Below are 58,831 nucleotides of genomic sequence, written 5' to 3'. Positions count from 1 at the left end.
GGCTGCTCAAGCTTCTTCACGAGGCATCTTGCGGTTGCTTACCTCATTCTTTGGCATCCAGGAGTTGTTTGTGAGGCTCTTCTTATCTTCCTTTTCCCAGCGTACAAGGACATAGTGTTCTTGTCCTCTTCAGCATTTGTATGCTTATGCTTCGTTCCCAGCTAAAGGCTGGATTGCTCACATGTCCTCGCTCAGCCACAAAATCCTCAACACCCATGCTGCCCCACCAGTAGCAGGTGGGTAGGCCTAGAACAGAATCATGGAAGGAGGAGAGCCCCTGGGGAACTCCACTTTTCCACTCTCCCCTACAAAAGTCACATTCTGCATGCCTCTCCTCTCCCCCGCAATATGGAGCTTTTGACATTCTTCAAACATTCACCCACAAAATCCTTTCTCCCTGCTTCCGCTTTCCCCTCCAACAACCCTTCTGGTTGGAGGGCATTTCAGGGAGTCAGAGAGTGCATCCTCCTGCTTCAGGCAGGCTCCCACCAGCTGATCAGTGCTTTGTCCTTTCGGGTCATAAAATACCTTGACGACAGATGTTTCACAGCCTCTCTGGACCCCTGTTCCCATGCTTAGGCACCCTCTGGGTGATCATTTGTGTTTGTGTAGCCAGTCACAAACTGCCTGCTCAACTTCTGACCATGGCGCTCATCCTCCAGCCATCGCAGTAGCCTCCTGGAGTAGGCACCAGGAGGCTCCTATTAGATCCCCGCTAAGCATTTTCGTCTCCCAGCTGAGCAAGCCTTGGGTCCTCAGCCTCTCCTCACAAGCCCAGAGCCCCCTGCCCCTGACTATCCTAGGGATCCTCCGCAGAACTTGCTCCAGTTTATCATCAGCTTTCCTTGGTTCCCCAGATAGTCCTTCTTCCCCCGTTTTGGAGATGGGGCAACTTTTCCCTCTCCTTAGTCGTCAGGGAGCTCCTCTGCCCTCTGCTCCCAAAGCTGGAGAGCCCCTGCGATGCGTCCTTCCCTCTTTCAGGCCCAGTGGCACACTCTGTAGGTGGCAATCCAGGATGTGGCATTGACCAGCAGGATTTCAACCCAGAAAGCTTCCCCGAGCTGGCAGTTCCTCACCAGCAAACACGGACAGCACCAGTGGGAAGAGGGACAGGTGGGAGTAAAGGCCCACCAGTAAGAGGCCAACAGGGGCATAGCAGGCTCTCTCCAACACTGCTGACAGGACAGAGGCATCCTCATGCAATCCCACCACAGGTTGCACGAGCACTGGTGGCATTTTTCAGAAGGACCACAGTCAGGAAGTATGAGCCACAGAAGAGGTCCTCCTGTGCGCACAGGAAGAGGAAGAGGAAGAGGGGACATGCACAGGGTGGTATCAGAGCATGCCGGAGCATGTCGGGATTGAGGGAGATGCTGAAGGAGCTGGGATTGTTCAGCCTGGAGAATAGACGGTGAGGGGGCTTCTGCTATATTAAGGTAGCTCACTGGCTTGCCAAGGCCTGCCCTGGGCCAGAAGTTTCTTGGGAGTGCAGGACACAGGAGTGGCTTGGCCTCCTGCGTGAGCCAGCCTGGCCTGAGCTGCAGCTCCCAGGAGCTGGGGAGCTCTGGGAGATCTCTGGCTGCCCATTGAAGCCTGTAAGGGGGGCAGAAAGTGTCCTCCCCGCAGTGTCCCGCAGGGAGGAGCAGTATCAGAGGCTACAGTGGACGGAACATTTGCCGTGACCTTGGGGAAGTGTGAGGGACGGTGCTGACTTGCTGACTTGACATTGCTGCTGCCTCAACATCCTGTTGTTGTAGGGGAGTACGCGCAAGACGTCCCCAAAGAAACCACCACATCCGCGCCTGCTGAGCTGTGCTTGCCCGATAGGGTAATGAGTTCTGTGGAAATGGGTGGACTTTTCAGAGAAATTGTGGGGACTGGGACAATAAATGAACTGCGTACTCCCCTCTCGTGGGTGGAAGACCCGAACCTGGAAGACATCGGAAGGACTGTGGCACCTGGATCTGAAGGAAAGACACTTGACTGGCAGCAGAAGAACCTGACCCTCCATCACTGGCGTCGGAACTGACTCAGTGGGACGTTGCTGGCTTCATGGTGGTGGTAACTAGTCTTGCTACCTCTCTTCCATTCTCTTGCTTAGGTCTGCCTCTTTTTCTTCTTCCTCCCTCTGTTCTATCGCAGTTATTGGTTGTTGTAGGAAATAAAAATTGCAAGGTTGTACAGCATCTGACCTTGTTTGTGTCTTAATCTCGCTCTCGGGATCATTTAACAACCCTCCCTGATATTGGATGGGGACATTTTTAAATTGGCGTCACGGACAGGATCCCCAGAGATGAGAGTGCTATACTAATTTGTCGTGGAACTTTTGTGTTAATGTGCAGTCTGGCCCCTGAGAGTGAAAAGGGGGAACTAGTATATTCACGTGTGGCCCTCTCAGGTCGTAATTCTCCTTTAAGTTAGGGTGTGGCTTCGAAGTTTGTGCTGTTGAGAGTGAGAAGGGGGGAATTCGGAACTATTGTGAGACCCTCTGAAGACGTTACCCCCTTCTAGTTGTGTTGATGTGTAATTGGTTAGTGTGTCCTTCTGAGAGGGAGACCCTCTCAGAATGCAGACCCCCTGATTTCCGTTAGAGAAAATGGATGCTTGGGAAACTGTTGGTGTTTGTGATTCTGCGCCCTCACGGGTTGAAGGAATAGAGAAACTATATGATCTTTTAGAGGACTACCGATCTTGCCTCTCAGTCCAGGGACAAGACTGGGCGAAAAACCACTGGTTTCAACCACAGAGTGTGGTGGATAGGATAAGAATCTTGCAGAAGGAAGCTAAGGTTAAAAAAAAGGAAAGGAAAAGCAATAATTTGTGCGGTGCTAGGAGTGAGTCTGGCAGCTGCGATGGAAGAGAGGAAGCAAAAGTCTGGTCAAAGTGATATGATCAGAAGCCTGCAAGAACAATTGCAAGAAAGCAAACAGTTGTTGGAGGAGGAAAGGAACCTTGTTAAGGTTTTAACGGAAGAATTGAAGAAGCAACTTTCGAGAGAGGTGAATATAGAGGCGGAGGTAGAGACGCTGCCTGCAGAGAAAAGGACACAGCAAATCTATCCTCAGAGGGATTTGCAAAGGGCAAAAGAGACCGTAGAAAGCCCCCCCCCCCCGTGTGTCCAGTGATTAAAACAGAGTATGTGTATGAGGACAGTAGCAATGACCGTCCTCAGGTTATCACTAAAGAAGCCCCATATACAGCAACTGAATTAGCAAAATTGAGAAAAGATTTTTCAAGGGTGGCAGAGGAATCTGAGACGGAGTACGTGTGGAGAGTGTCTTTGTCAGGAGGAGATGGAATCTTGTTGTCAGAGAAAGAAGCAGAAGGATATTGGGGTCCAGGTGTGTTTCTAACAACTGGCAATCACCAGGCCCCATGATCATTGACTCAGAGAGCTGCGTACTGGGCTGGAGGGCTGAACCCCATGGAAAGAGGAGATCCCCTTGCCATAACCGGTACGGTGGATCAGCTAGTGGAAAGTGTGCAAAAGGCGGCATGTATCCAGATGATGTATGATCGGGAGCTCAAGCCCCATCAGGGCTCCCCGATGTTGCTGCCTGCGGACCAAGAGAGGATGACTATTCTGATATGGGGGCTCCCCGACTCTCTGAGACCAATTGGGATCCGATTGCAAGGGAGAATTCTAAACACCCCCAATGGAGAAAGGACTATGTCCACTCTGGAGGGGAGAATGTCCCCTGACCGTTGGCGGCCAGGGAGAAAAGTGTGGACATGGGGAGAGGTAGCTCAGGAATTGATTAACTTTGGGAGGAAATACAGCCCTGTTAGTGGATCATCTCAAAGAACTGAAAACAAGATCATATGGCGACTTAGTGGGCGACAATTAGCCCCTGGAAGAGAGAGGCTCCTAAGTTGACAGGGACTGTGGCAGCTAGGGCTTCAGAAAGGCATTCCCCGGGACTTGATGGATGGGCTCTCGACCCAAAGACTGGAGGAGCTTGTGCAGAATTGGTCAGGGCGAAAGGCCATTTCCAAACCAATCCCTAGTGCCCCACCCTTGATAAACCTTGAGGACGAGCCGACTAAGGAGGAGAAGGTGGCGGGAAACTAGATCCTTCGCCCCCTGAAAGTGAGGGGGGAGGCGGAGGGTGGATGTTTGTTAGACAACTCACCTGCAATACAAAAGGAGATTTACTGATTACTGTCGCTGTAGGACCAAAGAAAAGACCGGTGACCTTTTTAATTGATACTGGGGCACAAATTACCGCACTAAGGCGGACTGAAGCAGAACGATGTGGGATTTCGGCCCCATCTAAAAATCTGTTTGTCTTAAACACCTTTGGAAAAACACAATCAGTGCCCATGACTCCAGGAACACTATGGTTGCCAGGGGAGGAAAACCCTGTCAATACCATGGTGGCCGTAGGATCTTTCCAGATGAACCTTTTAGGTATACATGTTCTGAAGGGTAGACAGTGGCGTGACACCCAGGGAAACTCATGGTCTTTTGGTGTCCCTCAGATTAGGCAGTTAGCCGAAACATCCGACATGGAGGTGCGTCTATTGCAAGCGACACCTACCCTTCCCCCTTCCAAGCTGACAAATGTTAAACCCTATCCAGTGCCTCTAGGAGCAAGAGAAGGAATTACGCCAGTTTTGGAGGATTTAAAGAAACAAGGGGTTGTAGTTCCTACTCACTCCCCCTTCAACTCCCCAGTATGGCCAGTCCAAAAACCAAACGGCAAATGGAGATTGACAGTAGATTACAGGAGGCTCAATGCCAACACAGGTCCACTAACAGCTGCTGTACCAAACATTGCTGAATTGATAGCTGCCATTCAGGAACAATCCCACCCTGTCATGGCAACGATTGATGTTAAGGATATGGTTTTTATGGTCCCTTTACAACATGAGGACCAGGATCGCTTTGCCTTCACCTGGGAAGGACAACAGTACACCTTTACACAACTGCCCCAAGGATACAAGCACTCCTTCACGCTGGCTCACCATGCTCTAGCGCAAGAGTTGGAAACAATTCCCATAAAAGCAGAGGTAAAGATCTATCAATATATAGATGGTGTGGTCATAGGAGGAAGGCAGGTAGAAGAAGTTAGAGAAACCCAGAACGACATTATCACCCATTTGGAAAGTATAGGGTTGACAATTCCACCTGAGAAGATCCAGACTCCTTCAAGTGAGGCAAAATTTTTAGGAATCTGGTGGAAGGGAGGCATGACGTGTATCCCACCGGATACCCTTTCCTCTCTTGATCAGATCAAGATGCCAGAGTCAAAGAAAGACTTACAGCATGCCCTAGGGTTGCTTGTGTTTTGGAGGAAACACATTCCTGATTTCTCAATTATTGCTAGACCCCTGTATGACTTGTTGCGAAAGAGAGCTCAGTGGGAATGGACTCAGGTCCATGAGGAGGCTTTACAGCTGTCGGTGTTTGAAGTGACTGCCTATCAGGCCCTTGGTCCCATTCACCCAACAGATCCGGTTCAAATTGAGTGGGGCTTCACCAAGACTGGACTGTCAATCCATTTGTGGCAAAAGGGTCCAGAGGGGCCTGTTCAGCCCATTGGTTTTTACTCTCGTAGCTTTAAAGATGCTGAAAAAAGGTATACAACTTGGGAAAAAGGCCTATTTGTAGTTAGTTTAGCTTTGAGAGAAGCTGAACGGACCATCCGGCAACAATCTATAGCGCTCAGAGGTCCATTTAAAGTGACCAAAGCAGTTTTGGCAGGAACTCCACCCCCTGACGGGGTGGCCCAGAGAGCCTCTGTGCAAAAGTGGTATGCACAAATAGAACACTACTGTGTAATCTTTTCTGTATCAGAAGGAGCCGCAAAAGTGTTAAATATACAAGATGAGGTAAACCCAGATAGAGACACCTCCGAGCTTTTGCCTGTAATAGAATTAGCTCCTCCGTTTTCCGGACAATTGCAAAATGTCTGGTTCACGGATGCCTCATTGAAGCGAGAGGGAAAAGTCTGGAAATATCAAGCTGTGGCACTTCGAGTAGATACCGAGGAACAGATCATTACCGAAGGGATAGGTAGTGCACAAGTAGGAGAACTAATTGCTGTGTGGAGTGTCTTCCAGCACGAGGCTCAATCTGCTTCTTCTGCCTATATCTATACTGACTCTTATGCTGTGTTAAAAGGCTGCACTGAGTGGCTTCCATTCTGGGAACAAAACGGGTGGGAGGTCAATAGGATACCTGTATGGCAAAAAGAAAAATGGCAAGATATTCTTACCATTGCCAGACAAGGGAAATTTGCAGTAGCATGGGTAGCATCTCACCAACCAGATGATGCCCCGGTGAGCCAATGGAATGCTAAAGTGGATGAGCTAGCCCGGCTAGCTCTCCTACAAAGCACCCAGATAGTGGAAAATTGGGAACGCCTGTTAGAATGGCTACATGTAAAACAGAAACATTCAGGAGTTAAAGACCTCTGTTGTGAAGCACAAGCCTGAGGGTGGCCAGTTACCAGGGAAGAATGTAAAACTTGTGTGTCCTCCTGCGAACAGTGCCGCGTCCATTTGGACAGACACCCGCTGGAGGGTGACCCCCTGCATTTGAGAGAGGGAAAAGGCCTATGGGAGGCTTGGCAGATTGATTATATCGGTCCCTTTCGGAGGTCAGAGGGAAAGTACTACATACTGGTAGGTGTGGAGATAGTATCTGGACTAGTGCAGGCTAAAGCGTGTGCTAAGGCAACAGGAGAAAGCACAATAAAAGCTCTAAAAGAATGGTTTGGAATTTTCCCCAAACCACAGTCAATCCAATCAGATAACGGCTCACATTTCACAGCCCAAGTAGTCCAGGAATGGGCAGCCGAGGAGGGAATTTCATGGGTGTTCCATACCCCGTATTACCCACAAGCAAATGGAATTGTGGAAAGAACAAACAGTCTGCTAAAACGCTTTCTCAAACCGCACAAGCCAGGAGGGGCTGAGAGAGTGTGGGATGCAGTGACCAGCGTTAATAGTCACTGGGGAGTAAATGGATGTCCAAAGATCACAGCATTCTGCCCAAAAGCTCCAACAATCATGCCAGCCCCGCATGGTCCTGACCACCCCAGCAACCCATCTCATTTCCCAGGACAACCTGTCCTGGTCGAACTTCCCGCAGTGGGCACCGTGCCTCTGGTGTTGGACACACCCCTTAACAAAAATACCTGGAAGGCCAAAGATGCCTGTGGAAAAATTCATAAGATTCACCCTAGATGGATTGTCCCCTCTTTCTAACCCAAGAAGCGAATTTGTTTTTGTTTCACTTTCAGGGAGAAGCAAGCGACACAGACATACCCACAGAAGAAGAGAAGCAGACACGATGTTATTCTTAATTATGTTATGTTGGGGATTTATCTATGAGGGTGAAGGGAAACCAATTCCCCCACCTCCCCTTATCCCATATGATCCCTTTAAGGATAATGAATTTGTCCTGTTAGCAAAAGCTGTAAGCCAAGCCTTTAATCTGAGTCATTGTTGGTTTGTGGAGGACCTTTAGGGTTGTCAAGTTGGCCATGGACCTCCATGTCCCTCGCTCCAGCACAAATTGTAAGCAATTACAGTGAAACTGACAGTACCACCTGGGACAATGGCGAAACATGGCCAATTCAATTTCCTACTGTGGGTAGATATTGTTTAAATCGCACCCAGAAGGGAGGGGTCAATGTCGGAGAAAGCAGGTATCAAAGGACACTCACACATCGACTGGTTAATGAAGAGACAGGGGTTTACATATGGATGTGGCTGGACGAAGCCGGACGCACCAAAGCATTCAAAGGGTTTTGGTTGAACAAAAATGAAACCTTCTCTTTCCAATGGCCTAGAAGCCATGTTTATCATCAAATCTGTAAGTGGAAGAACAATACTGGTGCCTGGTATTGTACCGGCCAGACAAACAGCAACAGACCAACTGAATTTTACAGTCCTTTCAGAAATGAGACCACAACTTATTTCCAATTCCCAAAGACTGCAGATGGACCATTTGCCAATGGTGCCAAAGCCAGAAAGGGCCATTATTGGATTTGTGGACATACTGCCTACAAACAACTACCAGCTAATTGGTCAGGGATTTGTTATATAGGGATTATCCGACCTCTGTTTTTCCTTCTTCCAGAGGCGGGTGGTCCTCGATTGGGAGTGAGACTATATGATAATTTGGGAAACAAAAGGATTGCACGTAGCAAGCGAGCTGTTGACGTTAAAATAGGAGGAACACAAAGGTGGGGGGAAAATGAGTGGCCCCCTGAAAGAATAATTGAGCATTATGGGCCTGCCACTTGGAATCCCAGTGAACCAATAGCAGGGGCACGAGAACCGATTTATAATTTGAAGCGCATAATTTGATTGCAAGCAGTTTTAGAAATTATTACCAATAAAACTGCTAATGCTATAGACCTTTTAACTCAACAATCTCAACAGATGCATACTGCAATCCTTCAACACCGCATGGTTTTGTATTATTTACTAGCTGAAGAGGGAGGAGTATGTGGGAAATTAAATGTTTCTAATTGTTGTTTGGAAATAGACGATGTAGGTGAAGTAGTTCTTCAACTGACCACAGATATCAGGAAACTAGCCCATGTCCCTGTTCAAACATGGAATGGATGGAACGGCAATCTATGGTCTTGGTTACCTGGAGCACCATGGGTAAAACAGCTTCTGTTTTACCTGTTATGTGCATTTGTCGCTTTGATGTTTGTGCCATGTGCTATTCCTTGTTTTATTCAATTAATCCAACATGTCATATCAAACATGCAATTTGTATCTGCTGCTTCGCCTGACGGTGTAAAACAGATTCGTGTCGTTCGCCAATCAAAGCGCGTGACTGTATGAATTGTTTAGGCACATGCGCTCTGGGCTGAGGGCGTGGAACTGCGTAAACGCCCCTTCTCACTCAGGTTAGTCACACCACCATTTTTTGCTCCGTAATTAGCCAAAATGTATACCCTTCTTATACTCTACTTTGTGGCAGTTGTTTTGTGGGCTTTTGCAATATGTATGTGTTTGACTTGTAAGTGTACTGGGTGGCTTTGGAATTTTGTGGCAGCTGTTTTGTTGGTCTTTGCTATATTTTTCTTTGTGGTATGCGTGTATTGGTCTTGTAAGGGTCCGTGTAAACCATCTTGTAATTGTACTTGTTCATGTGGACAACCACCTTCTCCCCCTCCCCATTCCAGAAGACCAGGAGCACCTTCCTAGGCCCGACCGGGGACACATTTTAGTAGATATTGTTATCGTTATTGCTGTCTTAAGATGTGTTTTGGTAGAATAGCGGTTAATCATTGTTATATAGGATTACTGTTTATTTACCTTTGTTCAAATCTGGGAGAAAAGCTTCTAGGCCCAAACGGCGCATGTACCTTAGGATAAGGGGGCACAGAGAACAGCTTTTCCACCGCGCATGCGGACTCTAACGCCGGCAAACCACGTGGACCGCTAGAGCTGAGGTCATTTTGTAGCATACTGCTGGCAAAATGACGGAGTATGACTATGTGTTTGTGTTGATTCCAATTTATTCTATAGCCTTCGCTTTAATAACAGTTATCTTAATAGTTCTTTTAATACTTCTCTTTTGTCCTTGTAGCTGTTCAGCATGCGAACGGCCATTGTGGGTTTTTTGACTCTTTGTAACCCTGAGATATGCTTTAATATTGTAGAGTTAGTTAAATTTATGATAGTTAATTGTTATGATATGTTAAGAAGATGTCGTTAGTTATTAGATGCTGTTGTTTAACCTACTTAGGAATGTTATAAGTAAGATAAGTGTTATGATATTGTTGGTCACCCATGTTGGTGTGTAAGGCAGAAGTATTGTAGTAACATAGAATAAGCCTCGAAAAGCCAAATCATCTTATTTTAACCTTTGGTTTTTGTTTTTGCTGTATTATGGAAATTTGTTAACTTGGTTATATCGTTATAGCATGCACTTTTTCCCTCTTTCTCTCTCTATACCTTTACTTTCTACTTCACCACGAGGACAGCAATGTCGAGCCACGGGGTGGATGTGAGGGACTGTGCTGACTTGCTGACTCGACATTGCTGCTGCCTCAACATCCTGTTGTTGTAGGGGAGTACGCACAAGACGTCCCCAAAGAAACCACCACATCCGCGCCTGCTGAGCTGTGCTTGCCCGATAGGGTAATGAGTTCTGTGGAAATGGGTGGACTTTTCAGAGAAATTGTGGGGACTGGGAGAATAAAAGAACTGCGTACTCCCCTCTCATGGGCGGAAGACCCGAACCTGGAAGACATCGGAAGGACTGTGACACCTGAATCTGAAGGAAAGACACCTGACAGACAGCAGAAGAACCAGACCATCCATCACCGGCGTCAGAACCGACTCAGCGGGACGTTGCTGGCTTCATGGTGGTGGTAAATAGTCTTGCTACCTCTCTTCGTTCTCTTGCTTAGGTCTGCCTCTTTTTCTTCTTCCTCCCTCTGTTCTATCACAGTTATTGGTTGTTGTAGGAAATAAAAGTTGTAAGGTAGTACAGCATCTGACCTCATTTGTGTCTTAATCTCGATCTCGGGATCATTTAACAACACTCCCTGATATTGGAAGGGGACAGGAAGCAAACAGTCTGGGGACCATGGCAGCCCCAGCAGGCAGTGCTGCCAGGAAGGAAACCAAGGACAAAATGCCCCGAGCAAGGAAGCTGCCTTGTGGGCACTGGCCCACACAACCCACTGGCCCAGAACCCTTTCTCCCTGAGTGCTGGGTGAGACTAGCAGAGCCCCAGGAAGACCCTCCATTGCTTGGAGAAACACTGTCTCAGCCCCAGAAGGGACATCCCTCCTCCTGCAGCGGCACAGCATCCGCATGGGAAAGGGCCGTCCCTTTCCCCGTGCTCCAGCCCCTGGAGTGGGGGGTCCCTCCACCTCTTTGCAAGACCTTCAGAGACTGGGCCCTGCTCTTGCTGCTCCCAGGCACTCCTCCCACCCTGCTCGGTCCTGCAGATCCCAGGGATGGATGAGGAAAGCCCTCAGCAATGCTGCTTCTCCGCTACATGCGTTCAGATTTGTGACTCTCTGGAAGTTTAACCCTTCTCCAGTGACTAGGTGTTTCTCACACCCTCTCTGAATGTAACTCGCCATTTGAAATCTTAGGCCTGGGCACGGCAGCCTGGTCTGTCCTGTGGGTTCAGAAGTACCAGCTGCCAGCCCAGTGCTTTGGGCAGTCCAAAGGTACCAGGCGGTTGCGTCCTCAGTGTCCTGGGCTAAGTCTGAGATCTAGTAGAGTGTCCCCGCATGTGTTTCCTCCTGTCTGACTGCTGGGAGGAAGGGCCCTGCTCTCAACACACAGACTCAAACCCTGGCACGTGGCTTCTCCCCACTGTGTGCATGGACCCTTGGCCAGGTGGACCCAGGGCATGTGGGAGAGCTGCCTTGAGCTAATAGTAGAATTCACCTAAGTCTGGACCGGTCTGGAGCAGCCTCAGGAGAGAAAAACCTCATTCTCACTGAGGGAAAGGGCTGCTTTGGGGCAGAAGGGGACAGCGTGTCCTGCAGAAGAGGACCAGGGTCTGAAGTCAGCCAGGACTGTGCCAGCAGAGGAAGGCAGTCCAGCTTGTGCAACCCATAACAAGCTGCCTTGGGTCCTCCTGCTAGCTCTTCTCTCTGCTGAACCTCATCCCCTGCCCTCTCTCTTGGTCGCCCCCTTTGGCAATGTCAGGAGCTTGGCTAGGACTGCAACCAAGAGTAAGGATATGTGGTTAACGGCTGCTTAGCATGAGGTACAAGGTGAGAACAGGACAGGCAATAACTTACAGAGGCAGACTGGGAGGCTGTCCAACATGGGGGTGAAGGGAGGCAGCAGCAGAGACCGCAAGGGGAGACTGGGAGATGGAGAGACTGCCAGGCTCAGCCAGGAGCACGTGGCTCGGCAAGGGTGGCCACAGGGGAAAGACCACACCTGTCCAGGAGGTGCCATCGTGTAATGGTGAGCACTCTGGACTCTGAATCCAGCGATCTGAGTTCAAATCTCAGTGGGACCTTGAGCTTTTGGCTCCCTCAGGGCTCTCCTCAGCACGCTTACACATTTAGCTCTCTTCAACTACCTGAAGGAGGGTTGTAGTGAGGTGGGTGCTGCTCTCTTCTGTCAGGTGGCTGGAGATAGGACGAGGCCCAGACAGGACAGCTCACCCAAACTAGCCAAGAGGGTATTTGATACCGTATGATGTCATGCTCAGTATATAACTGGGGGAGCTGGCGCTGGAGGGGTGAAGGGATCACAGCTCAGAAATGGGCTGAGCATCAGGTTCTGTGCACTGTGCGTCACTTGCTTTATATATTCTTTGGACAGCAAGCAGCCGTGTGGTGCTTAGTTGCCAGCTGGGCTTAACCCACGACAACCTTGCAGCTATGTTGGTGAACTGAGCGGGGAGGAGAACAAACCACCACGAGACTCCAGCTGTGCTGCACAAAGTCTTTAATGAGAAGGAGGAAATGCAGTGGCACGGAACAGAGACCGAGAAACACGTCTGCTGGGTTCAGGGAGGCACAGAGAATGGCCCATAGCCCAAGGACAAGCTCCAGGCAAAGCGCTTGCCTTTCCCCATTTCGATCCAGCCGGTGGCAATGCCAGCCCACCAAGAGCAGGCCCTAACTCCGGCACGCTCCCTCCGTCAGCAGGAGGTTCAGCAAAGCAGAAGAGAATGAGCCCTTTCCCGAGGAGCTCAGAGCAAAGCAGAGCCAGAGGAGACACGGCGAGGCCTGCAGTGCAGCGAGGAGCAGCAGGCACAGGTCCCTTCTGCGCGGTGGGATGAGGACACTCAGCCCACCTGCAAGCCGTGGCTACGCTCCTGCTGCTGCAGGATCCCTGTCTTCCTTGGTGCTCCAAAGGGGATGATCTGCTGGCTTCAGCAGTTCAGACCGCAGCGGGTGGGAGGCAGACACAGCCCTGACCCCCCCAGACCGAGGGAGCCCCCAGAAGAGATGGGAACCCCCCCGGCGCTGAGGGAGCTCCCAACAGCAGCTGACAGCGAGGATCCCACGGCTGTGCTCTGAGGGAAAGAGGTGAGGATGGGGCCCGGCAGGGTCACCACCACCGGGGAGGCTTCAATGAACACCGTTGAGTCAGCGCAGCGGGCGACAGATGGCTCACTGCAGCTGCTTGCAAGTGGGGTTGGGCCGGAGGCGCCGCAGGGCGTTGGGAGACAGGGTCTGAAGCAAGACATCTCTCGGCGAGGGAGGCAAAGCTGAAACACAGAGCAGGCAGGGAGCACAAACCTCAATATCAGTCTGTCTGTCTTTTTTTTCCTCAGCTCTCTCCGTGGAGACTCTTTGTTTTCAAAACACCCAGTGTGCCGACATTTGCCATGGCCCTCATTGTGCCCTCCGAGTTGCACGGCACAGGAAGGCTGACCCACTTTTGGAATAGGCCCCAGCGCAGTGGCTTTAAAGCGCCTGTGGAAAGACTGATCATACCCCATCTCCATTGTTGCTCTGAAGATGGCACTGGACGCCCTTGGCCATTTGGTTAGAGACGGCCTCCTGCAGGTGCACGTTCTGGTGGGCAGACCCCCCTGCAGCTGAGCCCCATGGATCCCCTTCTGCTTGAAAGAGCCCTCCTCTTCCCAGCTCTCCCCAGCCACCTCCCCCAAAAGGCAAAGAGATTGCAGCCCTTCAACAGTTGTATGGCAGGGCAAAGCTGAGGCAGCCCAAGTATCAGCCTCAGTAGCCACCAAGACAGCAGTTCAGCTCACAGAGAGAGATGGAGCGGACTCAGGCTTACCTTGCTCCTCGAGGAAAGGGAGGCAAGAGTGGAGGATGCAGAGCCTGGAGCAGCGCAGGCTTTTATGCTGTGTCCCAGAGCCCTGGGGGGGCCACAAACATTCCTTGCTCATGAAGCATCTCAACACCTAGTGGTTGCAGCTTGCAGAGGCCTCTCTCGTGATTAAGCCTTTGCCTCTTTCACCTGAAATGTTTTCCTCTCACTGCGTATTTTCTAACATCAATATAATTAAGTTGTGTCCAGCTCTGCTAAGACCTATTGGCTCCAAGGTCTCAGACTAGCTGTGCAGACATTTTAAGTGACTGTGTCCTTCCCCTACCCAAATTAAGCTGTTTTGCTCAGCAAGGTCATCCCAGATGCCAAAGTCCTAGATGGCCTGCTTTTGAGCAGAGGCTGAGGGAAGAAAGCCAAAAGATCGTGGCTGTTTCTCCTGGGTGAGGGATGGGGTGGCCCATTCCATGCATTTCAAATTTCAAAGGGACATCGGATCAGTCTCCCGGAGCACCTGGCAGTCACATGAGCCCTTGAGCAACCACCAAAGGGCAATGCCTTGGAAGACAGCAAATGCAGGAGGTTGCATAGAAGCACCAGTTGATCCAGGAAGGATGCTAAAATGTGTGGAAAAGCCCTTGACGAAAGCAGCAGTTTGGGACTATAAGCTCTGGTATCCCTGGTACGCCTCAGGCCAGGGCAACGTGTCCACTGAAGTCCACCGCAGGGTGACTCACGTTTGCCTGGAGTTCAGGGTTTTTCCCAACTCTTCCACATCACGATGACTCCCAGGTGCTCTGGGAGACTGATCCATTGTCTCTTTGTAGTTTGAAATGCGTGGAATGGGCCACTCCATCCCTCACCCAGGAAAAGGAGCTGTGAGCTTTTGGCTCCCTGCCCTGAGCCTCTCCTCAAAAGCAGGCCATCCAGGCCTCTGGGATGATCTTGCTGAGCAAAACAGGTCAAGTTGGGCGTGGGTCTCTCTCAGGGAAGGATGCGGGCATCTCTTTGATCACAAAACCATGCTGTGGTAGAGCCTGATGAGTGTAAGCAAGGTCCTTGTGGCCGTCACGCCTGCGGGCAGGGGACTTCCCTGCAGCACACCATGGTTTTTCCTTGCCATTGAGCTTTGCCACATCCCTGGAAAGGGCGTCTCTTCTGCCATTTGGGATTGTGCAGTCTTGACCTGCTGCCTGAACCTACCCACAGTCTTCTGTGCACCTACGATGACCCACAGGGCGAAATGTCTCTGCAGTTCAGCCTGAGTGCCTGAAGTGAAAGTACTTGAGAGCTGGCTTGAGGTGCCCTTCCTGGTTGAATTTCACCATGATTCGTGGACACATGCAAAATGCGGGCGGTTGCATAGAAGCACCAGTTGATCCAGGAGGGATGCTAAAATGTGTGGAAAAGCCCTTGACGAAAGCAGTACTTTGGGACTATAAGCTCTGGTATCCCTGGTACGCCTCAGGCCAGGGCAACGTGTCCACTGAAGTCCACCGCAGGGTGACTCATGTTTGCCTGGAGTTCAGGGTTTTTCCCAACTCCTCCACATCATGATGACTCCCAGGTGCTCTGGGAGACTGATCCCATGTCCCTTTGTAGTTTGAAATGCGTGGAGTGGGCCACCCCATCCCTCACCCAGGAAAAAGGGCTGTGAGCTTTTGGCTCCCTGCCCTGAGCCTCTCCTCAAAAGCAGGTCATCCAGGCTTCTGGCCTCTGGGATGACCTTGCTGAGCAAAACAGGTCAATTTGGGCGTGGGTCTCTTTCAGAGAAGGACGCCGGCATCTCGTTGATCACAAAACCATGCTGTGGTAGAGCCTGATGAGCGTAAGCTAGGTCCTGCGGGCTGTCGCTCCGGCCCACAGGGGTCTTCCTTCCAGCCCACAAAGCACTTCCTTTGACGTTGAGCTTTGCCACATCCCTGGTGAGATGAGGCTCTTCTCCCATATGGGATTGTGCAGTCTTGATGTTCTGCTTAAAATTACTCACAGTCTCCTGTGTGTCTACTAGGTGTTGAGATGCTTCATGAGCAAGGAATGTTTGTGGCCCCCCCAGGGCTCTGGGACACAGCATAAAAGCCTGCGCTGCTCCAGGCTCTGCATCCTCCTCTCTTGCCTCCCTTTCCTCGAGGAGCAAGGTAAGCCTGAGTCCGCTCCATCTCTCTCTGTGAGCTGAACTGCTGTCTTGGTGGCTACTGAGGCTGATACTTGGGCTGCCTCAGCTTTGCCCTGCCATACAACTGTTGAAGGGCTGCAATCTCTTTGCCTTTTGGGGGAGGTGGCTGGGGAGAGCTGGGAAGAGGAGGGCTCTTTCAAGCAGAAGGGGATCCATGGGGCTCAGCTGCAGGGGGGTCTGCCCACCAGAACGTGCACCTGCAGGAGGCCGTCTCTAACCAAATGGCCAAGGGCGTCCAGTGCCATCTTCAGAGCAACAATGGAGATGGGGTATGATCAGTCTTTCCACAGGCACTTTAAAGCCACTGCGCTGGGGCCTATTCCAAAAGTGGGTCAGCCTTCCTGTGCCGTGCAACTCGGAGGGCACAATGAGGGCCATGGCAAATGTCGGCACACTGGGTGTTTTGAAAACAAAGAGTCTCCACGGAGAGAGCTGAGGAAAAGACAGACAGACTGATATTGAGGTTTGTGCTCCCTGCCTGCTCTGTGTTTCAGCTTTGCCTCCCTCGCCGAGAGATGTCTTGCTTCAGACCCTGTCTCCCAACGCCCTGCGGCGCCTCCGGCCCAACCCCACTTGCAAGCAGCTGCAGTGAGCCATCTGTCGCCCGCTGCGCTGACTCAACGGTGTTCATTGAAGCCTCCCCGGTGGTGGTGACCCTGCCGGGCCCCATCCTCACCTCTTTCCCTCAGAGCACAGCCGTGGGATCCTCGCTGTCAGCTGCTGTTGGGAGCTCCCTCAGCGCCGGGGGGGTTCCCATCTCTTCTGGGGGCTCCCTCGGTCTGGGGGGGTCAGGGCTGTGTCTGCCTCCCACCCGCTGCGGTCTGAACTGCTGAAGCCAGCAGATCATCCCCTTTGGAGCACCAAGGAAGACAGGGATCCTGCAGCAGCAGGAGCGTAGCCACGGCTTGCAGGTGGGCTGAGTGTCCTCATCCCACCGCGCAGAAGGGACCTGTGCCTGCTGCTCCTCGCTGCACTGCAGGCCTCGCCGTGTCTCCTCTGGCTCTGCTTTGCTCTGAGCTCCTCGGGAAAGGGCTCATTCTCTTCTGCTTTGCTGAACCTCCTGCTGACGGAGGGAGCGTGCCGGAGTTAGGGCCTGCTCTTGGTGGGCTGGCATTGCCACCGGCTGGATCGAAATGGGGAAAGGCAAGCGCTTTGCCTGGAGCTTGTCCTTGGGCTATGGGCCATTCTCTGTGCCTCCCTGAACCCAGCAGCTGTGTTTCTCGGTCTCTGTTCCGTGCCACTGCAATTCCTCCTTCTCATTAAAGACTTTGTGCAGCACAGCTGGAGTCTCGTGGTGGTTTGTTCTCCTCCTCCCTCCGTTGGCTACACGCTCTGCAAGGAGGAGCATTGGCTTCTGTCCCGATCTTACCAGCAGTTGTGGGTGGAGCTCCCTGAACTTACAGAAGAGCACCAAAAAGCCTCAGAGTCTTTGAGCATGAGTCTGTCACCTGGTGATCACGGCCCTGTGGGCCAGTTGCCAAATTGTTCATTTTGAAAGTTAATAGAGACCTTTTGAATTAACTTTTCAGTCCTCTCAATTGTTGTTCACAAAATCATATGAAAAACAGTCATGGCACTTCTCTCTTTCATTGGTGTTGTGGAAAGAAACTCCAGGGGATAGGTATGGAGTGGAAAGGAGAAATGCCCTTCTTTTCATGGCTGGACGTAGGCTGTGTGACTGCAAGATGGGGTTAGGCTGGGCATTTCACTAGGGAACTGAGCATGCACAATCATGATCCCGCTCTTCGTAACTCCACCTACTTGTAGAACTGCTTTTGGCAGAGCGGGAGTCTGCAAATACTGTGCTAACACACACCCCACATACAACCCCACTGTCCAGACTGGGTTTTGGCTGTCAGCACAGCAAAACCATGCTTTTTGCTCTAAGCAAGCCCTGGAATCAGAGACTTGAGAAGCTTTGTCCCCTTTAGGTAGAGAGTCTAGCTGTGAGGGGCTCCTTGTGGTTCCCTTGGCCCACAGGCTGTAAGCTGCAAGCTGCAAGAGAAATGAGAGTGTCTCAGTTCTTACTTACCAGGAACATCGTTACATCCAGTTCCAGTAAACTTCAGGATGCCTCTGCAATGCCGGAGCCTGGACAGGTTAGGTCAGCCTCTCCAGGGTGACTTCAGATCTGACAGACAGGCCTCTGAGCCACTACATAAGGAGCAGGCCTCCTGCCACCACACAGCCCAATTGCATTGCTGGCCTCATGAAGCACAGCCTGTCCCTTGACCACCACCTAGGCAATTGTCATGGTTTAACCCCAGCCAGCAACTAAGCACCACGCAGCCGCTCACTCACTCACTCCCCCCCAGCCAGTGGGATGGGAGAGAGAATTGGGAAAAGAAGTAAAACTCGTGGGTTGAGAGAAGAACGGTTTAATAGAACAGGAAAGAAGAAACTAATAATGATAATGATAACACCAATAAAATGAAAACAGCAATAATAAAAGGATTGGAATGTACAAATGATGCGCAGTGCAATTGCTCACCACCCGCCGACCGACACCCAGCTAGTCCCTGAGCGGCCATTCCCTGCCCCCACCCCCCAGTTCCTATACTAGATGGGACGTCACATGGTATGGAATACCCCGTTGGCCAGTTTGGGCCAGCTGCCCTGGCAGTGTCCTGGGCCAGCTTCTTGTGCCCCTCCAGCTTTCTCGCTGGCTGGGCTTGAGAAGCTGAAAAATCCTTGGCTTTGGTCTAAACACTACTTAGCAACAACTGAAAACATCAGCGTTATCAACATTCTTTGCATACTGAACTCAAAACATAGCACCGTACCAGCTACTAGGAAGAGAGTTAACTCTATCCCAGCTGAAACCAGGACAGTATCCACCCCTTATTCTATACCATTGATGTCATGCTCAGTTCCCATACCTTTGGTTACATCCTTGTCAATCATCATCACCTTTTCCATCCCTTTGAGACATACGAACAATGATATGTATATGTATATATGTATACACACACAGAGATGGCATTCCTGTAGTTTATGGGTCATGTTCATAAAGTGTTCATTGAGTTAATTTAGTTCCTGACTCAGGGTGCCATCTGTCCTACCAGTCTTTCTGGGCAGGAGGGATGGTGCAAAGTCCTCTCAGTCAGTAGAGCAGAATTGGGCTTCAGCCCGGTGCAACGAGCAGGTGACATTGGATGCAGCAGGAGGATGGTGTGCACCGTTGGGTTGTTGCATGCTGGAGTCAATTCTGGTTCCATCACTGCTGTGCTTCGCTCAGTTTTATCATAGTTCATTCTTGCTTCATCTAAGTGATTCTTACTATAGTACTATGGATATAGCATATAACAATTATAGTAATGATAACATACAGTAGCAGGGTTATATAGCAACTAATATCATACAGTTTACTTCTGGCTATTCTCACCTAAAATCAAATCCCCTTGAGGCACACCTTGGACTTCTCCATCTTTTCGCATCACCCACCAAGTGCACCCAGGCCATTGAGCAAAAGCAATCCCACGAATGGGTTTACCTTTTCCTGAGGCAGGAGTAACCCAGACTGTCTTCCCTAACATATTTTTTTATGTGCACTACAGGGACTTTATCCCCTTCCACAGTATGTAAAAATTCTGACTGGGCAGGGCCACCCCGACTGGCAGATCCTCTGGTGTTGACTAACCAGGTGGCTTTTGCTAAATGTGTATCCCAATGTTTGAAAGTTCCCCCTGCCCCATTGCTTTCAATGTAGTCTTTAAAGTCCATTGTATCGCTCAATTTTCCCAGAGGCTGGTGCATGATAGGGGATATGATACACCCACTCAATGCCATGCTCTTTGGCCCAGGTGTCTATGAGGTTGTTTTGGAAATGAGTCCCGTTGTCTGACTCAGTTCTTTCTGGGGTGCCATGTCGCCACAAGACCTGCTTTTCAAGGCCCAGGATAGTGTTCTGGGCGGTGGCATGGGGTACAGAATATGTTTCCAGCCATCTGGTGGTTGCTTCCACCATTGTAAGCACATAGTACTTGCCTTGGTGAGTTTGTGGGAGTGTGATATAGTCAATCTGCCAGGCTTCCCCATATTTATATTTCAGCCATCGCCCCTCCAAACCACAGGGGCTTTAACCGCTTGGCTTGCTTAATTGCAGCACAAGTTTCACATTCATGGATAACCTGTGTGATAGTGTCCATGGTCAAGTCCACCCCTTGATCACGAGCCCATCTATATGTTGCATCTCTTCCCTGATGGCCTGAAGTATCATGGGCCCACTGAGCCATAAATAGCTCACCCTTATGTTGCCAGTCCAGGTCCACCTGAGACACTTCAATCTTATTGGCCTGATCTGCCTGTTGGTTGTTTTGATGTTCTTCAGTGGCCCGACCCTTGGGTACGTGAGCATCTACATGACGTACTTTTACAACCAGATTCTCTAGCCAGGACGCAATATCTTGCCACAGTGCGGCAGCCCAAATGGGTTTACCTCTGCTCTGCCAGTTGCTCTGCTTCCATTGCTGTAACCACCCCCACAGGGCATTTGCCACCATCCATGAGTCAGTATAGAGATAGAGCACTGGCCACTTTTCTCTTTCAGCAATGTCTAATGCTTGCTGGATGGCTTTCACCTCTGCAAACTGACTCGATTCACCTTCTCCTTCAGCAGTTTCTGCAACTTGTCGTGTAGGACTCCATACAGCAGCCTTCCACCTCCGATGCTTTCCCACAATGTGACAGGATCCATCAGTGAACAGGGCATATTGCCTCTCATTTTCTGGCAGTTTATTATACAGCAGGGCTTCTTCAGCACGTGTCACCTCCTCCTCTGGCGACATTCCAAAATCTTTGCCTTCTGGCCCGTCCATGATCACTTCTAAAATTCCTGGGTGACTGGGGTTTCCTATGCGAGCCTGTTGTGTGATCAGTGCAATCCACTTACTCCATGTGGCATCAGTCACGTGATGTGTAGAGGAGACCCTCCCTTTGAACATCCAGCCCAGCACTGGCAGTCGGGGTGCTAAGAGGAGCTGTGTTTCAGCACCAACCGCTTCTGAGGCAGCTTGAACTCCTTCATACGCTGTCAATATCTCTTTTTCAGTTGGAGTATAGCGAGCCTCAGATCCTCGATATCCTCGACTTCAAAACCCCAGGGGTCGGCCTCAGGTGTTCCCAGGTGCTTTCTGCCAGAGGCTCCAGGTAGGGCCGTTCTCCCCGGCTGCAGTGTAGAGCACATTTTTAACATCTTGTCCTGCCCAGACTGGTCCAAGGGCTACTGCATGAACAATCTCCCGCTTAATTTGTTCAAAGGCTTGTTGTTGCTCAGGGCCCCATTCAAAATCATTCTTCTTCCGGGTCACTTGATAGAGAGGGCTTACAATCAGACTGTAATTTGGCATATGCATTCTCCAAAAACCCACGACGCCTAAGAAAGCCTGTGTTTCCTTTTTACTAGTCGGTGGAGACAGAGCTGCTATTTTGTTACTTACGTCCATTGGGATCTGACGTCGTCCATCTTGCCATTTTATTCCTAAAAACTGGATCTCCTGTGCAGGTCCCTTGACCTTACTTTCTTTTATGGCAAAACCAGCTTTCAGAAGGATTTGGATTATTTTCTTCCCTTTCTCAAAGACTTCTTCTGCCGTGTTGCCCCATACAATGATGTCATCAATGTATTGCAGGTGTTCCGGAGCTTCACCTTTTTCCAGTGCAGTCTGGATTAGTCCATGGCAAATGGTGGGGCTGTGTTTCCACCCCTGGGGCAATCGATTCCAAGTGTACTGGACACCCCTCCAAGTAAAGGCAAATTGTGGACGACACTCTGCTGCCAGAGGGATTGAGAAAAATGCATTAGCAATGTCAATTGTGGCATACCACTTGGCTGCCTTTGACTCTAGTTTGTATTGAAGTTCTAGCATATCTGGAATGGCAGCACTCAGCGGTGGTGTAACTTCATTCAGGCCGCGATAGTCAACTGTTAGTCTCCACTCCCCATTAGACTTTCTCACTGGCCATATGGGACTACTACAGGGTGAGCGAGTCTTGCTGATCACTCCTTGGCTCTCCAGTTGGCGAATCAACTTGTGGATGGGAATCAGAGAGTCTCGGCTGGTGCGATATTGCTGCCGCTGCACCGTCATGGTAGCAGTTGGCACTTGTTCTTCAACCTTCAGCAACCCCACAATCGAAGGGTCTTGAGAGAGACCAGGCAGGGTAGACAGCTGTTCAGTGCCCTCCATCTCCAAGGCAGCTATACCAAAAGCCCATTGACACCCCTCCAGGTCCTTAAAATACCCTCTCCTGAGATAGTCTATGCCAAGGATACACAGAGCCTCTGGACCAGTCACGATGGGGTGTTTCTGCCGTTCATTTCCAGTTAGGCTTACTTCAGCTTCCAATACAGTTAACTCTTGGATCCCCCTGTCACACCAGAAATACAAATGGGTTCTGCCCCTTTATAACTTGATGGCATTAGAGTGCACTGTGCGCCGGTGTCTACTAGAGCCTTATACTCCTGTGGGTCTGACGTGCCAGGCCATCGAATCCACACAGTCCAATAGACCCAGTTATCCCTTTCCTCCACCTGGCTGGAGGCAGGGCCCCTCTAATTCTGGTCAGAGTATCCAGTATTCACTTCTCGTAAAATTGGCTCAGAATTCCCTTCAAGAGGATCAGAAATCAGATCAGCCCTTCTACTCTGTTTGGAAACTGGACTGGCATTTTTCCTGGTAGAATCCCCTTTTGTGGTGGTTTTTCCTCGCAGTTCACGTACCCGTGCATTTAGGACCGAGGTAGGTTTTCCATCCCATTTCCTCATGCCCTCTCCATGATCACATAGGTAAAACCACAGGGCACCTCGCGGTGTGTACCTTCTATATTCTGTCTCTTGGGCAGAGGAGCGCTCACTCCTAATAGCTGAGACATTGGTCCTTACAGGTGGGCAATAGGACATATCCTCCTTGAATTGCTGGAAAACCTCGGACAGCTCCACAGCCGAAATGCAGGCTTGTAGGGAGGAGGAGAGATTTTCTTCGTATTGACGGAGTTGGCAAGCCACTTCATCCACTGTCGGTGCCTCTGCGTCTTTCCAGGTCATTATTGCCAGTGAGTTGGCATAGGACGATGGCGCGCTCTGTACAAACTTCCGCCACATGGGTCGTGTGCATTGGACTTTGCCTGGATCTTTGAGTAATTGTGGGTTGTCCGGGTCATGATGAATCGTCTCTAGCACAGCTAATTCCCTCAGATATTGGATACCTTTTTCCATGGTGGTCCACTTGCTTGATTGACATATAACATCTTCCTTAAAGGGGTACCTTTCCTTCACACTTGACAGGAGTCGCCTCCAGAGGCTGATGGCTTGTGTCCCTTTTCCAATTGCCTTGTCAATGCCACCTTCCCTGGCAAGCGATCCCAACTGCTTGGCTTCCCTACCTTCTAATTCCAAGCTATTAGCCCCATTGTCCCAGCATCGGAGGAGCCAGGTGATAATATGCTCACCTATACGGTGACCGAAATCTTTTCGCAAATCCCGCAGCTCACTCAAGGATAGGGACCGGGTTATTACCTCTGGTTCTGCCTCTTCCTCCGGTTCCCGTGATGACCCTGGTTCACCTTCATCCTTCGCTAAGCAAGCTGACTTTTTTGTATATTTCTTTTTCTGTACGGGGGCAACTGATACTGGTGCAGGTTGGTCCGCTGGTTCAGTTGCAGTATCGCTCGCCGGGTTTTGGATAACCGCAGTGTCTGTTGCCGAGGTTTGGGTAGCAGCAGTGCTCATCGCTGGGGCTGGAGGGACCGCAGTGCCCGTTGCTGAGGTTTGGGTAGCTGCCGTGCTCGTTGCCGGGGCTGGAGGGGTCGCGGTGCCTGTCGCCAAGGTCTGGGTGGCCTCAATGCTTGTCACCGGGGCTGGAGGGGCCACAGCACCCGTTGCCGAGGTTTGGGTGACCGCAGAGCTCATTGTTTCGTTGTTAGGTCCAGAGACCTTCTCCTCCCCTTGAGGGTACTGAGTGGTGTTGAACAGGGCTCGATAAGCACGGGCCAGGCCCGAGCACATTGCAGTGATTTGTATCTCTCTGGAGCTGCCAGGGTGACAGCATACCTTTTCCAAAGATTTTACTAGTTCTTCCGGATTCTGCACTTGTTCAGGGGTGAATTTCCAAAACACTGGATGTGCCCACTTCTCTAGGTACTTGCCCATACTACCCCACACACCCTGCCACTCATAATTATCCAGCCTCGGGGCAGATCTCTGGGTGATCTTCTTAAATAGTTGTTTAACCTTAAACAAGAGCTGAACCACATTCAGGAGCATGCTAATTCCTAGCAGAAGAGCTAGGACCATGCTGGTCTCAACATCCCAAGGGTATTCAAATTTTTCAAACTTCTCAAACACCATTGTAACTGGACTGAAGGAGAAAGGAGAGGGGAAGAGAGGTATCCCACCCATAGACTGGTTTCCCAAGGAGGAAAGGTAAATGGTGTAATTATTAATAGTTTCCCACAGATGGCTCCCGGAGTATAAAGGTGACAATGCTGAGCGCAAACACCAGATTAATCCCACAACCGATGACTTCATCATACCATAAACCAGTGTTATACAATACATCAAAGCGAAAACCTTAATCCGCCTCCCACAGATGATAAGCAGCAGAAGAGGGACTACAGACAGCAAATGAGGTGATACATAACAGAACTTCAAAAACCAGAGCAACAACTCTAAGAACACATAAATCGACATAATGACCAGTGACTATTAGACCAATATAATGAATGCTTATAACAAATTTGTTTTAACGAGCTCTGGTCAGGTTTGTCGTTATCTCAACCCTTCGGGCCCCACGTTGGGCGCCAAAAAAGGACTGTCGTGGTTTAACCCCAGCCAGCAACTTAGCACCACGCAGCCGCTCACTCACTCACTCCCCCCCAGCCAGTGGGATGGGAGAGAGAATTGGGAAAAGAAGTAAAACTCGTGGGTTGAGAGAAGAACGGTTTAATAGAACAGGAAAGAAGAAACTAATAATGATAATGATAACACTAATAAAATGAAAACAGCAATAATAAAAGGATTGGAATGTACAAATGATGCGCAGTGCAATTGCTCACCACCCGCCGACCGACACCCAGCTAGTCCCTGAGCGGCCATTCCCTGCCCCCACCCCCCAGTTCCTATACTAGATGGGACGTCACATGGTATGGAATACCCCGTTGGCCAGTTTGGGCCAGCTGCCCTGGCAGTGTCCTGGGCCAGCTTCTTGTGCCCCTCCAGCTTTCTCGCTGGCTGGGCTTGAGAAGCTGAAAAATCCTTGGCTTTGGTCTAAACACTACTTAGCAACAACTGAAAACATCAGCGTTATCAACATTCTTTGCATACTGAACTCAGAACATAGCACCGTACCAGCTACTAGGAAGAGAGTTAACTCTATCCCAGCTGAAACCAGGACAGCATTATTGATCTTCATCTGTACCCTGCCATGGCAGCATGCTTTTCTTGCCAGGTGCAACCACCAGCAGCAGCAGGAGGAGCAGCAGCAGGTGCAGTTCTGTGCCAGGCCAAAAAAAGCCTCCCTCCTGGCTCCTGTACCAGCACTACAGTGAGGAGCCCAGCCTGGAGCCCTCCCAACAGGCAGAAAGCACTGGCCTCAGTCGGTCTCAAGGCCGCAAGGAGGCAAAGGGACTGGCTTGAAACCCCAGGGGAAAGCTGGGCATTTTCTGAGCAGAAGAGCCTGCCTGCAGAAGATGTAAGGCACCCACCCTGGAGCCAGCCTGAAGAGACGTCTCTCTGCCTTGGCCAGGAATCAAAGCTGGGTCAACGGCTTGGAAAGCAGCTCTGCTCACTAATATTCCAGCAATGCACCTGTGGGCAGTGCTGCCTCCTGCTCCTCCAGATCAGAGCCTGGCCAGCCTCCTGCTCCTCCACTCCACAGACTGGCTGGCCTCCTCCCTCCAGCCCCCCGCACACACACTTCCTCAAGCCACTCCTCATGCTCAGCCTCTCGACTGCAACCACCTCCCACCCTTGTTCTGCATGCAGTCAGACACTGCCAGGTGCACCCCCTCCACACTGCCTCCTTAACGCCATTTTCCTGCTCCAGAGCCAAGACAGAAGGGGAGCCGCTTTCATCTGGTGGTGTAAATTACCGCTTTTGTGGATCGTTTGATATTTTGGTCCTTGCTCAGGAACTGGACAATGCTTGCAGTGGTGGAAAAAAGCTCTGCACATACCTATTCCACCAAATCAAGCTCTCCCCAGTCTCCCTCTAAGTCACCCACACCCCCCGTTTATTCTCCCTTTGCCCGTCCACGCTTTAGCTCAGCCAGTCTCTACCTCGCCATTTCCATGGATCTCTCCCACTCTCGCAAACCATTGCCCCTAGACGCCAACAACCTGCACGGCGGTTATGGTCTTTGTTGAAGGGCTGACGCCGCCCTACGTCCCCAAGAGGCTGGAAGTGCTGCCGGCAGATCACCACCTGCCCTGCAGCAGTGTCCCCACCGTAGTGCTCACAGCAGGCTTGGAGGCCCCCTCAGATAAATCTGAGAAGCAAAGTGGGGTCTAATATCTCACCTCACACTGGTTGTCTCCACACAGCTGCCTTCTCTTCTTCCCTGGAAGCAGCAGAGACACCAGCTGGAGGGTGAAACCATCCCCCCTCCCGTGGCAGGATATCCCAGGTGCCCGGCTGAGGACAAGGCACTGGGAGCTTCAGCTGTAGCCCCTGGGGTTACGCCGCTCAAGGCCTCTGCAAGGCTGGCAGCAGGTGCCCGTCATGCTCAGTGCAGGTCCCAACTGCAAATCTTCGAGTGGAGCCTAGCCCTGAAACTCCCAGGGAGCCGGGTGTCATTGCACAGGGCACGTGATCAGCAGGGCAGAGAGGGCTGGAGCAGGTAGTTGTGGCCGAGTGGTGAAGGCGATGGACTAGAAATCCATTGGGGTTTCCCCGCGCAGGTTCGAATCCTGCCAACTACGGGGCGCAGTCCCCTTTTGGGCTCCCTGCAATTGACCACGCTGCAGCCAGCAGTGGGACTCAGCTGCACACTGTGCCTGGTGCCCAGGGAGACAGTGAAAGCCCCTTGCCTAAGGCACTTGTCCTCGCTCCCTCCCCCACCCCCCCACCCCCCCCCAAATTCCTGGATGAAAGGGAAATCCTGCTCCCGTTGACAAGGTAGGCATGTTGGGGAAGAGAATGGACCAGTGCCGAGTACCAGCCATGACAAGAGGGCCAACGTTGTTGGCTCTTGAGCAGAACTTAAGAGCCTGATCTCACCTCAGACCTCATGCAGAACAACCCTACCAGCTGTCTGTCCTCCCTAGGCCTGAACCTACAGCAGCTCACCTCCAAAGACAGCCTGCACAGCATGGCCCTCATTGCTAAAGATGAAGGGGAGGCACCTCCTGGATCTGAGGTCTTGCCAGCACTCACAAAGTGCCCCTCACTTTAGGTCTCACAAAGGCAGACTGGTGTGGAGCAGCAGGCAAGGGGTGGGGGTGGGGGGAAGAGAAGGGGCCAGCACCAACTATGAGCTACAGAAGAGGTCCTTCTTTTGACCTCATTGCTAACAATGAATTGAAGACACATCATAGACCTAAGACCTTGCCTGGGGTCCTGGGGATATTCTGCCTGACCCGTCCCCAGTCCTTGCACACATGGCCAACCTTTCTCAGGGGCCTTTCCCAAATTTGGCTTAAGGATGAGGTGATGAGGGGTGGGGCTCTCCTGTCTCCTCCTCTTATGGGAAAGACATGGAAGTGCAGAAGAGGCCATGGTGGTGCCTGTGCCTTCAGGAGACCATGCCCTGCCATCACCGACCCTGATGGGCAGGATAGAAAAGAGCCAGAGGCTTCCCAGAGGGCTTCTTTCAGTCGCATACCCAGCTGCTCCCAACAGAGCAGCAGCGGAGGAGGACCTGTTGGTAGCCTGCCTGGGTGGTTCAGCATCTTAAGGAAAAGGGAAACCCTGAGGGACACGTGCAGTGAGCGACCAGCCAAAGAGAAGGAGAGACAAGCCCATTGCTGGTGCATGGTCCTTTCCCTGCAGCCATGCCACTGAGGGTGGGGGAAGCATTGCAAGGGAAAAAGAAGCTCAGAGAGAGAGTCAGTATGAACGGAGAAGGAAAGGGGCAATGGAGAGGGCACCTGGAGCAGAGCCAGGGACCTCTTGATCTGCAGCGAAATACTTTCCCCCGAGCAATAGCAGATAGGCTGGGGCCATGATCCCCATGCTCACATCAGCACCCACATCCCAGCGCTCTCCATCCTGCTTTTGTCTCCGCTGCATGCTCTGGCCTGTGGATGGGACGGGGCACCAGCAAACACAAGCCCAAAAATGCAGGCCTCAGCACTGCCACCTCATCCCTCACCCTCACCAAGAGGCTTTACCAGCTCAGCCTGCCCAGAGCCTTCCCTGGGACACCTGGCAGCATTTAAGCCTGGCCACCACCCAGTGCGGGTGGGTCAGCCCTGTCCTGTGGTGACTGGGAACCACCTCCACTCCCAGCAGTGCTGGGCAGGACAGGAATGGCACCAGGCACGGAGAGGAGGGGTTTCTCTGGCTCTTCGGCACCCTGCACGGTGGCGGGGGCAGCCCTCGGCTGTCAGGGAGCAGCCAGGGCAGGCCTGTGCCAGGAGGGAGGACAAGCCAGGAGCTGTGGGGGAGCACAGCACAGCACTGGCAGGGCAAGGCCCTCACCGCTGGTGTGAAAGGCAAGGTGCCAACTGCTAGACAACTTGCTTAGAAGAACAAACACTGCCTAGGACTAAGGGCTTTTACCTCAGCATCAACGTCACCTGACGACCCAACCTAGACTGGCTCTCACTGGCTGAGAACACCCCATGCAGATGATAAACCAATGGGAGATTGGGAGATTTGTCTTTCAAAAAAACCCGGGTATACAGCCACGGCCAGAACAGCAATCAACCTAAATCGAGTATAAAGCCCCTCCACCTGCAAGGGACATTGGTTTAGAACAATGAAGATTAACACCCCACTGAGCATCTGTCCACACCACCTGCCCGGGAGAAGCACATACTGATCTTGGGAGCAATAGTAACTGATTAGCCCACCCCTTAACATGAGTAATTTGATTGGTCGACACAACTGTATTGTAAACGTATGCCAACCCTGCTTTCCTCTATCTCGGGGTCCTCCATGCATTAGGTTGGGCCACCACTACCTGCCCAGCCTAAATAGGAGGATTAATTCCCTTGGTAATTCTACGCTTGGTAATGCTAAGCGTCCTTGTCTCCCTCCTCGGCCGGAAAAAGAACGGACGTTGACGCTGGGCACAGTCCCACAGCCCCCTGGGAGCTGGATTCCTGGGCAGGGTGGCAGCCGTCCTGAGCTCGCTGGAGAGCAGCTCCCCTCTGCCCTGCAAAGCAACAAGGCTGCCCCCTCGCTCCGGGGTTTCCTCCAGTGCCTGCAGAGGCAGCTTGGGTGGCCAAGAAGAAAGTCCCCATGCAGGGTTATGGGCAGGAGATGTGGGGAGAAGGGCAAGGCAAGGCCCTTGAGCTGCCACCCCAGGCCCAAAGGAGGTGAACTTTCCAGAGAGCCCATTTCCTGGCCCGCGTGAGGGCACAGGACAGAGGAAGGGAAGGAGGCATGAGGGCTGGCAGTGCCAGGGAGCATCAGGCAGGGCCGTGGGAGGTGCCGGCAGAGGTGCTGGGGGGAGCAGAGTGGCGCAGCGGAAGCGTGCTGGGCCCATAACCCAGAGGTCGATGGATCGAAACCATCCTCTGCTAACTGGCCCTTTTTTTCCCTCCTCCTGACAGCTGCTGCCTCTCCCAGCAACTTTTAACCTGCACTGCTCTAGCTCTCTGGGCACCCATGGCCACGGCCCTCCTGTTCCCTCAGCCCCTCCTCTCTGCCACTGCCACCTTCTTTCTCCTTTGCCTTCTTAGGAGCCAGCACTCCCATAGTGCCCCTCGCCAAGGCAGACAGGTGGCTGTGGAGCAGCAGGCAGAGCTCCCCCCACAAGGAAGTGGGTGGCTTGGGGACACAGGCGTTTCTCCCTTCCCATCCGGCAGCTCAATCCCAACTTCCCAGCCGCAAGCAGGGACCTCCAGGAATCTGCAGGTGGGGAGGAGGAGGACAAGGCTGCTGCTACTTTGGCAAACACCAATGCAATCAGCTTGACCATCTGGGGGGGTTCTCCATCCTAGTCTGTTTGCTGCCGTGCTCACTCGCAGCTCCAGCCAGGAGCAGGGCTGAGTAGGTGTCGTGGTTTAACCCCAGCCAGCAACTAAGCACCACGCAGCCGCTCACTCACTCCCCGCCCCACCCAGTGGGATGGGGGAGAAAATTAGGAAAAGAAGTAAAACTCCTGGGTTGAGATAAGAACAGTTTAATAGAACAGAAAAGAAGAAACTAATAATGATAATGATAACACTAATAAAATGACAGCAGTAGTAATAAAAGGATTGAAATGTACAAATGATGCGCAGGGCAATTGCTCACCACCCGCCGACCGACACCCAGCCAGTCCCCAAGCGGCAAATCCCTGCCCCCCCCTTCCCAGTTCCTAAACTAGATGGGACGTCACATGGTATGGAATACACCATTGGCCAGTTTGGGTCAGGTGCCCTGGCTGGGCATGAGAAGCTGAAAAATCCTTGACTATAGTCTAAACACTACTGAGCAACAACTGAAAACATCGGTGTGTTATCAACATTCTTCACATACTGAACACAAAACACAGCACTGCACCAGCTACTAGGAAGACAGTTAACTCTATCCCAGCTGCAACCAGGACAGTAGGTATTCCCCGTGGGCACTGTATTGGCCATACGTGGCTAGGTGTTGGCAGTGGTGGGGAGAGGGGCTGCTGCAGGGTGGCCTCTGTGGGGAAGAGCTAAGGGGCTGCCCTGCACCACACACACAGCTGGTTCCAGGGGCCTCCACCACACTGAGCCATCTGCAAAGCTTGTGGCACCCAGGGCACCCATGCTGGCTGGAGCAGGTGGATACTCCTGAAGGAACTGCAACCTGCGGAGAAGGCACGCCAGTGAAGACTTCCCTGACGGGCCTGAAGCCTGTGGAAGAGCCCACGCTGAAAGAGATTTTCCTGTTCAGAAGCGCAGCATGGGGAGAACCCATGCTGGAGTAGTCTGCAGTGAAGGAGTGCAGCTGAGCCTGGAAAAATTGGGAGGCATGGCGGTGTTTTCTTTGTCTTCTCTTGCTCACTACAAGACAAAACTCACACATAGCCCGAGTCTTTCCCTCTCTTCTGGCTGCTCAGGACTGGAATTCAGTGCTGGACACCCACCCCCTCACTCCCATGTGCACGTCAGCAGGTGCTCTGAACCCTAGACTGTACCACAGGTCTGTGCAGAATCCATGCCTGGAGCCCAGGCCTGGTTTGTCCAGTGTCCTGCTCCAGCCCTGGGCAGTCCCTGATGCCAATCCACTCTCCTCACTGGCTAGTGCAGCTTGAGATCTCCTAGCAAATACCCCTCTCGCGCGCACACACACACACACACACAAACACCCCCCCAAGCCCCCCCAAAACCAGAAAAGCACAGTCTGACAGAAATGAGCTAGGAGTAGAACGAAATGAAAACAAGACCAATCGCATTCTTGTTCTTCATGGGTGTGCAAAGGGTTTCCAGGATGAGTTGCTCCTTCCCCTTCCCAGGGATCGAGGTGAGGCGGACCAGCCTGCTATTGCCCCCATTCTCCTTTGTGCCTTTGGGGAAGATAGGAGTGACAATGACTTTCTTCCAGGACTCAGGAACCTCTCCCAGTTGTCGCGACCTTTCAAAGATAATGGAGAGTGGCCTCTTCTATGGGTCTTTCTTCCTGGAAGTGCTTCACGAGCTGGCAGCAGAAAGATAGCACGGGGATCTGCAGGTGAGCTCCCTGCTACCTGAGTACCTGACTGGCCAGAAGCCAGAAGATCGCTTGCATGTTGACTGTGAGGTCGCCTCTGGCTCTGCAGGCAATGGGCCATCCACAGGAATATCGCTTGTGCTAAGTGCTCGTCTTCATTCCAAAGTGGATACCACTGCATGGTATATCTTTTTATATCCACACACTTCTTGGTCCAAAGGAAGCAGACAGTCCCTGAGAGGGAGATCTGAGAACATGTGGGCATGACAGTGTCAAAAATGGCCGTCCGGCAATCACAAAGTGGTAGGAGAGGCCACAGGGAATGACGCTGTCAGAAGATGCCTCTTCCCTTTGTTTAGCGAGTGGGGGCTTCCTTGCCTGACATGCTTCTGGGTACACAGGTAGGGTTGGCTGGTCCTGGCAGCCAATCACAGGTCTGCCTGAGAGCAGGTGGGTACAACGGGGTCCGGAAATGGCTGTCAGCCAATCACAGAGCAGTAGGAAAACATGGTGGTTATGGTGCTTAATAAGAAAATGGCAGCTGAAAGAAAATGGTGCCTCATGTGTATGTCGGGGAAGGTACGTCCTGGTCACGTGTACTTCATCGTTCATCAGTGCCGGCGTGGGCATTCACCAAAGCAATCATCCATCACCAAAACCAGTGGCAGCACAAGGCGGGTTTTAGCCCAGGAACAGGTAATGCGCAGAGTCCTGCAACACAAATTGCTTACGGGCACGCAGCATGGAATGTGGCAGATGCTCATATCCGGCCAAGTTCTATAGACCAAGAAACTTGTGCTAGAAATGATCCACCTGGCCTATTTGCACATTATATAGACAGAGAATTGTTACCCTAGCATTGCCTGCTTTTTACTTGCTGATTGCTGAGCTGCTATTACACACGTCTACAAGCTACGGACATATCCAGTGCCTAGGAAGAAACCCAGGCTGGTCGCTGTGCCTTTTTAATTCAACCAAAGGGTACATCATGCAACCACACGTTAGCCCAGGACAGCCTGACTGTGACTCCGACTGGGGCAGACTCTGACCGGGGCAGCCTCCGACCGCGCTACCTCAGCGTTATGCCCTCTGGTATGCCCCATAGGCACTGTATTGGCTAGCCATGGCAAGGTTTTGGTAGTGGAGGGGTCAGGGGGTGCTGCAGAATGGCCTCTGTGGGAAGAGATAACGGGCTGCCCTGTGTCAGACACAGCCAGTTCCAGCTCCGCAGTGGACCCACCGCACAAGACAGCTGAGCCGTCGTCAACATTGGTGGCCCCTCTGTGAAAACAAATTCCCGAAAGGGCAGAAAACGCCGGGCGGAGAGAGGTGGGAGGAAAAAAAAGAGTGTGTAAGAGCAGAGACACATCCTGCTTGGACAGGTAAAGGAGTCTGGTGTGAAGCACTGAAGTTGTCCCGGCACAGGGGAGAGGAAAGGCGGTGTTTTCTGTTTGTCTTTGTGTTTCTCACTACTTGCATCTGTTTTAAGTGTCCAAGAATTGATTTTGCCCAAGTCAAGCCTGATTTTCCCACAAGAGTTTTTGCTAAGCCCTGTCCGTGTGTTTATCTTGAGCCATGAGATTTCTCATTGTGTTTTCAGTGCTCTGCATGGCCCTGCGGGTGGGGAAAGTAATGAGCAGCTGGGTGGGCGTTTGTCTGTGCTTAAAGCACCACAGGTACGTGCACGCAAACGCACAGGCACCTGCATAGTACGTGCGCAGCTGGCCCACATATGAACGCAGATGGGGAGCGTGACCATTACCAGCAGCCAGCAGCTGGAGTTTCCGTAGCCAACAGCTCACAGGCAGAGAAGCACACCCACGTGCCAGCCGGTTGAGGTCGTGTGTATGTGTGCAGGGGGCTGGAAGGAGGAGGCGGGATAGTCTGTGAAGCGGAGGAGCAGGCAAGAGGGCAGTTGGTGACCTGGCAGAGCAGGAGGCAGGCAGGAGTGGGACGTGGAGGAACAGGAGGGAGGCCAGGCTCTGGGCTGGAGGAGCAGGAGGCAGCAGTGCATGCAGGAGCGTTGGTGGTATAGTGGTGAGCATAGCTGCCTTCCAAGCAGTTGACCCGGGTTCGATTCCTGGCCAACGCAGACCAACTTTTCTTCTGCCTGGCTCCACAGTGCCTTCCCCATTTAGCAACAGCAGGCTGCAGCGGCTGCTTTGCACCATTCTGAGATTCTCAGGCAGTGTTGAAGCACTGCAGCAGGTGCCCGGAGAACCTTGGCATTCTCCATGCCTGGGTGTCACACTCAAGTTTCAGTGGGGCTCAGGCACTGTGCTACCTGCTCTAGCTTTGGGGCTAGCCCTGCTTTAGGCAGGCATTTGGACTAGTGACCCCCTGAGATGCCTTACAGTCTACTACCTCCTTACAGTCTGCTACCTCCTTCCATGAAGCAACAAGTCCCCGAGAGATCTGTGCCCTCCTTCCTCTGCACCATGCGCAATAAGTGAGCCTCTTCCCCAGAGGAACGGGAGCTCAGTCGTTGCTCTGCACTTGGCACATCCTCTGTGCTTTCACCATGAGTGTCCAGCCCCTTTCCCACAGACTGGCTCCTTGAGATCGGCACAGCACTGACCCAGAGGTTGGTGTGGCACAGCCCTCCTTGCCCAGCCTTCCCAGCTCCGAGGAGGGAAGAAGGAAGCACCCTTGCTGCCCCAGGCACAGTCCACGAGGCAGGATTGTGGGCCAAACGCTTAGCGTGCCATCTCCTGCGGCCCTGGAGGAATGGAGGAAGTCATGGGAAAGGTAGATGTGTGCCCGGAGCCCCTGGGCATGGTGTTGGCATGTGCAGAGAAGTAATTTGTGATGGTTCCTTTGGTTGCTCCCGTGAAGGAGTGCCTTGGCCTTTGCAAGGAGATGCCCCTGTGCTGGCTACTGTGCAGTCCTGTAGTGCGTGTAGGTGCTGCAGTCGCCTGTCAGCCGCCCTTGGTGGGAGCAAGGCAAGGGTGCTCCCAGGATACAGCTCCCCCTGCAGCAGTGCCAGGAGGAGGCTGGCTGAGGTGGGCTGGCTCCGGCAGCTGCGAGGGGGTAGAGTGGCAGAGGCAACGCTCACTGAAGCGGTGGGTCAGGATGGCCGAGTGGTCTAAGGCGCTGCATTCAGGTTGCAGTCTCCCTGGGAGACGTGGGTTCGAGTCCCACTCCTGACAGGCTTGTCTTTGTCTTGCTTTCCTTCCCCCCCAAGGCGATGGCCTTGCTCCTCTAGGCATTCTGTGGGTTAGGTCTTGCTGCGTACCCTAACCGCCACCACTGCCGGTGGCTTAGCAGAGAAATGCTGCTAGAGAGTCCCTATGCCGTTCCTTTCCTTTTTCCACTCTCCCCTACAAAACGTGCGTTCTGCATGCCTCTCGCCTAGAATGTGGACCTTTGGGCATTCTGCAAACATTCACCCACAAAATCCTCTCTCCCTGCTTCCGCTTTCCCCTCCAACAACCCTTCTGGTTGGAGGGCATTTCAGGGAGTCAGAGAGTGCATCCTCCTGCTTCAGGCAGGCTCCCACCAGCTGATCAGTGCTTTGTCCTTTCGGGTCATAAAATACCTTGACGACAGACGTTTCACAGCCTCTCTGGACCCCTGTTCCCATGCTTAGGCACCCTCCGGGTGACCATTTGTGTTTGTGTAGCCAGCTCAACTTCTGACCGTGGCGCTCATCCTCCAGCCATCGCAGTAGCCTCCTGGAGTAGGCACCAGGAGGCTCCTATTAGATCCCCGCTAAGCATTTTCGTCTCCCAGCTGAGCAAGCCTTGGGCCCTCAGCCTCTCCTCACAAGCCCAGAGCCCCCTGCCCCTGACTATCCTAGGGATCCTCCGCAGAACTTGCTCCAGTTTATCATCACCTTTCCTTGGTTCCCCAGATAGTCCTTCTTCCCCCGTTTTGGAGATGGGGCAACTTTTCCCTCTCCTTAGTCGTCAGGGAGCTCCTCTGCCCTCTGCTCCCAAAGCTGGAGAGCCCCTGCAATGCGTCCTTCCCTCTTTCAGGCCCAGTGGCACACTCTGTAGGTGGCAATCCAGGATGTGGCATTGACCAGCAGGATTTCAACCCAGAAAGCTTCCCTGAGCTGGCAGTTCCTCACCAGCAAACACGGACAGCACCAGTGGGAAGAGGGACAGGTGGGAGTAAAGGCCCACCAGTAAGAGGCCAACAGGGGCATGGCAGGCTCTCTCCAACACTGCTGACAGGACACAGGCATCCTTCACGCAATCCCATCACAGGTTGCACGAGCACTGGTGGCATTTTTCAGAAGGACCGCAGTCAGGAAGTATGAGCCACAGAAGAGGTCGTCCTGTGCACACAGGAAGAGGAAGAGGGGACATGCACAGGGTGGTATCAGAGCATGCCGGAGCATGTCGGGATTGAGGGAGATGCTGAAGGAGCTGGGATTGTTCATCCTGGAGAATAGACGGTGAGGGGGCTTCTGCTATATTAAGGTAGCTCACTGGCTTGCCAAGGCCTGCCCTGGGCCAGAAATTTCTTGGGAGTGCAGGACACAGGAGTGGCTTGGCCTCCTGCGTGAGCCAGCCTGGCCTGAGCTGCAGCTCCCAGGAGCTGGGGAGCTCTGGGAGATCTCTGGCTGCCCATTGAAGCCTGTAAGGGGGGCAGAAAGTGTCCTCCCCGCAGTGTCCCGCAGGGAGGAGCAGCATCGGAGGCTACAGTGGACGGAACATTTGCCGTGACCTTGGGGAAGCAAACAGTCTGGGGACCATGGCAGCCCCAGCAGGCAGTGCTGCCAGGAAGGAAACCAAGGACAAAATGCCCCGAGCAAGGAAGCTGCCTTGTGGGCACTGGCCCACACAAACCACTGGCCCAGAACCCTTTCTCCTCGAGTGCTGGGTGAGACTAGCAGAGCCCCAGGAAGACCCTCCATTGCTTGGAGAAACGCTGTCTCAGCCCCAGAAGGGACATCCTTCCTCCTGCAGCGGCACAGCATCCGCATGGGAAAGGGCCGTCCCTTTCCCCGTGCTCCAGCCCCTGGAGTGGGGGGTCCCTCCACCTCTTTGCAAGACCTTCAGAGACTGGGCCCTGCTCTTGCTGCTCCCAGGCACTCCTCCCACCCTGCTCGGTCCTGCAGGTCCCAGGGATGGATGAGGAAAGCCCTCAGCAATGCTGCTTCTCCGCGACATGCTTTCAGATTTGTGACTCTCTGGAATTTTAACCCTTCTCCAGCGACTAGGTTTTTCTCACACCCTCTCTGAATGTAACTCGCCATTTGAAATCTTAGGCTTGGGCACAGCAGCCTGGTCTGTCCTGTGGGTTCAGAAGTGCCAGCTGCAAGCCCAGTGCTTTGGGCAGTCCAAAGGTACCAGGCGGTTGCGTCCTCAGTGTCCTGGGCTAAGTCTGAGATCTAGTAGAGTGTCCCCGCATGTGTTTCCTCCTGTCTGACTGCTGGGAGGAAGGGCCCTGCTCTCAACACACAGACTCAAACCCTGGCGCAAGGAGGATAGCTTCAGTGCAGCTTCTCCCCACTGTGTGCATGGACCCTTGGCCAGGTGGACCCAGGGCATGTGGGAGAGCTGCCTTGAGCTAATAGTAGAATTCACCTAAGTCTGGACCGGTCTGGAGCAGCCTCAGGAGAGAAAAACCTCATTCTCACTGAGGGAAAGGGCTGCTTTGGGGCAGAAGGGGACAGCGTGTCCTGCAGAAGAGGACCAGGGTCTGAAGTCAGCCAGGACTGTGCCAGCAGAGGAAGGCAGTCCAGCTTGTGCAACCCATAACAAGCTGCCTTGGGTCCTCCTGCTAGCTCTTCTCTCTGCTGAACCTCATCCCCTGCCCTCTGTCTTGGTCGCCTCCTTTGGCAAGGTCAGGAGCTTGGCTAGGACCGCAACCAAGAGTAAGGATATGTGGTTAACGGCTGCTTAGCATGAGGTACAAGGTGAGAACAGGACAGGCAATAACTTACAGAGGCAGACTGGGAGGCTGTCCAACATGGGGGTGAAGGGAGGCAGCAGCAGAGACGGCAAGGAAAGACTGGGAGATGGAGAGACTGCCAGGCTCAGCCAGGAGCACGTGGCTCGGCAAGGGTGGCCACAGGGGAAGGACCACACCTGTCCAGGAGGTCCCATGGTGTAATGGTGAGCACTCTGAATCCAGCGATCTGAGTTCAAATCTCAGTGGGACCTTGAGCTTTTGGCTCCCTCAGGGCTTTCCTCAGCATGCTTACACATTTAGCTCTCTTCAACTACCTGAAGGGGGGTTGTAGTGAGGTGGGTGCTGCTCTCTTCTGTCAGGTGGCTGGAGATAGGACGAGAGGAAAGGGCCTCAAGTTTTGAGGCAAGGGAGATTTAGGTTAGATATTAGGAAAAAATTCATTACTAAGAGGGTTGTCACACATTGGAATAGGCTGGTCAGGGAAGTGGTTGAGTCACCATCCCTGAAGGTATTCAAAAAGCGAGCGGACGGGGTACTCCATAACATGATTTAGTGGGCATGAGTGATGGTTGGACTCGATGATCTTGAAGGTCTCTTCAAACATAAATGATTCTATGATTAGCAGCCTTGCCTTGCTGTCAGGGCAATGGTTTAATGCACTCTCGTCTTCCTTCCTTTCCTGTGCTCCCAGCCCTGGGACTGACACCAGTGCCCCTTCTGCTGCCCTGTGCCCACCAAACCTCTGCAGCTTTCCTGAGCGCTGGACCTCGCCCCCTCTCTGCTCCCTTGGTCTTGAGGGCTGCTCCTGGATGAGGGCATCCAGCAGGGGCTCAGAGAATCACACAACACCTGAGGTGGAGAGCATGCACTCCAAGCCTGGCTCAAAGCAGCCTCAAGTGGAGGAGGCTATTCAGGGCCTTGTCTGCTTGGATGTGGGACACCTCCAAAGATGGAGATGCTACAACACTCCCTGGGCAACCGTTTCCCGTCTTTCATTACCACTGTGTGTGGCAGTACTTGTATTCCCACCCCTGTCCATTGCTTCTGGTGCCATCCATTTCTCTGAGGCTTTTCTGTCTTTCTCTTGCCTGCTTGTTTATTTGTGGTGCTCTGGTATCAGTTCAGGGAGCTCCACCCACAACTGGCAGTGCCCCGTGCATGGGGACAGACTCACGGTCGTGGGAGAGAGCCTTTATCCTGGGGTCGGCTGGGATAGAGTTTACTTTCACAAGGAGCTGGAGGAGGCCCAGACAGGACAGCTCACCCAAACTAGCCAAGAGGGTATTTGATACCGTATGATGTCATGCTCAGTATATAACTGGGGGAGCTGGCACTGGAGGGGTGAAGGGATCACAGCTCAGAAATGGGCTGAGCATCAGGTTCTGTGCGGTGAGCAATTGCACTGTGCGTCACATGCTTTATATATTCTTTGGACAGCAAGCAGCCGTGTGGTGCTTAGTTGCCAGCTGGGCTTAACCCACGACAACCTTGCAGCTATGTTGGCGAACTGAGCGGGGAGGAGAACAAACCACCACGAGACTCCAGCTGTGCTGCACAAAGTCTTTAATGAGAAGGAGGAAATGCAGTGGCACGGAACAGAGACCGAGAAACACGTCTGCTGGGTTCAGGGAGGCACAGAGAATGGCCCATAGCCCAAGGACAAGCACAAACCTCAATATCAGTCTGTCTGTCTTTTTTTCCCTCAGCTCTCTCCGTGGAGACTCTTTGTTTTCAAAACACCCAGTGTGCCGACATTTGCCATGGCCCTCATTGTGCCCTCCGAGTTGCACGGCACAGGAAGGCTGACCCACTTTTGGAATAGGCCCCAGCGCAGTGGCTTTAAAGTGCCTGTGGAAAGACTGATCATACCCCATCTCCATTGTTGCTTTGAAGATGGCACTGGACGCCCTTGGCCATTTGGTTAGAGACGGCCTCCTAGAGGTGCACGTTCTGGTGGGCAGACCTCCCTGCAGCTGAGCCCCATGGATCCCCTTCTGCTTGAAAGAGCCCTCCTCTTCCCAGCTCTCCCCAGCCACCTCCCCCAAAAGGCAAAGAGATTGCAGCCCTTCAACAGTTGTATGGCAGGGCAAAGCTGAGGCAGCCCAAGTATCAGCCTCAGTAGCCACCAAGACAGCAGTTCAGCTCAGAGAGAGAGATGGAGCGGACTCAGGCTTACCTTGCTCCTCGAGGAAAGGGAGGCAAGAGAGGAGGATGCAGAGCCTGGAGCAGCGCAGGCTTTTATGCTGTGTCCCAGAGCCCTGGGGGGGCCACAAACATTCCTTGCTCATGAAGCATCTCAACACCTAGTAGTTGCAGCTTGCTGAGGCCTCTCTGGTGATTAAGCCCTTGCCTCTTTCACCTGAAATGTTTTGCTCCCACTTCATACCACCTAGAGTCATAGAATGAATCATAGGGTCGTTTTATGTGGAATGGAACTTAAAGATCATGTTGTTGGAACTCCACCTGCCATGGGCAGGGATACCTTGCACTAGATTATGTTCCACTAGATCAGGCACTCCAACCTGGCCTTGAACACTTCAGGGATGGGGCATCCACAACTTCTCTGGATGACCTGTTCCAGTGTCTCACCAGCCTCACAGGAAATAATTTCTTCCTAATACCTAATCTAAATCTACCCTCTTCCACTTTAAACCATCACACCTCATCCTATCACTGCACTCCCTGACCAAGAGTCCCTCCCACCTTTCCTGAAGGTCTCTCAGGAGCCTTCTCTTCTCTAGGCTAATCAACCCCAATGCTCTCAGACTCTCCTCATAGGAGACGTGCTCCAGCCCCCCGATCACCTTTGTGGCCTTCCTCTGGAACCGCTCGAGCAGGTCCATGTCTTTCTAATGCTTTGGGCCGTAGAGCTGAACACAGTGCTCCAGGTACTGTGGAGTAGGGGGGGAAAATCACCTCCCTCGACCTGCTAGCCACATTGCTTTTGATGCAGCCCAGGATACAAATGCTTTTCTGGGCTGCAAGTGTGCATTGCTGGCTCATATTCATCCACCAATAGCCCCAAGTCCTTCTCCACAGGGCTGCCCTCAATCCACTCATTGCCCAGCCTGTATCCATGTTTGGGATTGCCCCAGCACAGCTGCAGGACCTTGCACTTGGCCCTTTTGAACTTCTTGAGGTTTGCATGGGCCCATGTCTCTAGCCTGTCAAGGTCCCTCTGAATGTCATTCCTTCTCTCTAGAGTATCGACCACATCACCCAGCTTGGTGTCATCCACAAACTTGCTGAGCGTGTGCTCAATCCGACTGTCCATGTCCTGGGCACAGATGTTAAATAATACTGGTCCCAGTACAGACCTGTGAGGGACACCACTCGTCACTGGTCTCCACCAGGACATCCATCTGTTGACCGCAGCTCTTTGAGTGCGACCATCCAGCCAATCCTTATCCACCAAGTGGTCCACCTGCCAAATCCATGTCTCTCCATTTTAGAGACAAGGATGTTGTGCAGGACAGTGCCAAACGCTTTGCACAAGGAGATGACGTCAGTCGCTCTTCCCTTATCTACCAATGTTGTAACCTCATCGTAGAGGGACACTAAGTTTGTCAGGCACGATTTACCCTTAGTGAAGCCATGTTGGCTGCCGTCAATCACCTCTCTCTTTTCCATGTGCCTTAGCGTAGTTTCCAGGAGGAGCTGCTCCATGGTCTTGCTGGGCACAGGGGTGAGACTGACTCGCCTGCCAATCCACAGGTCTTCCTTTTTTCCCCTTTTAAAAATGTTTCCCCTTTTCCAGTCACTGGGGACTTCACCAGTCTGCCGCGACTTTTCAAATTTGATGGAGAGTGGCTTAGCAACTTCATCTGCTAGTTGCTTCAGGACCCTCGGATGCATCTCACCGGGTCCTGTGGACTTGTGCACATCCTTAGGTGGTCTCAAACCTGATCTTCTCATACGATGGGTGGTACTTCATTCTCCCAGTCCGTGCCTTTGGATCTGTGAATTGGGTGGCATGGCTAGAACACTTGCTGGTGAAGACCGAGGCAAAAAAGTTGTTGAGTACCTCAGCCTTCTGCATGTCGGTTGTAGCCAGGTCTCCCATTCTGCTCATCATGGGAGGTGTACAGTTTCTTTCATCTTCCTTTGTTGTCTTATGTACCTGAAGAAACCCTTCTTGTTATTTTTCATGTCCCTAGCCAAGTTCAGCTCCAGCTGTACCTTGCACTCCACAAGTGGGCCACCAGGAGAGTGTAGTGAGGGGGCCTGCACTGGTGAGCAGATCCTAGGGTTATGGGGTGAGGTCTGGAGATGGACTTGAAGTCGATACCAGGATTAGGAGTGAAGGCTCCCTCTGGGATTTACAGTGAAAGCTGTGCTGGGACAGACTTTCCCTCCTCTTTCCAGCCCTTCTGCCTGGAAGGGGTTTCCAGTAACTGCCATGAAAGGGAAACTGATTTTTCAGTTGTTACTGATATCTGTTACTAAAACAGTATTACTAAAAGAGTAATACTGTTAGGCATATCCTGCGTAACGGATTCCATTTTTGATGAAGCCGCTGCCAGCTGGGTACAATTCCCAGCCCAGATTGTCTATAGGTACATCTTTCAAATCCTCTCGACTGGAGTATACGTATTCAATGGTAGTCAGGCAATCATGTTCCAGTTGTCCTCCTTCCTGTACACAACTCAGAAAAACTGCAGGATTAATTAAGTTAGTGGTTTTCAAAATCACATCATCTTGTTCCATTAAAATTACCTGGTACTTCATCATTCTGCTCGGGGATAGCCAATGGCCCCCCTTTTGCTCCAACACTGATATCACCATATGTGGCACATATACCACCATCATTCTTCCCAAAGTCAATTTTCGAGCCTCCTGTATTATCATCACAGTGGCTGCAACAGCTCTCAGACAAGCAGGCCAGCCCTTACTTACAAAGTCCAGTCGTTTGCAGAAATATCCAACCGGTCGTTTCCAGCTCCCCATCTTCTGGGTCAGCACTCCCAGTGCAATATGTTGTTTCTCGCTGTCGCACGCCGGTCAGAGACCGGGGCGAGGTTTTGCTCGTATTCTCGGGAACAGAATTAAGACTCAAAACAGGGTCAAGCACCAAGTAACTTTATTTGCCTAACGACAGGTTTGCAAACGCAAAGGAAAGAGAGAGAGAGAGAGAGAAAGAAAAGAAAGAAAGAGTTAGTTGCAATAGCTACCACCACGGATCTGCGGTGTCCCGACAGCCCGATTGGTCTTCAAGTCCGGTGGGAGAATGTTCCGTCCAATGTCGGTCGTTTCTGCTCTTTTCTTGGGTTGCCTCGTTGTATATTCATTTTTCTTCTAAGAATCGCTTAGCATATTCCAAGAGCTGTTCTGCTTAACCACACCTACCACCCGGTGGTGGTGTTCATGCCCAATACCGTCACTGGGGGGTCTCAAGGATTCTTAGGTGGTCTTTCTTCCAGACCCCGGGTCTGGGCGCATGTGCATGGGTTAGGTTAAAGTTTCTTAGAATTAGTTCCACTTCAGGCTCCTAAGAAGACAGGAAACCTCTGGTCTTGCGGTCCCGACTGTCACTCTGTTGCTATGGCAGTGGTGTCAGTTGGTGGTTTGATGTTCCAGCAACGTTGAGACAAACAACCGACACAGTCTCTTACACTTGTGTACAAATAACTGGAAGTGTTTGGTCAAATCCGGAAGTCCCAAAGCTGGTGCTGTCATCAGAGCCAATTTTAAATTCTGGAAAGCTCTCCGCTGATCTGGACCCCATTCAAATGGTGGACCTTTAAGAGCTTCATGGTTTAGCTAACAGACCATAGTTCATTATCCATAGCTGACACCACCCAGCCATTCCCCAAAAGGTTCTCAATTCATGGGTATTTCTCAGCTCCGGGATACTGCAAATTGCTTCTTTGTGGTCTGTTCCCAACTGTCTTTGCCCTTGTGAGATTTCAAAACCCAGGTATATCACAGTCTGTTTTCCTATCTGGGCCTTAGTCCTAGAGACTTTGTATCCGCTCAGCCCCCAAAAGTTTAAAAGATCAGTTGTTACCTTTATACATGCTGGTCTTTCTTCTGTCGCTATCGGTATGTCTTCTACGTACTGTAGGAGTAAATGTCCAGGTTTGGGACCATCGTGTTTCCACATCTCAAGTTCTTTTGCTAATTGGCTTCCAAAAATTGTTGGACTATTCTTGAATCCTTGCGGCAACCTCGTCCATGTCAATTGTGGTTTTCATCCTGTTTGTGGATTTTCCCACTCGAAAGCAAACAATTTTTGACTTTCTTCTTCCAGGGGTATACAAAAGAAAGCATCTTTCAAATCAAGCACTGTAAACCACTGATTACTCTCTCTTAAGGCTCTTAAGAGCGTATGTGGATTGGCCACCACAGGATGTATGTCTTTCATTATCTGATTTATAGCCTTTAAACCTTGAACTAGTCTATATTCTCCTGACGGTTTTTTCACCGGTAAGATTGGAGTATTATATTCAGATTCACGCTCCTCCAAAATTCCCTAGTCCACAAATTTATCAATTAATTTCTTGATTCCCAATCTAGCCTCAGGCTTAACTGGATATTGTTTTAGTCTTACTGGCTTCACATTTTCCTTCAATTCCACCTTTACAGGATGTGCCTGCCGTCTTAGATTTTCCAGGTATCTCTGTGTTCCAAACTATAGGTATCACAGCAGCATCAACTTCCTGTGGCATCTCCTGAATTTTGACCTTCTCCTGTATCATCAATATTTCTCCTGGCTTTGATTCTGGTATTTTTAAAAGAATGTCTCCTCCCTCAAAAACTACCCGTGCATTTAATTTGGATAACAGATCTCAACCCAACAAGGGTGTCGGACATTCTGGCACATACAAAAATTCAGGTGTAATTGCCTTATTTCCAAATTTTAAATCTCGGGGTTGAAGGAATGGTCTATTTTCCTGTTTCCCAGTGGCTCCAATTATGTTAGCTGCTTTATTTCCCAATTGCCCTTTATAAGTGTTCAAAACAGAAGATACTGCTCCCGTATCTACTGAAAATTCTACTTTACCATTTCCCAGCTTAATTGTAAGCAGAGGCTCAGCTGGGTTCCCCTCCAGTCCCCTTCATTCATCCAGAGACATCATTTTTGCAGCTTCTTGCTGACTTGTTTTCAGTTTAGGGCAATCCTTTTTCCAATGTCCATCCTCCCTGCAGTATGCACACTGATTCATCCCTAGAGGTGCATTTGGTTGCCAGTCACCACAATTTCTAAAACCTCCTCTTCCTCTAGCTCGCCCTCTTCCTCTTGCTGCATTCCCTGTTAAAACAGCTATTAATCTACTGTCTCTAATCTTTTCTTTTCTTTTCTTTTCTTTTCTTTTCTTTTCTTTTCTTTTCTTTTCTTTTCTTTTCTTTTCTTTCCTTTCCTTTCCTTTCCTTTTCTTTTCTTTTCTTTTCTTTTCTTTCCTTTCCTTTTCTTTTCTTTTCTTTTCTTTTCTTTTCTTTTCTTTTCTTTTCTTTTCTTTCCTTTCCTTTTCTTTCCTTTCCTTTTCCTTCCTTTTCTTTTTTCTTTTCTTTTCTTTTCTTTTCTTTTCTTTTCTTTTCTTTTCTTTTCTTTCCTTTCCTTTTCTTTTTTCTTTTCTTTTCTTTTCTTTTCTTTTCCTTTCTTTTCTTTTCTTTTCTTTCCTTTCCTTTCCTTTCCTTTCCTTTCCTTTCCTTTCCTTTCCTTTCCTTTCCTTTCCTTTCCTTTCCTTTCCTTTCCTTTCCTTTCCTTTCCTTTCCTTTCCTTTCCTTTCCTTTCCTTTCCTTTCCTTTCCTTTCCTTTTCTTTTCTTTTCTTTCCTTTTCTTTCCTTTTCTTTCCTTTCCTCTTTTCTTTTCTTTTCTTTTCTTTTCTTTTCTTTCCTTTTCTTTCCTTTTCTTTCCTTTTCTTTTCTTTTCTTTTCTTTTCTTTTCTTTTCTTTTCTTTTCTTTTCTTTTCTTTTCTTTTCTTTTCTTTTCTTTTCTTTTCTTTCCTTTCCTTTCCTTTCCTTTCCTTTCCTTTCCTTTCCTTTCCTTTCCTTTTTTTCCTTCTCTTGATTATTATAAACTTTCCATGCCGTTTCTAACATTTTATTTAAATTTCTTGAGTCCTCTCCCTCCAATTTTTGGATCTTTCACCTTCTAACAGGCACTGACTGTCCCATAAAAATCAAAGCCAACCGTTGTTGTTCTGCCTCTGTTTCCAATTTTAAATCAGTGTATTTTCTAGCAGTTTCCTTCAGTTGTTCCAAAAACACAGAGGGAGATTCAGTTTTGTCTTGCTTTATCTCATATAACTTAGACCAATTCAAAGCTTTTGGCATTGCATGCTTTACTCCATACAATACCCATTTTTGGTATCGAGTTAACCTTCTCCTGTGTACAGGGTCATTCAGATGCCGTTGGGGATCTCCTGAAGGAAAACTCTCTTCCAAAGTTCCAGAGAGCGTTTCATTCATATATGCTGCCTCTGCTTGTGCTTTTCCAGTTTTTAATACCATCTGTTTTTCAGTACTCTCCAATAAACTATCGAATATTACCTGTAAATCATTCCAGTTGGGGTCCTGAGTTCTAATAAGTGTTTCTACGACTCTTCTCACCCTCTCTGGATCTTCTCCATACACCCCTGCTGCCTGTTTCCATGCCATCAAATCCGTGATAGAGAATGGGACTTTTACAGACACTGGCCCATGTTGTCCCACTCCCTGTCTCAAGGGGGCTAACAATTGAGATTGCTGTCTAGTTCTCCAAGACACTGGGGTATGAATTACTTCTTCTGGTGTTTCATCCCCCCCTCCCCCATTCTACTGCTATCCAGCTCCATTATTCTTCCTGATTCAATACTCCTTTCCCGTGCATGTGAAGGAGAGGAATCTTGTTCCTCCCTCGGCGGGGCTATCTCCAGTTCTAACTCCGTTCCATCCTCTCTCGGTACCGTACATCTAATGCACCTCTTTCCAATATCACAAGCCGAACAACAACTCTTAGTTTTCTTATTTTCTGAAGTCAGTGCCATCACCAGATTATCTCGACTAATTAACTTTACATTCTTTTTGCCAATCCGCTCTCTGCCTCAGATAAAAGAACAAATCGACATATGGCGCTTCACTCCATTTACCCTCTCTCCTACAAAACAACAGTAACTGCAATAAAGTATTATAACTCAAAGTTCCGTTCGTTGGCCATTTTTCCTCATCTGCCAAAACTTACAAAGGCCACCAATGATTACAGTATTCAATTATCTGACTTTTACGTAAATCATCATGGAATTCACCCCAATGTGCCAATAAACATTCCAATGGTGATGTTTTTGGTATCTTTTCAGCAGCACTTCTATTTCCTGCACTCTTACTCTTAAACAATTTTGCTAATGCCATTATACTTACATCAAATATCAGATATTAAATACCAAATGTCAAATACCAGACATCAGCTATCAAATACCAAATGTCAGATTTTAAATACCAAATGTCAAATACCAAACAAATACCAAATGACAATTGTCCCAAATACACAAAGTCCAACCCAGCAATAGCTTTTGCTTATGACTTTCGGGCAGACGCCTAGGCTTCCAGTGCAAACGGGTACCCTCCGAGCCCCAACCCTGCAAAGCTTTTGCTGTGCCTTACAGGCAGGCATTCCAAACGAATTCCAAAGAAGTGCCTTACCCTTTTTCCAGGGAACGTTGCGAGGAGCTTTGTGAGTCGAGGGCGATGGTTCTCCCCAAGAATTCCTCGGTGCCAGCCGGATTTCGATCAACACTTGACCTTGTCCAGTCTCACTCACAAGCTCCCATCTGGGTCGCCAAAAACTGTTACCGAAATCTGGAATAAAACTCCTTAACACCAATGTGATGTTAAGAAGCAGGCACTTTGTTTATTGCCGCGCTGGATGCACGGGGGATAATTCCACCTAGCGTGCATGCCACAGCTTCAGCACAAATGGGTTATATGGAGTAACTAATTACATATTAATCAGATTAATATACATACGCATAAAAATTATTATTAGTGATTATCATAGTACTGCCTACATCCGATCACGCGCAATGACGAGTTCATTTGAATCGAAGGGCTGCTTTCACGACCACCGACCCATTTGAGATTCTGTTGGCTCTCCTTGAAGTCCTTGTTCTGGTCCTTGTTCTTTGATCTTGAAGCGTAACGCAATTTCAGTCACATGTGGTCAATGTCAGCATTGTTCTCATCTAGCGTACAGGAACATCTAGTCATAAGAGCAAAGAACTGCAAAACTTATGAGAAAATACTAGTTAATCACTTGACTACACTTTCGTAATTACCTCTATTAGCTAGTCCCCTGGCTACACTTCTGCCTATTGTTTCAATCACAATGTTAGTTCTTAAACACAAAATTCGATAGAAAATATACGAGGTTTCTGTGGTTATACCTATCATGATTCATTGTACCTAACGCAATTCCCTATAGTTACAATTTTCACTTGTAAGTCCAAAACTGATTTTTTCTATTGTAACTCTCTGGGATTTACAGTGAAAGCTGTGCTGGGACAGACTTTTCCCTCCTCCTTCCAGCCCTTCTGCCTGGAAGGGGTTTCCAGTAACTGCCATGAAAGGGGAATGCAGAGCAGGTGGCATTGCATGCACACATCCAGCTCAGGCTCTGTGGCATTTCTCTCCAACACCCCTGTCAGGACAGAGAAACCCCACGCCATCCCACTGCAGGCTGCACAAGCACTGGTGGCATTTTTCAGGAGGACCACGGTCAGGCAGTATGAGCCACAGAAGAGGTCTTCCTGTGCACGCATCTGTCAGGAAGAGGGGACATGTGCAGAGTGGGATCGGAGGGTGCCAAAGCGCGTGGTGATTGAGGGAGATGCTGAGGGAGCTTGGTTTGTTCAGCCCGGAGAAGAGAAGGTGAGGGGGCAACCGATTGCAGGCTTCCACTGTGTGGAGCATGGTTTGTAGAGAAGGCAAAGGCAGTCCCTCCCTGGACAAAAGTCAGCTGGACAAGGCGGCAAGGATCCTCCACTGTCTTTGCAGTTAGCCCTGCACTGAGCAGCAGGATAGTCTACACACCTGCAAGTGGCCTGCCAACCGTTTTCCTAGGACTGCACCATTCTTTGCAGCGGTTGCTGTTTTAAATAAAACCCTTTGATTCACATAAACCCCATGCAAATCATAATTAGAGCCTGAGACCTGATGTTCTCTTTGTGTGTGGTTCTTGGTGGGTGGGGGTTATCCATAGGAGGCAGGGCTAGTGGGGGTAGGTTTCCTGCTCATGCAACAATCTCAAGTCATCGTCCTGGGGAAAAGACTGTGTGCAGTAAAGGGCCTTTTCAGCAAAGCCTCTGTGCTTGGCATCCTTGTTAACTGGGTTGAATAAAAGTTTTCGTGTGGTCCGTATAATGACACCTCAAGGATGCCCACTTCTCTCTCTCATTCTCAGGCTGGTTGTTTCACCCCGCTTTTAAAACCCACCTAGTTCTAGGTTTGATCTGCATGAGCCAAGAGGTCTGAGTGTGCTCCATGGCTCCTAGGAGAGCACAAGGGCTGGGTTTGTGCAGGCAGGGCACAGCAACTGCTCTGCATTTCCCTTTCAGTGACTATAGACCTCTCTGGGCTGGAAGGAGGAGGGGAAGTCTGTCCAAGCACAGATCTCGCTGCAAATCCTGGAGGGAGCCTTCAATCCTAATCCTGGTATTTACTTCCTGTCCATCTCCAGACCTCACCCCATGCCCCTGGGGCCTGCTCACCAGTGCTGGCACCCTCACTGTCATCTCCTGGTGGCCTACTTGTGGGCCTGGGAGGCTCAGTTGTGAGAACCCCTGGCTGCTAGGGTGGGCGCCAGGCCTCAAGCCCCTTCTCAGGTGAAAGCCTACCTGGATACGTTGGATATGTGGTTGGAGTGGGTCATCTCAAATCTTCCTTTCCAGCACAAGCTCATTGATGAAAGCTGAGGGGAAGGATTGTTGCCCTTCCCTTGGCACTGCAGAGGCTACATCTGGATTGGTGTGCCCATTTTGTTTTGATGCAGGCTGAAGCTTCCTGGCCAACACCTCTCACACACTCACACACACACACACACACACACACGTGCGCGCGCGCACACACACAAGCATACACACCCACAAAAAGAGGAGAGCAGAGTCAGACAGAAATGGGCTAGGAATAGTGTAATGAAAACAACAATCACCTTCTTCTTCTTCATTTGTCTGGAAAGGGTTTCCAGGATGAGTTGCTCCTTCCCCTTTCCAGGGATTGAGGAGAGACTGGACAGCCTGCAGTTCCCCAGGTCCTCCTTTGTGCCCTTCTGGAAGACAGGAGTGACTTTGACTTTCTTCCAGGCCTCAGGGAACTATCCCAGTTGCCATCACCGTTCAAAGGCAATCCGGAGTTTCCTCTTCCAGAAGTTCTCCTTGTCTGAGTGCTTCCGTGAGCTGGCAGCAGGAAGACGGCACGGGTATCTGTAAGTGAGCTCCCTGCTACCTGGGTACCTGACTGGCCAGAAGCCAGATTATGGCTTGGATGTTGACTGTCAGGTCGCGTCTGGCTCCGCAGGCCGTCTGCAGGAACATGACTTGTGCTAGGTGCTTGCGTTCTTGATAAGCAGCAGCATGCACATTTTGGGCTGTGTGCTTGTGAGTTCCCTTCCACCTCATTGCCTGCTAGGCCAGCAGCAGGCATGTGGTTTGCATTTTGATCTTAAGGTCACTTCTGTCTCTGCAGCTGATGGGCCGGAGTAGGCTCACGGCAGCTCTAGGGGCTTGTGAGGTCACTTGTGCCTGAATACCTGATAGGAAAGAAGGAGGCACATGGCTTGGATGCTGATTGCAAGGTCACTGGTACCTGAGTAGCAGACGGGCCAGTGAGAGGAATATTCCAGGCAAGTGAAGAACTGCAGTCTCCCAACAGCTACAGGAAGTTGTGTAAGGAAGGAGCCACACTCTCCGGAGAGGGGTGCTGCAAAAGGGCAAGATTAACACTAACAAGTTGCAACAAGGGAAATGCCAGCTGTCTCTGTGGGAAAATAAGTGACAAGGGGCACGGTGCAGCCCTGGAAGAGCTGCCCAAGAGACAGTGACCTCTCTGACAGTGGCAGTGTGGAGAAGTTGATGGGGCAAGGCCCAGAGCTTCCTGAGGTAACTGGGAAGTTTGATCTGCTCAGAGCAGGCAGTCGTCCCATAGGACCTCCAGAGGCCCCTTCTAACCTTCATTATTCTGGGGTGCACTGAGTCTCATGGGCCCTTGAGCAGCCACTGAAAGGCAATGCCTTGGAAGGCTGCAGCAGCACGAGATTGCACAGAAGTACCAGTTGTTTCACGAATGGTGCTACAGTGTGTAGAAATGTCCTTGAAGAAGGCAGCACTTTGGGAGGAATGAGGCTATAAGCTCTGCTATCCCTGGCACGCCTGAGGCCAGGGCTCTGTGTCCACTGAAGTCCACCGCAGGGTGACTCACGTTTGCCTGGAGTTCAGGGTTTTCCCCAACTCTTCCACATCACGATGACTCCCAGGTGCTCTGGGAGACTGATCCATTGTCTCTTTGTAGTTTGAAATGCGTGGAATGGGCCACTCCATCCCTCACCCAGGAAAAGGAGCTGTGAGCTTTTGGCTCCCTGCCCTGAGCCTCTCCTCAAAAGCAGGCCATCCAGGCCTCTGGGATGATCTTGCTGAGCAAAACAGGTCAAGTTGGGCGTGGGTCTCTCTCAGGGAAGGATGCGGGCATCTCTTTGATCACAAAACCATGCTGTGGTAGAGCCTGATGAGTGTAAGCAAGGTCCTTGTGGCCGTCACGCCTGCGGGCAGGGGACTTCCCTGCAGCACACCATGGTTTTTCCTTGCCATTGAGCTTTGCCACATCCCTGGAAAGGGCGTCTCTTCTGCCATTTGGGATTGTGCAGTCTTGACCTGCTGCCTGAACCTACCCACAGTCTTCTGTGCACCTACGATGACCCACAGGGCGAAATGTCTCTGCAGTTCAGCCTGAGTGCCTGAAGTGAAAGTACTTGAGAGCTGGCTTGAGGTGCCCTTCCTGGTTGAATTTCACCATGATTCGTGGACACATGCAAAATGCGGGCGGTTGCATAGAAGCACCAGTTGATTCAGGAAGGGTGCTAAAATGTGTGGAAAAGCCCTTGACGAAAGCAGCACTTTGGGACTATAAGCTCTGGTATCCCTGGTACGCCTCAGGCCGGGGCAACGTGTCCACTGAAGTCCACCGCAGGGTGACTCATGTTTGCCTGGAGTTCAGGGTTTTTCCCAACTCCTCCACATCATGATGACTCCCAGGTGCTCTGGGAGACTGATCCCATGTCCCTTTGTAGTTTGAAATGCGTGGAATGGGCCACCCCATCCCTCACCCAGGAAAAAGGGCTGTGAGCTTTTGGCTCCCTGCCCTGAGCCTCTCCTCAAAAGCAGGTCATCCAGGCTTCTGGCCTCTGGGATGACCTTGCTGAGCAAAACAGCTCAATTTGGGCGTGGGTCTCTTTCAGAGAAGGATGCTGGCATCTCGTTGATCACAAAACCATGCTGTGGTAGAGCCTGATGAGCGTAAGCTAGGTCCTCCGGGCTGTCGCTCCGGCCCACAGGGGTCTTCCTTCCAGCCCACAAAGGACTTCCTTTGACGTTGAGCTTTGCCACATCCCTGGTGAGATGAGGCTCTTCTCCCATATGGGATTGTGCAGTCTTGATGTTCTGCTTAAAATTACTCACAGTCTCCTGTGTGTCTACTAGGTGTTGAGATGCTTCATGAGCAAGGAATGTTTGTGGCCCCCCCAGGGCTCTGGGACACAGCATAAAAGCCTGCGCTGCTCTAGGCTCTGCATCCTCCTCTCTTGCCTCCCTTTCCTCGAGGAGCAAGGTAAGCCTGAGTCCGCTCCATCTCTCTCTGTGAGCTGAACTGCTGTCTTGGTGGCTACTGAGGCTGATACTTGGGCTGCCTCAGCTTTGCCCTGCCATACAACTGTTGAAGGGCTGCAATCTCTTTGCCTTTTGGGGGAGGTGGCTGGGGAGAGCTGGGAAGAGGAGGGCTCTTTCAAGCAGAAGGGGATCCATGGGGCTCAGCTGCAGGGAGGTCTGCCCACCAGAACGTGCACCTCTAGGAGGCCGTCTCTAACCAAATGGCCAAGGGCGTCCAGTGCCATCTTCAAAGCAACAATGGAGATGGGGTATGATCAGTCTTTCCACAGGCACTTTAAAGCCACTGCGCTGGGGCCTATTCCAAAAGTGGGTCAGCCTTCCTGTGCCGTGCAACTCGGAGGGCACAATGAGGGCCATGGCAAATGTCGGCACACTGGGTGTTTTGAAAACAAAGAGTCTCCACGGAGAGAGCTGAGGAAAAAAAAGACAGACAGACTGATATTGAGGTTTGTGCTCCCTGCCTGCTCTGTGTTTCAGCTTTGCCTCCCTCGCCGAGAGATGTCTTGCTTCAGACCCTGTCTCCCAACGCCCTGCGGCGCCTCCGGCCCTACCCCACTTGCAAGCAGCTGCAGTGAGCCCTGTGTCGCCCGCTGCGCTGACTCAACGGTGGCCATCCAGGCCTCCCCGGTGGTGGTGACCCTGCCGGGCCCCATCCTCACCTCTTTCCCTCAGAGCACAGCCGTGGGATCCTCGCTGTCAGCTGCTGTTGGGAGCTCCCTCAGCGCCGGGGGGGTTCCCATCTCTTCTGGAGGCTCCCTCGGTCTGGGGGGGTCAGGGCTGTGTCTGCCTCCCACCCGCTGCGGTCTGAACTGCTGAAGCCAGCAGATCATCCCCTTTGGAGCACCAAGGAAGACAGGGATCCTGCAGCAGCAGGAGCGTAGCCACGGCTTGCAGGTGGGCTGAGTGTCCTCATCCCACCGCGCAGAAGGGACCTGTGCCTGCTGCTCCTCGCTGCACTGCAGGCCTCGCCGTGTCTCCTCTGGCTCTGCTTTGCTCTGAGCTCCTCGGGAAAGGGCTCATTCTCTTCTGCTTTGCTGAACCTCCTGCTGACGGAGGGAGCGTGCCGGAGTTAGGGCCTGCTCTTGGTGGGCTGGCATTGCCACCGGCTGGATCGAAATGGGGAAAGGCAAGCGCTTTGCCTGGAGCTTGTCCTTGGGCTATGGGCCATTCTCTGTGCCTCCCTGAACCCAGCAGACGTGTTTCTCGGTCTCTGTTCCGTGCCACTGCATTTCCTCCTTCTCATTAAAGACTTTGTGCAGCACAGCTGGAGTCTCGTGGTGGTTTGTTCTCCTCCCCGCTCAGTTCGCCAACATAGCTGCAAGGTTGTCGTGGGTTAAGCCCAGCTGGCAACTAAGCACCACACGGCTGCTTGCTGTCCAAAGAATATATAAAGCATGTGACGCACAGTGCAATTGCTCACCGCACAGAACCTGATGCTCAGCCCATTTCTGAGCTGTGATCCCTTCACCCCTCCAGTGCCAGCTCCCCCAGTTATATACTGAGCATGACATCATACGGTATCAAATACCCTCTTGGCTAGTTTGGGTGAGCTGTCCTGTCTGGGCCTCCTCCAGCTCCTTGTGAAAGTAAACTCTATCCCAGCCGACCCCAGGATAAAGGCTCTCTCCCACGACCGTGAGTCTGTCCCCATGCACGGGGCACTGCCAGTTGTGGGTGGAGCTCCCTGAACTGATACCAGAGCACCACAAATAAACAAGCAGGCAAGAGAAAGACAGAAAAGCCTCAGAGAAATGGATGGCACCAGAAGCAATGGACAGGGGTGGGAATACAAGTACTGCCACACACAGTGGTAATGAAAGACGGGAAACGGTTGCCCAGGGAGTGTTGTAGCATCTCCATCTTTGGAGGTGTCCCACATCCAAGCAGACAAGGCCCTGAATAGCCTCCTCCACTTGAGGCTGCTTTGAGCCAGGCTTGGAGTGCATGCTCTCCACCTCAGGTGTTGTGTGATTCTCTGAGCCCCTGCTGGATGCCCTCATCCAGGAGCAGCCCTCAAGACCAAGGGAGCAGAGAGGGGGCGAGGTCCAGCGCTCAGGAAAGCTGCAGAGGTTTGGTGGGCACAGGGCAGCAGAAGGGGCACTGGTGTCAGTCCCAGGGCTGGGAGCACAGGAAAGGAAGGAAGACGAGAGTGCATTAAACCATTGCCCTGACAGCAAGGCAAGGCTGCTAATCATAGAATCATTTATGTTTGAAGAGACCTTCAAGATCATCAAGTCCAACCATCACTCATGCCCACTAAATCATGTTATGGAGTACCCCGTCCGCTCGCTTTTTGAATACCTTCAGGGACGGTGACTCAACCACTTCCCTGGCCAGCCTATTCCAATGTGTGACAACCCTCTTAGTAATGATTTTTTTCCTAATATCTAACCTAAATCTCCCTTGCCTCAAAACTTGAGGCCCTTTCCTCTCGTCCTATCTCCAGCCACCTGACAGAAGAGAGCAGCACCCACCTCACTACAACCCCCCTTCAGGTAGTTGAAGAGAGCTAAATGTGTAAGCATGCTGAGGAAAGCCCTGAGGGAGCCAAAAGCTCAAGGTCCCACTGAGATTTGAACTCAGATCGCTGGATTCAGAGTCCAGAGTGCTCACCATTACACCATGGGACCTCCTGGACAGGTGTGGTCCTTCCCCTGTGGCCACCCTTGCCGAGCCACATGCTCCTGGCTGAGCCTGGCAGTCTCTCCATCTCCCAGTCTTTCCTTGCCGTCTCTGCTGCTGCCTCCCTTCACCCCCATGTTGGACAGCCTCCCAGTCTGCCTCTGTAAGTTATTGCCTGTCCTGTTCTCACCTTGTACCTCATGCTAAGCAGCCGTTAACCACATATCCTTACTCTTGGTTGCGGTCCTAGCCAAGCTCCTGACCTTGCCAAAGGAAGCGACCAAGACAGAGGGCAGGGGATGAGGTTCAGCAGAGAGAAGAGCTAGCAGGAGGACCCAAGGCAGCTTGTTATGGGTTGCACAAGCTGGACTGCCTTCCTCTGCTGGCACAGTCCTGGCTGACTTCAGACCCTGGTCCTCTTCTGCAGGACACGCTGTCCCCTTCTGCCCCAAAGCAGCCCTTTCCCTCAGTGAGAATGAGGTTTTTCTCTCCTGAGGCTGCTCCAGACCGGTCCAGACTTAGGTGAATTCTACTATTAGCTCAAGGCAGCTCTCCCACATGCCCTGGGTCCACCTGGCCAAGGGTCCATGCACACAGTGGGGAGAAGCTGCACTGAAGCTATCCTCCTTGCGCCAGGGTTTGAGTCTGTGTGTTGAGAGCAGGGCCCTTCCTCCCAGCAGTCAGACAGGAGGAAACACATGCGGGGACACTCTACTAGATCTCAGACTTAGCCCAGGACACTGAGGACGCAACTGCCTGGTACCTTTGGACTGCCCAAAGCACTGGGCTTGCAGCTGGTACTTCTGAACCCACAGGACAGACCAGGCTGCTGTGCCCAAGCCTAAGATTTCAAATGGCGAGTTACATTCAGAGAGGGTGTGAGAAACACCTAGTCGCTGGAGAAGGGTTAAAATTCCAGAGAGTCACAAATCTGAACGCATGTCGCGGAGAAGCAGCATTGCTGAGGGCTTTCCTCATCCATCCCTGGGATCTGCAGGACCGAGCAGGGTGGGAGGAGTGCCTGGGAGCAGCAAGAGCAGGGCCCAGTCTCTGAAGGTCTTGCAAAGAGGTGGAGGGACCCCCCACTCCAGGGGCTGGAGCACGGGGAAAGGGACGGCCCTTTCCCATGCGGATGCTGTGCCGCTGCAGGAGGAGGGATGTCCCTTCTGGGGCTGAGACAGCGTTTCTCCAAGCAATGGAGGGTCTTCCTGGGGCTCTGCTAGTCTCACCCAGCACTCGGGGAGAAAGGGTTCTGGGCCAGTGGTTTGTGTGGGCCAGTGTCCACAAGGCAGCTTCCTTGCTCGGGGCATTTTGTCCTTGGTTTCCTTCCTGGCAGCACTGCCTGCTGGGGCTGCCATGGTCCCCAGACTGTTTGCTTCCCCAAGGTCACGGCAAATGTTCCGTCCACTGTAGCCTCCGATGCTGCTCCTCCCTGCGGGACACTGCGGGGAGGACACTTTCTGCCCCCCTTACAGGCTTCAATGGGCAGCCAGAGATCTCCCAGAGCTCCCCAGCTCCTGGGAGCTGCAGCTCAGGCCAGGCTGGCTCACGCAGGAGGCCAAGCCACTCCTGTGTCCTGCACTCCCAAGAAATTTCTGGCCCAGGGCAGGCCTTGGCAAGCCAGTGAGCTACCTTAATATAGCAGAAGCCCCCTCACCGTCTATTCTCCAGGCTGAACAATCCCAGCTCCTTCAGCATCTCCCTCAATCCCGACATGCTCCGGCATGCTCTGATACCACCCTGTGCATGTCCCCTCTTCCTCTTCCTGTGTGCACAGGAGGACCTCTTCGGTGGCTCTTACTTCCTGACTGCGGTCCTTCTGAAAAATGCCACCAGTGCTCGTGCAACCTGTGGTGGGATTGCGTGAGGATGCCTCTGTCCTGTCAGCAGTGTTGGAGAGAGCCTGCCATGCCCCTGTTGGCCTCTTACTGGTGGGCCTTTACTCCCACCTGTCCCTCTTCCCACTGGTGCTGTCCGTGTTTGCTGGTGAGGAACTGCCAGCTCAGGGAAGCTTTCTGGGTTGAAATCCTGCTGGTCAATGCCACATCCTGGATTGCCACCTACAGAGTGTGCCACTGGGCCTGAAAGAGGGAAGGACGTATTGCAGGGGCTCTCCAGCTTTGGGAGCAGAGGGCAGAGGAGCTCCCTGACGACTAAGGAGAGGGAAAAGTTGCCCCATCTCCAAAACGGGGGAAGAAGGACTATCTGGGGAACCAAGGAAAGCTGATGATAAACTGGAGCAAGTTCCGCGGAGGATCCCTAGGATAGTCAGGGGGTGGAGGGGCCTTGTAAGGAGAGGCTGAGGACCCAAGGCTTGCTCAGCTGGGAGATGAAAATGCTTAGCGGGGATCTAATAGGAGCCTCCTGGTGCCTACTCCAGGAGGCTACTGCGATGGCTGGAGGATGAGCGCCACGGTCAGAAGTTGAGCAGGCAGTTTGTGACTGGCTACACAAACACAAATGGTCACCCGGAGGGTGCCTAAGCATGGGAACAGGGGTCCAGAGAGGCTGTGAAACGTCTGTCGTCAAGGTATTTTATGACCCGAAAGGACAAAGCACTGATCAGCTGGTGGGAGCCTGCCTGAAGCAGGAGGATGCACTCTCTGACTCCCTGAAATGCCCTCCAACCAGAAGGGTTGTTGGAGGGGAAAGCGGAAGCAGGGAGAGAGGATTTTGTGGGTGAATGTTTGAAGAAAGCCGAAAGCTCCACATTGCAGGGGAGAGGAGAGGCATGCAGAAAGTGACTTTTGTAGGGGAGAGTGGAAAATGGAGTTCCCCAGGGGCTCCCCTCCTTCCATGATTCTGTTCTAGGCCTACCCACCTGCTACTGGTGGGGCAGCATGGGTACGCCCGTTTCTCCTTCTACAGGAGCTGGGACTGCAGCAAGACCTGGTCAGCAGGCTGAGCAGAGCCCCCAGAGGGGCAAGAAGCCTCCACTGAAGAGAGAGAAGCCATGAAGGGGGGCAGCCAGAGAGAAGAGCCTGTCAGGAGTGGGACTCGAAGCCATGCCTCCCAGGGAGGCTGCAACCTGAACGCAACGCCTTAGACCACTTGGCCATCCTGACCCGCTGCTGCTGCTGCTGCTGCTGGTCCGTGCCCTGCAGCTGCCAGAGCCAGCCCACCTCAGCCAGCCTCCTCCTGGCACTGCTGCAGGGGGAGCTGTATCCTGGGAGCACCCTTGCCTTGCTCCCACCAAGGGCTGTGGACTGGCGACCGCAGCTCCTACACGCGCTTCGTACCACATGGAACTGGAGTACCCAGCACAGGGGCAGCACACTTCTGACACATCTCCCAAAGCCCAAGGCACTCCTTCAGGGGAGCAACCAAAGGAACCGTCAGTGAACTACGGCTCTACGCACGCCAGTGTCCTGTCAAGGTTTCCAGGCACACGTCTACCTTTCCCGTGACTTCCTCCATTCCCTCCAGAGCCTCAGGGGATGGCAAGCCAAGCACTTGGCCTGCAGCACTGCCAAGCACTTGGCCTGCAGCGCTGCCAAGCACTTGGCCTGCAGCGCTGCCTGATGGACGGTTCCTGGGGCAACAAGGGTGCTTCCTTCTTCCCTGCTCGGGGCTGGGAATGCTGGGCAAGGAGGGTTGTGCAACACCAACACCTGGGGGAACGCTGTGTCGGTCTCAAGGAGTCAGTGTATGGGAAAGGGTCTGGAGAGTCAAGGCAAAAGGACAGGAGATGTGCCAAGTGCAGAGCAATGAGTGGGCCCCCATTCCTGCGGGGAAGAGGCTGACTTACTGCCTGTGATGTAGAGGAGGAAGGAGGGCACAGCTCTCTGGGACTTGTTGCTTCATGGAAGGAGGTAGACTGTAAGGCATCTCAGGGGGTCACTAGT

At 51.7% G+C, this 58,831-nt stretch overlaps 6 non-coding genes across 6 annotated transcripts; 5 read left to right on the top strand and 1 right to left on the bottom strand.

Moving 5' to 3' along the window:
- Positions 1–11,899: 11,899 nt before the first annotated feature.
- On the top strand, positions 11,900–11,971 carry TRNAQ-CUG (transfer RNA glutamine (anticodon CUG)). The gene has a single exon. It is a non-coding gene; the product is annotated as a tRNA-Gln (tRNA).
- Positions 11,972–26,713: 14,742 nt separating this feature from the next.
- Positions 26,714–26,795, top strand: TRNAS-AGA (transfer RNA serine (anticodon AGA)). The gene has a single exon. It is a non-coding gene; the product is annotated as a tRNA-Ser (tRNA).
- Positions 26,796–29,492: 2,697 nt separating this feature from the next.
- On the top strand, positions 29,493–29,564 carry TRNAM-CAU (transfer RNA methionine (anticodon CAU)). The gene has a single exon. It is a non-coding gene; the product is annotated as a tRNA-Met (tRNA).
- A 4,106-nt stretch (positions 29,565–33,670) lies between these two features.
- On the top strand, positions 33,671–33,742 carry TRNAG-UCC (transfer RNA glycine (anticodon UCC)). The gene has a single exon. It is a non-coding gene; the product is annotated as a tRNA-Gly (tRNA).
- Positions 33,743–34,716: 974 nt separating this feature from the next.
- TRNAL-CAG (transfer RNA leucine (anticodon CAG)) lies at positions 34,717–34,799 on the top strand. The gene has a single exon. It is a non-coding gene; the product is annotated as a tRNA-Leu (tRNA).
- A 20,123-nt stretch (positions 34,800–54,922) lies between these two features.
- TRNAQ-CUG (transfer RNA glutamine (anticodon CUG)) lies at positions 54,923–54,994 on the bottom strand. Its single transcript has one exon. It is a non-coding gene; the product is annotated as a tRNA-Gln (tRNA).
- Positions 54,995–58,831: the final 3,837 nt, after the last annotated feature.

The sequence above is a fragment of the Buteo buteo genome, chromosome 13 (assembly GCF_964188355.1).
Source record: "Buteo buteo chromosome 13, bButBut1.hap1.1, whole genome shotgun sequence".
Taxonomy (NCBI): Eukaryota; Metazoa; Chordata; class Aves; order Accipitriformes; family Accipitridae; genus Buteo; species Buteo buteo.
The sequence above is the reverse complement of the archived record's forward strand: the minus strand, read 5'-3'. Positions and strand labels throughout refer to the sequence as shown.